A 69,288-nucleotide genomic window follows, 5' to 3' on the forward strand; every position below is an offset into this window, starting at 1 on the left:
AGTAAGTCCACACCCTCAAGTAGCGTAGTGCTGCGTCGATGAGAACGCTGTTCCTGTTGGCTCAGCGCAGTGTGAACAGCACGCAGAAGGGAAGCTGAGCAGTCAATGTCAGTTGCGCAAACTAATCTGCGTAGTTTGCGTAACTCCCGTTGACTGCTGCCGAATCGCGGGGTCAGTGTGAACCAACCCTAAGCCTCTGACTGCCAGATGCTGGGACTGGATGACAGGGAATGGATGGATCATTTGATGATTACCCTATTCTGTTCATTCCCTTTGAAGCACCTGGCATTGGCCACTGTCAGAAGACCGGATACTGGGCTAGATGGACCATTGGTCTGACCCAGTATGGCCACTCTTATGTATTTTGCACCAGTTAATCAAGCCCCCTGAATTCTGCCCCCACAGTGAAATGTCTTGCATTTAGAGGTGAGTGCCCTGTTCTAGATTTCCCCTGCACACTCTAGTCCAGTGTTTCCCCAAGCTTTTTCAGTTGTGCCCCCCTCTGTACTCGGTCTGCATCCCCTGAGGACCTGTGATTGGGATCCGGGCTGGGAGCGGGACCAGGGGCCACTGCCAGGAGCGGAGCCGGGGCTGGAACTGGGGCAGGGGCTGCGGCTGGGAGCCATAGTTGTGGCTGGAGCTGAAGGTGGGGTCAGAGCGGGACTGAATTGCACTCCTGCCCTTGCTGCACCCCCACCCCTGCTGTGCTCCCCAATCATTCCTCCACATCCCTCTAGGGGCATGTGCTCCATAGATTGGGGGACCACTGCTCTAATAACTGTTTCAGTCATCTCATATGACACTTGCCTGTGACAATGGGAATTCTATAGAAGGATCAGTTCAGCAGCCAGGTCCAAAGAAAACAAAATTAGCTGCTTGGTATTTGAGAGGCACCAATTAAAACAGGTTATTCAGATGTATTCATATGCACGTTTCTTAGGTTACAGGTTTATTTATTTAGGGCAGGGTGCAAAGACATTAGCATGGATCTAGTCAAAGCAAGGGTAAAACTGGTGACTTATTCCAACATGCTAGAAGCAGCAAGTGAGGGTAAAACATCATTTCATCTCGACATCAGAGTTTTCAGAACTGTTTCACACATCAGGTTTAGGCTAATATGGAAACTCAGCCTGGAGACTAAAATCTAATACTAAGCATCCTTTTGATCCCATATTTAGAAGTGCTTTTATAGTCTCTCTAAAGGTCGTCCTGCTGACAATCACTTTGGTAAGGAGACTTTTGGAGTTTGGAGCTTCATCAATAGAACAGAAGTTCTGGACACCTCAAGAGAGCACAGGTGGGCAAAGAATAAACAGCCTTTATCCCTAAAATATACTCTGTATTCTATAGGTCACAAAAATTCATTTCATCTTCTTGTCTACATATAAACCATGCTCTGCGGTACTCTGGATGTGAGGCAAGCTTTAAAATTTTACAGTGACCATACTAAATTATTCAGAAAATCTAGTTCTTGTTCTGTACCGTGTATCATCACCCCTCCTCCATCCCCCAACATAGGTAAAATGGCTAAATCTCCTTTGAATGGTTGTTGTCATTCATTCAGCCATGACCACCTCTGGTCCAAAGGATCACATGCAATGTACAGAGATCATGTAGGGTGACCATCTGGTTATTTTCCCACATCTTCACTAAGATGACAAATTAAACATTCAGGTTCTTTGTTCTCTGCCTTTGGGAGGAGAGGTCTGCATTGTGTGCTCACCTAGTAACCATTCAAAATAGAAAAACTGGCTCCTCTACATTGCATATAGTTATTTATCCTTTGATTCCCTCCCTCATTACACATGCTATTGGAAATCCCATTGTTTTCTGCAAAGAAGAATAAATAGGAATATTTATCTTAACTTACCGAAAATGTCAAGTCCATAGATCCAACCCACCCAACACACGTATTACAGTTCTGAGGGAAGGTTTACGCTATTGTAGCTCTCCCAAATTTCCTCTTTGGTGCACAATATTTATCTGTCTGCCAGTAGCTGATTGTGAAGTGTTTATATAATTTAAAAAAAATGTTTAATAGCCTGTTCATTAAAGGAATTCACTCTACAAAGCAGCTTTGGAAGCCTTTCAATCTGCCTGGGTCTTCAGCTTGCCTTCACTGACGGGTCTGGTTTTGCTTCCAAGGAGTTGCAAGTGCAAAGTAATGTAACAATTAATTCTTGTCTCCACTTGAAGCAAGCACAAGGGTGTATGTCAATTAACATAGCCAGCCCTGTTCTTTAAAGGAAACACTAAGCATGAGGAAAATATGTAACTTATTTTAAATGTCCTCTAACATTTATGAAACATATTAACTTTTAAATCTAGCTGTTGGGATTCCCTCCTATTTCATAACTTCAACTTGTATATGAAATCAAGACTGCACTGAATGGTCCAAAATGATTTGCTAGAGGAGGAAGAAGTTCCTTTAAAAATAAATTAAATGTACGTCTTTATAGTTTTATGAATATTGCTCTCCTATTAATCAACAATTTGCTGCAATTAAAATAGATTGGTTTATGTAACTCAAATGTGCATACAGATGGTTTCAGTCTTCATCTGCTAAACCAGATGTGCCATCTGTGTTGCTTCAGTTTACAAAAACTTGATAATAATGTTTGAGATAGGACTCTTAACTCATCTTGCTAGCTGGGACTGCATCACAGGATTATCACATGCTGACAACTCAGTGTATCACAAAGGTATCCATTTACTACTAGAGGAGTCTTAGGGGAGAAATCTGTTTCCTCATTTCTAACATTTTACAGGATGCTGGCTTGTGTGTTACTGCTCTCTACTGGATGGGAACTCTCAGCACTTAGAGCAGAGGGGCGTGTCACTGCTTTGCTCTCTTGTGGCTTTCTTGAAAAGAGGCTCTCTGCTTTGGCCATAAGAGCTAATGTAGAATCTCCTTCATCTCATATGGAGCACAATGAGTTCTACCTCATTGTATGTCAGGTTTGCTGACAGTCAAGGTTTCTAAGCATGTGGTCATATACCTTATCTGTGTCACAGGAGTATTACTACTGAATGCCAACAACTTCTGGCTCTGTCTGCCAAGAGCTGAACTGCTCTGAAAATATTAAAGTGTTAGTTAAAATTAGTTAAACAAGGGCCATACTTTAAACACACATTAACCATTCCCTAAAATCTCTTGGTTCAAAAGATATATTTGCAAGCACCTCCCTTGCCACACATTTCTTTATTAAATGATGCAGAACCTCACTGAATTCTACTGAGTCACTCTATTGAGAGCTTTAGGATTGTTCTTAAATTGCATCTGAAATCACTGTCTTAGAGGTTGAATAACTTTATATATCTTTATATGTAAATGTGCCTCCGTTTTGAAGCACTTCATAAATTAATATGTAATGAAACTGTTTGCCTTGAGGTTTTTCTCTGTACTAGCTAACTGGCTGCATTCCAACACGAGCTCTGGTCTGGGAAATGAAACAAACTTTTTGCCGCATTAAATGAATGTATATTTCCTATCCTGCAGAATTTAACTTTGTCATCTCTACAAACAGCTGGGTTTTGTTTTTTTAGTATTATTATTTTCTTTGCACATATCATTTAAAAACAAATCTAATGTACTGATGACTAGATAGCAGATTTAGATGGAAAGTTTAAGTGAATAAAATGATAGTTTTGAAAATAGAGAGACAAGGTGGGCGGGGTAATGTCTTTTATTGGACCAACTTCTGTGGGTGAGAGAGACAAGCTTTTGAGATACACAGAGCTCTTTTTCTTTTGTAACTACTCATTCACATTGTAAATACTCCAAGTTCTGTAGCAGGTAAAGAGAGGTAACACAATTATTTTACCTCTCATGTGCAGGTGTTTGTTGTAATCACTTTCATAGAAAGCTTTGAATCAGTTTTCAAAATCAAAACTTTCTTCTCACTTTATTTCCTATAAGTCTGCACCAAAGCATTACCACTAGGATGCTGTTCGTGCTTTATTTGGAGAATAAAAAGGTAAAGCTTACATCAAGAAACTTTATTTTTATAAGTATTTTAAGTAGTGCCCACGGTCTATAATTGGCTGTGGTAGTGCCCTTTTACTTAAGTCATTTCATGAAGCATTCATCTGTTTGAAATAGATCATTAAGTATTTATAAACAAAATCTCATGCTTCTATTAATGGTTGAGTGGCTATCATAGTTGAATAAAAGTCAGAATACCATGATGGAGGTAGACAATGTAGAAACCAAAATAAAAACGTAAGGGTGGGATTTTGAAAAGCTCTTGGTCTGTGTCTCCACTGAAGTCACTGGGAGTTTCAACATTGACTTCCATGGGAACAGAGGTAGGCCAATAATGAGTACTTTTGAAAACCCCACTCTAACCCTTTAAGTAACTGTGCAAAATGACACTTTCTCAATAAATACTGAATTCCCCACAATGGTCAAGTAAAATGTACTAAATTATAATAATGACCTAAGTTCACTTTCAAGTGTATAAAATTAAAATTGGATTATGCTATGGATTTGAGGGCAGAGTATTTATTAAACTTCTAAAATGTATTAATTGAAGTAAAACTTACAGATCTGCCCAATGCTAAACTATTTATTCAATCTTATATTTAGCTTTGACGCTGGGAGTATCTTTCCCAAACCTGAGGAAGAGCTCTGTGGCTCAAAAGTTTATCTCTCTCAGCCACTGAAGTTGGTCCAATAAAAGACATTACCTCACCCACCTTGTTTCTCTAATATCCTGGGACTGACATGGCTACAACAACACTGCATACAACAAATGCCAAAATGACTGACTCGAGTTATCTATCCTACAGCCTTACTCAGAATCCCACTACTATCCATGCCCAGGACAAGCCTCAGCAAACAGGCTTTGCTCTATACTCTGAAGGCTATCAAATTAATTATATGGCAGACTGGAAATGGAGAGGGAGGAATGAATTTTGGAAGCAAGGGCCTCTCATAGAGTATACCATGCCAGAGGCTTCTTTCATTTAAAGGGCTAGCATGAGTGCCTTTGTTCATATTAGATGTAGCTTGCAAGGTACGCATGGCCCATGCCATTTCAGTCATTTTACAGATCATAAATACTTTTAATTTCACCCAGATATTAGTGGGCACCAACTGCTAATCGTAATACATAGGGCTAACATGCTCCCTAGGGGAAATACTGTTAAAGAAACTGGTTGCTGTTGCTACAACTTCCAGATGATTTTTAGCTCCTTTGAAAGTATATTGCTTTAACCAGCCTTGAGGTGACAAAAGGATGAATGTCTGTGGCACAGGGCTCTTGTGACTCCCCCCCCCCCCCCCCGCACCTCTAACCCAAATAAAGGCACTCTGTGTTTTAATGGAACCCCCCCCCCCCCCCCCCCAACAAACATTTTTCTAAATGAAATCCACTAGATTCTGGGTGATTCTTTTTATATGCATAGTTCTTCCTCAAACATAAAAAGGCATAGACATAGTCCACAATCAAAATCTTCCAATTCTGTGTATAAAATCCCTTGGCCAAGCCCTGTTAACTTTTATTTCACCCCTTGCCAACAGGAATCGCTCCTCTTCTCTGGCCCTGATACCTGCAACCATGATGGAAAGCTTAAACTGCATTATAATGTTTAGTCACTAGGTGGCGCTGTGTGAAGAATGCTGCTGCACACTTTTACTGAGCGTGAAGAGTGTTGCTGGAGTCCATTTTGCCTTTGTCTCTGTGTGACTAACCTGTGCTGGTGTCAGAAGAAGAACAATAGAAACTGCAGAATTTTCATCAAAATGCCAAAGTTTCGCACACCAGAACGTTTCAATTTGACAGCATCATGTTGGCTTGACTGGAAGAAGTGGTTTGCACATTGTTGCATCACAACTAATCTCCACAAGAACAGAGAGGAGGTTCGGGTGTGTTCCTTAGTCTATGCCCTCGGCAAGAAAGCTGAACATATCTTTAAATCCTCTGCCTTTGGCGAGGAGAGCTATAAAAAGAATTATGCTGTAGTACTGGCTAAGAGTGAGGAGCATTTTATACCTCAGCGTAATATGTTTTATGAGCGACCATGTTTCTACCAACGTGTTGAAAAACATAGGGAGGCTGTGGAATCTTTTATGAGACGTATGACATGGCAGAAAACTGATTTTAAAGACAAACAAAGAAGCATACTTTGGAGACAGAGCAGTGATTGACATTTTAGACAAGGGATTGTCAGAAAATCCACAAAAGAAGAGAAATTTAACTCTTTACACAGCAATAAAAATGGCAAGACAATTAAAGGTGATTTAAAAATCACGATAGACGCCAGTGCCTGCCAGAAAGAAACCTAGAGGAAGTAACTTACAGTCCTGATAGAAGATCTAGTACAACTGCAAAAAGCAGTTATAATAAAGCCTCAAAGGAAATGTGGGGTAAGCCCCAGGCAACATATAACACTTTTCAGACTGGATGCACAAAATGTGGGAAAGATCACACTCCAAGAGGTGATTACCCAGCTGGCGGAGCCAAATGCTGTAAATGCAAAATCACTGGACATTTTGCTGCTATCAAAGGCAGTATGGGAAATGACTGTTGAGAGTCAAGAAGCATTTTTTTCTGGGATCAGTCATGTGTAATGACAGAGCCAGCCTAGAAGTGGAACTGAATATTTGTGAAAATACTATTAATTTTAAAATAGAATCAGGTGCAGATGTAATAGTAATCTCAGAAGGGACTTAAAATCACCTTCAAGCCCTCCTGGAGCTGAAACCTGCAGATACTGTCCTAATAGCCCTGGAGGTATTTTGATCTGTATCGAACAATTTTCCACAGAACCAACATACAAGAGAAAAGCTTTAATTGTAATGTGTATATGTTTAGAAGACTGGCACTCTCTTCCATTGAAGCGTGGTTGCCATGATGGGTCTAGTGAGAAAGGTGGACGTTGATGGAATATGTGGTGATACTGGACTTTTAAAAGGGAATTGAATAGAGATAATCTTAACAAACACTGCTGTACCATTGTGCCATATAGTGTATGTACATGTAGTGTACATGTGCCCTGCAGAATTCCTATCCCTTACTTCATAAAGTAGAGACTGAGTCAAAGAGAATGGAAAAGAAGGGCATGACTGAGAAAAACTCTGAGCCAACTACATGGTGTGTGCAGATAATACCTGGTATAAAGAAAAATGGGAAAATATGAATCTGGGTGGATCTTAAAAAACTTAATGAAACAGTTGTGAGAGAGAAACATATCCTGCTGTGATGCTTCGCAGGGTACCCCAGGATGGAGACTCACCTTGTTACCCCTTCCTCCAGCGTGAGGGAGTCTTTTGTGTGGTAGCTGGGTATCAGTTCCCTGTTACTACCAGCCCTTCAGTCACACTCCTCTGGGCTTAGGCCAGCCCTTCCTTTGCCTTGCAGGCTTACAGTTGGTGCTCCCCAATCCTCAAAACCCTTTTAATCATTCCTGTTGTAATCTCCAGCCCCTAACCGCTGGCTACTCAGAGCATTTCCAGAACCTTTGCACTCAAAGTTGCAATGTACCCCTGTTTACCAGTTTTGCCATAAGCCACCACTCTTGTAAGCCACACAGCATTTGTGAGCACTTATAATAAAACAGAAGTAGTTAATTTAAGAAAGAGAATATTCAGCTAGAAACAAGTGGCTACAATATAAAACAAAATCATAGAACATGAAGCTAGGTCTACACTTATCATTAGAAAAGGTAACTATCTAAGGGCTGGTCTACACTAGAGAGTTTTGTCAACCAAAGTCAGCTTTTTTAGGCAAAACAGAAGTGGTGTACACACTGCAATCCCCCTCCTGCCAAGAAAACTGCCCTGTTTTTTCAACAAAAGAAAACCACCTCGCTGAGAGGCATAGAGTTTTTTTCAGCAAAGTTTAAGCAATAAAGCATCAGTGTAGGCAACACCCTTGGTTATATCATGTAAATGACCTCCAGACATATCCCACAATGCCCATTGTGACTGCTCTGGTAAGCAGTTTGAAATTGGCTGCCCTGCAGTCATCCGTCCCTCCCCTTTCAAAGCCCCCAGGAAGTTTTCAAAGAACTCACGGTGGAGAACTCACTCCACAGTTGCAGCAAACAAAGTCCTGCCTGCCTTAAACTACAGGGAGGTGGGTAACTCCTGATGTGCTGTGCAGAACCAGGGAGGGAGGCAGGGGCTGTGTACCCCTCTCCCTGGGGTTGTACCAGTCTCCACTGCGATGGGGTGAGGTATGGGGGACACAAACTGTGTGTGCAGCAGCTTCTGCCTCAAGATTGGTTATTTCCAGCTGCTGCTGTCTGAACTTAAAGAGACAGTGTGCGACATACTCACTGTCCCACATCACACACTGTCTGTCTGTCTCTCTCTCTCTTGCTCACACACACACATACACTCTCTCTGTCACACACTCTCCCTCCCCACCTCACTTCCATGGGCTTTTTATGTTTGTGTTCAGCAATGTCAGTTTGGCTGACAGGACAGTTTTACAGCAGCTGTTAAACTAGTAGGATGCCCATGGAACGCTGGGATTCAGAAACCTTCATCATGTGACGCTGTGCCTGCCCCATGCGGCATTGCAAACCCTTCCCAAAGCACCCTGTGTGCAGCTGCACAGTGGAATAGCTACCCCCAGTGCACTGCTCCCTGTGTCGACAAAAGAGCTGATAGTGTGAACGCGCTTCACTGACACAAGCAGACAGTGAAGACATGCAACAGCGATTTAATTACAGCTGTGGCTGTATGCCAGCAATACTTGTGTCGACAAAACTTTCTAGTGTAGACATAGCCTAATAGCGTAGATATCCCCACAAAGTTTTAGGCTAGTGCAGAGCTGGCTGGTTTCACAACAACATGGTTTCACGTTATGAACCCACTTCTCCTTTAGCCAGGGATCTTCCTCAATGAACGGATCCAGAGTGCTTTCCCCTACACTGTTATGCTGAGAGCAGTCTCTTATTTCTGTTCCCAGACAGAGCGAACCCTGGCCATGTTGCAGAGTTTCTTTTCTACCAGGTATGTGCTTTCAATTATTTGTTCTTATCGTTGTTGAGTTTCCATTGACTGCTCTGGGATATGACAGTAGAACCTTCAATTACTTTGCTGGTTGACTAGGGAGGGGTGACAACTCCCTCTTGCTTGAGTGGATCATCACGGAGGCCTTGTCTACACTAGAAAGATTTGTCGATGATAGTTACATCGGTAATAAAAATGAGCTGTAATTACAATGCTAGCACCAGTCCACATAGCAGTCATTGTGCTGACAAAGTGCGTCTACACTTGGTGCTCTGGTATCAACAGTAAGAACAGTGCACTGTGGGAAGCTATCCCACTGGGCAACTTGTCACCTTCTGCCACTAGGAATTGTGCGAAGGGAGAGAGGCGCGCAAGTTTCCTGGGAAAGGAAAGAGGGGCCTGAGAGAGAGAACGTGTCCTCTCATGCTACCTTCCCTCCTCGCTAAGGTGGCATGGGCCAGCCCGGAGAAAAGCCCGGGAGGAGGGCCCAGGGGGGCAACGGATAAGGTGCGTGACTACGGATCAGGAGTTTGCGGCTTGGACTCGTGCCTGTCTTGCGGAGCGTTCCGGCGGCCTTGCCCCGCTGCTGCGGCAGCCCTCCACTTGACCGGCTCCTCTGGGACCTCTTTCAAGCAAAAAGAAGGTCACCGCGTTCCTGAAGGGGACACAGCAACAGGGCCTGCACAGCTCGGGAGAGGATGAATGGGGACAAAGGCAGCACAGCCTGACCCCGGTGTGATTTGAACACACAACCTTCTGATCTGGAGTCAGACGCGCTACCGTTGCGCCACGAGGCCTGCTGGTGAGAAGAGGCGCCTTTGGCCGGGCCTGGTGGGTGGACGGGCAGAATGACTTTCCTTCCTGTCGAGCAAGCGAGGGCTCACCATCTCGTCCCCTCCCGTCCCGATCTCACGGCCGAGCCAGGAGCTCCAAGGAGGCCCTTTCGGCCCTGCTCCACAGGAAGCAAGCCGCCAGGATGAGAACCGTCCCCACGTGCCTGATCAGCAACCCTTCAGTCCCTTTCCACTCACCAGAGCAGGACCTTGAGCGTACGCGGGTTGACCTGGTGGCCAAAGCATTCCCAGCCTGCGCTTGCACATCCTGCGGCCCTGGCTAAAGCGCGGGAAGGGGCTTAATGGTGCTCCCGTAACAGCACAGTCCTCAGCAAACTGCTCCTGGACCCTCACCGCTGCTTCCCGAGAAGGAAGAAAGGGACGAAAAAGCCGTAACACAGATACCAAGAGGCTCCCTTAAGCAGCTCAGCGAGTGACACGGGTCTGTGCAATCACAGCCTTCGGGCCTGGAGCAGATGCCCTGCCAACCACATACAGCAGGCTGGCTCGGGGAAAGGCAGCCAATGCATTGCGTGGAAATCGAACAAGGGGCCTCGGGGCCGGCCGAGGAAAACCCCAGCCCTGAAGAACCAAGGCCCTGCCCCCGGAGCCCGCAAGGACTGCAGCTAGAGTGTTTCCTTTCCGCCAGTCCCTTCAGCCAATGCCAGCTAGGTCTTTCTGCCTCTTTCTGGGGCCTGCTATGGCAGCCAATGGGCGGCTCTCTGCCCCGGCATCCCCAGTAAACCGGTATTCAGTTCCGATAGCCCGGCGGTTCTCGTCTTTGCTTCACGTACGGAGGCCCCTGCTTTGAAGCTGGTCAGAAACTGCCCTGCCCAAGGACACTGGGAAAGGCAGGATTTGACAATGCGCATGGGCACTCTCGGCTACTCGGCGCCCAGCCGTGGAATTGCGTCTTCCCCGTTCCTTGTCTTTGCTCGCAGATGCCTTTCTTCTGGCATTATGTCCAAGTTTCCTGGGAAAGGAAAGAGGGGCCTGAGAGAGAGAACGTGTCCTCTCACGCTACCTTCCCTCCTCGCTAAGGTGGCATGGGCCAGCCCGGAGAAAAGCCCGGGAGGAGGGCCCAGGGGGGCAACGGATAAGGTGCGTGACTACGGATCAGGAGTTTGCGGCTTGGACTCGTGCCTGTCTTGCGGAGCGTTCCGGCGGCCTTGCCCCGCTGCTGCGGCAGCCCTCCACTTGACCGGCTCCTCTGGGACCTCTTTCAAGCAAAAAGAAGGTCACCGCGTTCCTGAAGGGGACACAGCAACAGGGCCTGCACAGCTCGGGAGAGGATGAATGGGGACAAAGGCAGCACAGCCTGACCCCGGTGTGATTTGAACACACAACCTTCTGATCTGGAGTCAGACGCGCTACCGTTGCGCCACGAGGCCTGCTGGTGAGAAGAGGCGCCTTTGGCCGGGCCTGGTGGGTGGACGGGCAGAATGACTTTCCTTCCTGTCGAGCAAGCGAGGGCTCACCATCTCGTCCCCTCCCGTCCCGATCTCACGGCCGAGCCAGGAGCTCCAAGGAGGCCCTTTCGGCCCTGCTCCACAGGAAGCAAGCCGCCAGGATGAGAACCGTCCCCACGTGCCTGATCAGCAACCCTTCAGTCCCTTTCCACTCACCAGAGCAGGACCTTGAGCGTACGCGGGTTGACCTGGTGGCCAAAGCATTCCCAGCCTGCGCTTGCACATCCTGCGGCCCTGGCTAAAGCGCGGGAAGGGGCTTAATGGTGCTCCCGTAACAGCACAGTCCTCAGCAAACTGCTCCTGGACCCTCACCGCTGCTTCCCGAGAAGGAAGAAAGGGACGAAAAAGCCGTAACACAGATACCAAGAGGCTCCCTTAAGCAGCTCAGCGAGTGACACGGGTCTGTGCAATCACAGCCTTCGGGCCTGGAGCAGATGCCCTGCCAACCACATACAGCAGGCTGGCTCGGGGAAAGGCAGCCAATGCATTGCGTGGAAATCGAACAAGGGGCCTCGGGGCCGGCCGAGGAAAACCCCAGCCCTGAAGAACCAAGGCCCTGCCCCCGGAGCCCGCAAGGACTGCAGCTAGAGTGTTTCCTTTCCGCCAGTCCCTTCAGCCAATGCCAGCTAGGTCTTTCTGCCTCTTTCTGGGGCCTGCTATGGCAGCCAATGGGCGGCTCTCTGCCCCGGCATCCCCAGTAAACCGGTATTCAGTTCCGATAGCCCGGCGGTTCTCGTCTTTGCTTCACGTACGGAGGCCCCTGCTTTGAAGCTGGTCAGAAACTGCCCTGCCCAAGGACACTGGGAAAGGCAGGATTTGACAATGCGCATGGGCACTCTCGGCTACTCGGCGCCCAGCCGTGGAATTGCGTCTTCCCCGTTCCTTGTCTTTGCTCGCAGATGCCTTTCTTCTGGCATTATGTCCAAGTTTCCTGGGAAAGGAAAGAGGGGCCTGAGAGAGAGAACGTGTCCTCTCACGCTACCTTCCCTCCTCGCTAAGGTGGCATGGGCCAGCCCGGAGAAAAGCCCGGGAGGAGGGCCCAGGGGGGCAACGGATAAGGTGCGTGACTACGGATCAGGAGTTTGCGGCTTGGACTCGTGCCTGTCTTGCGGAGCGTTCCGGCGGCCTTGCCCCGCTGCTGCGGCAGCCCTCCACTTGACCGGCTCCTCTGGGACCTCTTTCAAGCAAAAAGAAGGTCACCGCGTTCCTGAAGGGGACACAGCAACAGGGCCTGCACAGCTCGGGAGAGGATGAATGGGGACAAAGGCAGCACAGCCTGACCCCGGTGTGATTTGAACACACAACCTTCTGATCTGGAGTCAGACGCGCTACCGTTGCGCCACGAGGCCTGCTGGTGAGAAGAGGCGCCTTTGGCCGGGCCTGGTGGGTGGACGGGCAGAATGACTTTCCTTCCTGTCGAGCAAGCGAGGGCTCACCATCTCGTCCCCTCCCGTCCCGATCTCACGGCCGAGCCAGGAGCTCCAAGGAGGCCCTTTCGGCCCTGCTCCACAGGAAGCAAGCCGCCAGGATGAGAACCGTCCCCACGTGCCTGATCAGCAACCCTTCAGTCCCTTTCCACTCACCAGAGCAGGACCTTGAGCGTACGCGGGTTGACCTGGTGGCCAAAGCATTCCCAGCCTGCGCTTGCACATCCTGCGGCCCTGGCTAAAGCGCGGGAAGGGGCTTAATGGTGCTCCCGTAACAGCACAGTCCTCAGCAAACTGCTCCTGGACCCTCACCGCTGCTTCCCGAGAAGGAAGAAAGGGACGAAAAAGCCGTAACACAGATACCAAGAGGCTCCCTTAAGCAGCTCAGCGAGTGACACGGGTCTGTGCAATCACAGCCTTCGGGCCTGGAGCAGATGCCCTGCCAACCACATACAGCAGGCTGGCTCGGGGAAAGGCAGCCAATGCATTGCGTGGAAATCGAACAAGGGGCCTCGGGGCCGGCCGAGGAAAACCCCAGCCCTGAAGAACCAAGGCCCTGCCCCCCGGAGCCCGCAAGGACTGCAGCTAGAGTGTTTCCTTTCCGCCAGTCCCTTCAGCCAATGCCAGCTAGGTCTTTCTGCCTCTTTCTGGGGCCTGCTATGGCAGCCAATGGGCGGCTCTCTGCCCCGGCATCCCCAGTAAACCGGTATTCAGTTCCGATAGCCCGGCGGTTCTCGTCTTTGCTTCACGTACGGAGGCCCCTGCTTTGAAGCTGGTCAGAAACTGCCCTGCCCAAGGACACTGGGAAAGGCAGGATTTGACAATGCGCATGGGCACTCTCGGCTACTCGGCGCCCAGCCGTGGAATTGCGTCTTCCCCATTCCTTGTCTTTGCTCGCAGATGCCTTTCTTCTGGCATTATGTCCAAGTTTCCTGGGAAAGGAAAGAGGGGCCTGAGAGAGAGAACGTGTCCTCTCACGCTACCTTCCCTCCTCGCTAAGGTGGCATGGGCCAGCCCGGAGAAAAGCCCGGGAGGAGGGCCCAGGGGGGCAACGGATAAGGTGCGTGACTACGGATCAGGAGTTTGCGGCTTGGACTCGTGCCTGTCTTGCGGAGCGTTCCGGCGGCCTTGCCCCGCTGCTGCGGCAGCCCTCCACTTGACCAGCTCCTCTGGGACCTCTTTCAAGCAAAAAGAAGGTCACCGCGTTCCTGAAGGGGACACAGCAACAGGGCCTGCACAGCTCGGGAGAGGATGAATGGGGACAAAGGCAGCACAGCCTGACCCCGGTGTGATTTGAACACACAACCTTCTGATCTGGAGTCAGACGCGCTACCGTTGCGCCACGAGGCCTGCTGGTGAGAAGAGGCGCCTTTGGCCGGGCCTGGTGGGTGGACGGGCAGAATGACTTTCCTTCCTGTCGAGCAAGCGAGGGCTCACCATCTCGTCCCCTCCCGTCCCGATCTCACGGCCGAGCCAGGAGCTCCAAGGAGGCCCTTTCGGCCCTGCTCCACAGGAAGCAAGCCGCCAGGATGAGAACCGTCCCCACGTGCCTGATCAGCAACCCTTCAGTCCCTTTCCACTCACCAGAGCAGGACCTTGAGCGTACGCGGGTTGACCTGGTGGCCAAAGCATTCCCAGCCTGCGCTTGCACATCCTGCGGCCCTGGCTAAAGCGCGGGAAGGGGCTTAATGGTGCTCCCGTAACAGCACAGTCCTCAGCAAAGTGCTCCTGGACCCTCACCGCTGCTTCCCGAGAAGGAAGAAAGGGACGAAAAAGCCGTAACACAGATACCAAGAGGCTCCCTTAAGCAGCTCAGCGAGTGACACGGGTCTGTGCAATCACAGCCTTCGGGCCTGGAGCAGATGCCCTGCCAACCACATACAGCAGGCTGGCTCGGGGAAAGGCAGCCAATGCATTGCGTGGAAATCGAACAAGGGGCCTCGGGGCCGGCCGAGGAAAACCCCAGCCCTGAAGAACCAAGGCCCTGCCCCCCGGAGCCCGCAAGGACTGCAGCTAGAGTGTTTCCTTTCCGCCAGTCCCTTCAGCCAATGCCAGCTAGGTCTTTCTGCCTCTTTCTGGGGCCTGCTATGGCAGCCAATGGGCGGCTCTCTGCCCCGGCATCCCCAGTAAACCGGTATTCAGTTCCGATAGCCCGGCGGTTCTCGTCTTTGCTTCACGTACGGAGGCCCCTGCTTTGAAGCTGGTCAGAAACTGCCCTGCCCAAGGACACTGGGAAAGGCAGGATTTGACAATGCGCATGGGCACTCTCGGCTACTCGGCGCCCAGCCGTGGAATTGCGTCTTCCCCGTTCCTTGTCTTTGCTCGCAGATGCCTTTCTTCTGGCATTATGTCCAAGTTTCCTGGGAAAGGAAAGAGGGGCCTGAGAGAGAGAACGTGTCCTCTCACGCTACCTTCCCTCCTCGCTAAGGTGGCATGGGCCAGCCCGGAGAAAAGCCCGGGAGGAGGGCCCAGGGGGGCAACGGATAAGGTGCGTGACTACGGATCAGGAGTTTGCGGCTTGGACTCGTGCCTGTCTTGCGGAGCGTTCCGGCGGCCTTGCCCCGCTGCTGCAGCAGCCCTCCACTTGACCGGCTCCTCTGGGACCTCTTTCAAGCAAAAAGAAGGTCACCGCGTTCCTGAAGGGGACACAGCAACAGGGCCTGCACAGCTCGGGAGAGGATGAATGGGGACAAAGGCAGCACAGCCTGACCCCGGTGTGATTTGAACACACAACCTTCTGATCTGGAGTCAGACGCGCTACCGTTGCGCCACGAGGCCTGCTGGTGAGAAGAGGCACCTTTGGCCGGGCCTGGTGGGTGGACGGGCAGAATGACTTTCCTTCCTGTCGAGCAAGCGAGGGCTCACCATCTCGTCCCCTCCCGTCCCGATCTCACGGCCGAGCCAGGAGCTCCAAGGAGGCCCTTTCGGCCCTGCTCCACAGGAAGCAAGCCGCCAGGATGAGAACCGTCCCCACGTGCCTGATCAGCAACCCTTCAGTCCCTTTCCACTCACCAGAGCAGGACCTTGAGCGTACGCGGGTTGACCTGGTGGCCAAAGCATTCCCAGCCTGCGCTTGCACATCCTGCGGCCCTGGCTAAAGCGCGGGAAGGGGCTTAATGGTGCTCCCGTAACAGCACAGTCCTCAGCAAACTGCTCCTGGACCCTCACCGCTGCTTCCCGAGAAGGAAGAAAGGGACGAAAAAGCCGTAACACAGATACCAAGAGGCTCCCTTAAGCAGCTCAGCGAGTGACACGGGTCTGTGCAATCACAGCCTTCGGGCCTGGAGCAGATGCCCTGCCAACCACATACAGCAGGCTGGCTCGGGGAAAGGCAGCCAATGCATTGCGTGGAAATCGAACAAGGGGCCTCGGGGCCGGCCGAGGAAAACCCCAGCCCTGAAGAACCAAGGCCCTGCCCCCCGGAGCCCGCAAGGACTGCAGCTAGAGTGTTTCCTTTCCGCCAGTCCCTTCAGCCAATGCCAGCTAGGTCTTTCTGCCTCTTTCTGGGGCCTGCTATGGCAGCCAATGGGCGGCTCTCTGCCCCGGCATCCCCAGTAAACCGGTATTCAGTTCCGATAGCCCGGCGGTTCTCGTCTTTGCTTCACGTACGGAGGCCCCTGCTTTGAAGCTGGTCAGAAACTGCCCTGCCCAAGGACACTGGGAAAGGCAGGATTTGACAATGCGCATGGGCACTCTCGGCTACTCGGCGCCCAGCCGTGGAATTGCGTCTTCCCCGTTCCTTGTCTTTGCTCGCAGATGCCTTTCTTCTGGCATTATGTCCAAGTTTCCTGGGAAAGGAAAGAGGGGCCTGAGAGAGAGAACGTGTCCTCTCACGCTACCTTCCCTCCTCGCTAAGGTGGCATGGGCCAGCCCGGAGAAAAGCCCGGGAGGAGGGCCCAGGGGGGCAACGGATAAGGTGCGTGACTACGGATCAGGAGTTTGCGGCTTGGACTCGTGCCTGTCTTGCGGAGCGTTCCGGCGGCCTTGCCCCGCTGCTGCAGCAGCCCTCCACTTGACCGGCTCCTCTGGGACCTCTTTCAAGCAAAAAGAAGGTCACCGCGTTCCTGAAGGGGACACAGCAACAGGGCCTGCACAGCTCGGGAGAGGATGAATGGGGACAAAGGCAGCACAGCCTGACCCCGGTGTGATTTGAACACACAACCTTCTGATCTGGAGTCAGACGCGCTACCGTTGCACCACGAGGCCTGCTGGTGAGAAGAGGCGCCTTTGGCCGGGCCTGATGGGTGGACGGGCAGAATGACTTTCCTTCCTGTCGAGCAAGCGAGGGCTCACCATCTCGTCCCCTCCCGTCCCGATCTCACGGCCGAGCCAGGAGCTCCAAGGAGGCCCTTTCGGCCCTGCTCCACAGGAAGCAAGCCGCCAGGATGAGAACCGTCCCCACGTGCCTGATCAGCAACCCTTCAGTCCCTTTCCACTCACCAGAGCAGGACCTTGAGCGTACGCGGGTTGACCTGGTGGCCAAAGCATTCCCAGCCTGCGCTTGCACATCCTGCGGCCCTGGCTAAAGCGCGGGAAGGGGCTTAATGGTGCTCCCGTAACAGCACAGTCCTCAGCAAACTGCTCCTGGACCCTCACCGCTGCTTCCTGAGAAGGAAGAAAGGGACGAAAAAGCCGTAACACAGATACCAAGAGGCTCCCTTAAGCAGCTCAGCGAGTGACACGGGTCTGTGCAATCACAGCCTTCGGGCCTGGAGCAGATGCCCTGCCAACCACATACAGCAGGCTGGCTCGGGGAAAGGCAGCCAATGCATTGCGTGGAAATCGAACAAGGGGCCTCGGGGCCGGCCGAGGAAAACCCCAGCCCTGAAGAACCAAGGCCCTGCCCCCGGAGCCCGCAAGGACTGCAGCTAGAGTGTTTCCTTTCCGCCAGTCCCTTCAGCCAATGCCAGCTAGGTCTTTCTGCCTCTTTCTGGGGCCTGCTATGGCAGCCAATGGGCGGCTCTCTGCCCCGGCATCCCCAGTAAACCGGTATTCAGTTCCGATAGCCCGGCGGTTCTCGTCTTTGCTTCACGTACGGAGGCCCCTGCTTTGAAGCTGGTCAGAAACTGCCCTGCCCAAGGACACTGGGAAAGGCAGGATTTGACAATGCGCATGGGCACTCTCGGCTACTCGGCGCCCAGCCGTGGAATTGCGTCTTCCCCGTTCCTTGTCTTTGCTCGCAGATGCCTTTCTTCTGGCATTATGTCCAAGTTTCCTGGGAAAGGAAAGAGGGGCCTGAGAGAGAGAACGTGTCCTCTCACGCTACCTTCCCTCCTCGCTAAGGTGGCATGGGCCAGCCCGGAGAAAAGCCCGGGAGGAGGGCCCAGGGGGGCAACGGATAAGGTGCGTGACTACGGATCAGGAGTTTGCGGCTTGGACTCGTGCCTGTCTTGCGGAGCGTTCCGGCGGCCTTGCCCCGCTGCTGCAGCAGCCCTCCACTTGACCGGCTCCTCTGGGACCTCTTTCAAGCAAAAAGAAGGTCACCGCGTTCCTGAAGGGGACACAGCAACAGGGCCTGCACAGCTCGGGAGAGGATGAATGGGGACAAAGGCAGCACAGCCTGACCCCGGTGTGATTTGAACACACAACCTTCTGATCTGGAGTCAGACGCGCTACCGTTGCGCCACGAGGCCTGCTGGTGAGAAGAGGCGCCTTTGGCCGGGCCTGGTGGGTGGACGGGCAGAATGACTTTCCTTCCTGTCGAGCAAGCGAGGGCTCACCATCTCGTCCCCTCCCGTCCCGATCTCACGGCCGAGCCAGGAGCTCCAAGGAGGCCCTTTCGGCCCTGCTCCACAGGAAGCAAGCCGCCAGGATGAGAACCGTCCCCACGTGCCTGATCAGCAACCCTTCAGTCCCTTTCCACTCACCAGAGCAGGACCTTGAGCGTACGCGGGTTGACCTGGTGGCCAAAGCATTCCCAGCCTGCGCTTGCACATCCTGCGGCCCTGGCTAAAGCGCGGGAAGGGGCTTAATGGTGCTCCCGTAACAGCACAGTCCTCAGCAAACTGCTCCTGGACCCTCACCGCTGCTTCCCGAGAAGGAAGAAAGGGACGAAAAAGCCGTAACACAGATACCAAGAGGCTCCCTTAAGCAGCTCAGCGAGTGACACGGGTCTGTGCAATCACAGCCTTCGGGCCTGGAGCAGATGCCCTGCCAACCACATACAGCAGGCTGGCTCGGGGAAAGGCAGCCAATGCATTGCGTGGAAATCGAACAAGGGGCCTCGGGGCCGGCCGAGGAAAACCCCAGCCCTGAAGAACCAAGGCCCTGCCCCCGGAGCCCGCAAGGACTGCAGCTAGAGTGTTTCCTTTCCGCCAGTCCCTTCAGCCAATGCCAGCTAGGTCTTTCTGCCTCTTTCTGGGGCCTGCTATGGCAGCCAATGGGCGGCTCTCTGCCCCGGCATCCCCAGTAAACCGGTATTCAGTTCCGATAGCCCGGCGGTTCTCGTCTTTGCTTCACGTACGGAGGCCCCTGCTTTGAAGCTGGTCAGAAACTGCCCTGCCCAAGGACACTGGGAAAGGCAGGATTTGACAATGCGCATGGGCACTCTCGGCTACTCGGCGCCCAGCCGTGGAATTGCGTCTTCCCCGTTCCTTGTCTTTGCTCGCAGATGCCTTTCTTCTGGCATTATGTCCAAGTTTCCTGGGAAAGGAAAGAGGGGCCTGAGAGAGAGAACGTGTCCTCTCACGCTACCTTCCCTCCTCGCTAAGGTGGCATGGGCCAGCCCGGAGAAAAGCCCGGGAGGGCAACGGATAAGGTGCGTGACTACGGATCAGGAGTTTGCGGCTTGGACTCGTGCCTGTCTTGCGGAGCGTTCCGGCGGCCTTGCCCCGCTGCTGCGGCAGCCCTCCACTTGACCGGCTCCTCTGGGACCTCTTTCAAGCAAAAAGAAGGTCACCGCGTTCCTGAAGGGGACACAGCAACAGGGCCTGCACAGCTCGGGAGAGGATGAATGGGGACAAAGGCAGCACAGCCTGACCCCGGTGTGATTTGAACACACAACCTTCTGATCTGGAGTCAGACGCGCTACCGTTGCGCCACGAGGCCTGCTGGTGAGAAGAGGCGCCTTTGGCCGGGCCTGGTGGGTGGACGGGCAGAATGACTTTCCTTCCTGTCGAGCAAGCGAGGGCTCACCATCTCGTCCCCTCCCGTCCCGATCTCACGGCCGAGCCAGGAGCTAGAAGGAGGCCCTTTCGGCCCTGCTCCACAGGAAGCAAGCCGCCAGGATGAGAACCGTCCCCACGTGCCTGATCAGCAACCCTTCAGTCCCTTTCCACTCACCAGAGCAGGACCTTGAGCGTACGCGGGTTGACCTGGTGGCCAAAGCATTCCCAGCCTGCGCTTGCACATCCTGCGGCCCTGGCTAAAGCGCGGGAAGGGGCTTAATGGTGCTCCCGTAACAGCACAGTCCTCAGCAAACTGCTCCTGGACCCTCACCGCTGCTTCCCGAGAAGGAAGAAAGGGACAAAAAAGCCGTAACACAGATACCAAGAGGCTCCCTTAAGCAGCTCAGCGAGTGACACGGGTCTGTGCAATCACAGCCTTCGGGCCTGGAGCAGATGCCCTGCCAACCACATACAGCAGGCTGGCTCGGGGAAAGGCAGCCAATGCATTGCGTGGAAATCGAACAAGGGGCCTCGGGGCCGGCCGAGGAAAACCCCAGCCCTGAAGAACCAAGGCCCTGCCCCCGGAGCCCGCAAGGACTGCAGCTAGAGTGTTTCCTTTCCGCCAGTCCCTTCAGCCAATGCCAGCTAGGTCTTTCTGCCTCTTTCTGGGGCCTGCTATGGCAGCCAATGGGCGGCTCTCTGCCCCGGCATCCCCAGTAAACCGGTATTCAGTTCCGATAGCCTGGCGGTTCTCGTCTTTGCTTCACGTACGGAGGCCCCTGCTTTGAAGCTGGTCAGAAACTGCCCTGCCCAAGGACACTGGGAAAGGCAGGATTTGACAATGCGCATGGGCACTCTCGGCTACTCGGCGCCCAGCCGTGGAATTGCGTCTTCCCCGTTCCTTGTCTTTGCTCGCAGATGCCTTTCTTCTGGCATTATGTCCAAGTTTCCTGGGAAAGGAAAGAGGGGCCTGAGAGAGAGAACGTGTCCTCTCACGCTACCTTCCCTCCTCGCTAAGGTGGCATGGGCCAGCCCGGAGAAAAGCCCGGGAGGAGGGCCCAGGGGGGCAACGGATAAGGTGCGTGACTACGGATCAGGAGTTTGCGGCTTGGACTCGTGCCTGTCTTGCGGAGCGTTCCGGCGGCCTTGCCCCGCTGCTGCGGCAGCCCTCCACTTGACCGGCTCCTCTGGGACCTCTTTCAAGCAAAAAGAAGGTCACCGCGTTCCTGAAGGGGACACAGCAACAGGGCCTGCACAGCTTGGGAGAGGATGCCCCCCAGAGGGGTGAATGGGGACAAAGGCAGCACAGCCTGACCCCGGTGTGATTTGAACACACAACCTTCTGATCTGGAGTCAGACGCGCTACCGTTGCGCCACGAGGCCTGCTGGTGAGAAGAGGCGCCTTTGGCCGGGCCTGGTGGGTGGACGGGCAGAATGACTTTCCTTCCTGTCGAGCAAGCGAGGGCTCACCATCTCGTCCCCTCCCGTCCCGATCTCACGGCCGAGCCAGGAGCTAGAAGGAGGCCCTTTCGGCCCTGCTCCACAGGAAGCAAGCCGCCAGGATGAGAACCGTCCCCACGTGCCTGATCAGCAACCCTTCAGTCCCTTTCCACTCACCAGAGCAGGACCTTGAGCGTATGCGGGTTGACCAGGTGGCCAAAACATTCCCAGCCTGCGCTTGCACATCCTGCGGCCCTGGCTAAAGCGCGGGAAGGGGCTTAATGGTGCTCCCGTAACAGCACAGTCCTCAGCAAACTGCTCCTGGACCCTCACCGCTGCTTCCCGAGAAGGAAGAAAGGGACAAAAAAGCCGTAACACAGATACCAAGAGGCTCCCTTAAGCAGCTCAGCGAGTGACACGGGTCTGTGCAATCACAGCCTTCGGGCCTGGAGCAGCTGCCCTGCCAACCACATACAGCAGGCTGGCTCGGGGAAAGGCAGCCAATGCATTGAGTGGAAATCGAACAAGGGGCCTCGGGGCCGGCCGACGAAAACCCCAGCCCTGAAGAACCAAGGCCCTGCCCCCTCGGAGCCCGCAAGGACTGCAGCTAGAGTGTTTCCTTTCCGCCAGTCCCTTCAGCCAATGCCAGCTAGGTCTTTCTGCCTCTTTCTGGGGCCTGCTATGGCAGCCAATGGGCGGCTCTCTGCCCCGGCATCCCCAGTAAACCGGTATTCAGTTCCGATAGCCTGGCGGTTCTCGTCTTTGCTTCACGTACGGAGGCCCCTGCTTTGAAGCTGGTCAGAAACTGCCCTGCCCAAGGACACTGGGAAAGGCAGGATTTGACAATGCGCATGGGCACTCTCGGCTACTCGGCGCCCAGCCGTGGAATTGCGTCTTCCCCGTTCCTTGTCTTTGCTCGCAGATGCCTTTCTTCTGGCATTATGTCCAAGTTTCCTGGGAAAGGAAAGAGGGGCCTGAGAGAGAGAACGTGTCCTCTCACGCTACCTTCCCTCCTCGCTAAGGTGGCATGGGCCAGCCCGGAGAAAAGCCCGGGAGGGCAACGGATAAGGTGCGTGACTACGGATCAGGAGTTTGCGGCTTGGACTCGTGCCTGTCTTGCGGAGCGTTCCGGCGGCCTTGCCCCGCTGCTGCGGCAGCCCTCCACTTGACCGGCTCCTCTGGGACCTCTTTCAAGCAAAAAGAAGGTCACCGCGTTCCTGAAGGGGACACAGCAACAGGGCCTGCACAGCTTGGGAGAGGATGCCCCCCAGAGGGGTGAACGGGGACAAAGGCAGCACAGCCTGACCCCGGTGTGATTTGAACACACAACCTTCTGATCTGGAGTCAGACGCGCTACCGTTGCGCCACGAGGCCTGCTGGTGAGAAGAGGCGCCTTTGGCCGGGCCTGGTGGGTGGACGGGCAGAATGACTTTCCTTCCTGTCGAGCAAGCGAGGGCTCACCATCTCGTCCCCTCCCGTCCCGATCTCACGGCCGAGCCAGGAGCTCGAAGGAGGCCCTTTCGGCCCTGCTCCACAGGAAGCAAGCCGCCAGGATGAGAACCGTCCCCACGTGCCTGATCAGCAACCCTTCAGTCCCTTTCCACTCACCAGAGCAGGACCTTGAGCGTATGCGGGTTGACCAGGTGGCCAAAACATTCCCAGCCTGCGCTTGCACATCCTGCGGCCCTGGCTAAAGCGCGGGAAGGGGCTTAATGGTGCTCCCGTAACAGCACAGTCCTCAGCAAACTGCTCCTGGACCCTCACCGCTGCTTCCCGAGAAGGAAGAAAGGGACAAAAAAGCCGTAACACAGATACCAAGAGGCTCCCTTAAGCAGCTCAGCGAGTGACACGGGTCTGTGCAATCACAGCCTTCGGGCCTGGAGCAGCTGCCCTGCCAACCACATACAGCAGGCTGGCTCGGGGAAAGGCAGCCAATGCATTGAGTGGAAATCGAACAAGGGGCCTCGGGGCCGGCCGACGAAAACCCCAGCCCTGAAGAACCAAGGCCCTGCCCCCTCGGAGCCCGCAAGGACTGCAGCTAGAGTGTTTCCTTTCCGCCAGTCCCTTCAGCCAATGCCAGCTAGGTCTTTCTGCCTCTTTCTGGGGCCTGCTATGGCAGCCAATGGGCGGCTCTCTGCCCCGGCATCCCCAGTAAACCGGTATTCAGTTCCGATAGCCTGGCGGTTCTCGTCTTTGCTTCACGTACGGAGGCCCCTGCTTTGAAGCTGGTCAGAAACTGCCCTGCCCAAGGACACTGGGAAAGGCAGGATTTGACAATGCGCATGGGCACTCTCGGCTACTCGGCGCCCAGCCGTGGAATTGCGTCTTCCCCGTTCCTTGTCTTTGCTCGCAGATGCCTTTCTTCTGGCATTATGTCCAAGTTTCCTGGGAAAGGAAAGAGGGGCCTGAGAGAGAGAACGTGTCCTCTCACGCTACCTTCCCTCCTCGCTAAGGTGGCATGGGCCAGCCCGGAGAAAAGCCCGGGAGGAGGGCCCAGGGGGGCAACGGATAAGGTGCGTGACTACGGATCAGGAGTTTGCGGCTTGGACTCGTGCCTGTCTTGCGGAGCGTTCCGGCGGCCTTGCCCCGCTGCTGCGGCAGCCCTCCACTTGACCGGCTCCTCTGGGACCTCTTTCAAGCAAAAAGAAGGTCACCGCGTTCCTGAAGGGGACACAGCAACAGGGCCTGCACAGCTTGGGAGAGGATGCCCCCCAGAGGGGTGAACGGGGACAAAGGCAGCACAGCCTGACCCCGGTGTGATTTGAACACACAACCTTCTGATCTGGAGTCAGACGCGCTACCGTTGCGCCACGAGGCCTGCTGGTGAGAAGAGGCGCCTTTGGCCGGGCCTGGTGGGTGGACGGGCAGAATGACTTTCCTTCCTGTCGAGCAAGCGAGGGCTCACCATCTCGTCCCCTCCCGTCCCGATCTCACGGCCGAGCCAGGAGCTCGAAGGAGGCCCTTTCGGCCCTGCTCCACAGGAAGCAAGCCGCCAGGATGAGAACCGTCCCCACGTGCCTGATCAGCAACCCTTCAGTCCCTTTCCACTCACCAGAGCAGGACCTTGAGCGTATGCGGGTTGACCAGGTGGCCAAAACATTCCCAGCCTGCGCTTGCACATCCTGCGGCCCTGGCTAAAGCGCGGGAAGGGGCTTAATGGTGCTCCCGTAACAGCACAGTCCTCAGCAAACTGCTCCTGGACCCTCACCGCTGCTTCCCGAGAAGGAAGAAAGGGACAAAAAAGCCGTAACACAGATACCAAGAGGCTCCCTTAAGCAGCTCAGCGAGTGACACGGGTCTGTGCAATCACAGCCTTCGGGCCTGGAGCAGCTGCCCTGCCAACCACATACAGCAGGCTGGCTCGGGGAAAGGCAGCCAATGCATTGAGTGGAAATCGAACAAGGGGCCTCGGGGCCGGCCGACGAAAACCCCAGCCCTGAAGAACCAAGGCCCTGCCCCTCGGAGCCCGCAAGGACTGCAGCTAGAGTGTTTCCTTTCCGCCAGTCCCTTCAGCCAATGCCAGCTAGGTCTTTCTGCCTCTTTCTGGGGCCTGCTATGGCAGCCAATGGGCGGCTCTCTGCCCCGGCATCCCCAGTAAACCGGTATTCAGTTCCGATAGCCTGGCGGTTCTCGTCTTTGCTTCACGTACGGAGGCCCCTGCTTTGAAGCTGGTCAGAAACTGCCCTGCCCAAGGACACTGGGAAAGGCAGGATTTGACAATGCGCATGGGCACTCTCGGCTACTCGGCGCCCAGCCGTGGAATTGCGTCTTCCCCGTTCCTTGTCTTTGCTCGCAGATGCCTTTCTTCTGGCATTATGTCCAAGTTTCCTGGGAAAGGAAAGAGGGGCCTGAGAGAGAGAACGTGTCCTCTCACGCTACCTTCCCTCCTCGCTAAGGTGGCATGGGCCAGCCCGGAGAAAAGCCCGGGAGGAGGGCCCAGGGGGCAACGGATAAGGTGCGTGACTACGGATCAGGAGTTTGCGGCTTGGACTCGTGCCTGTCTTGCGGAGCGTTCCGGCGGCCTTGCCCCGCTGCTGCGGCAGCCCTCCACTTGACCGGCTCCTCTGGGACCTCTTTCAAGCAAAAAGAAGGTCACCGCGTTCCTGAAGGGGACACAGCAACAGGGCCTGCACAGCTTGGGAGAGGATGCCCCCCAGAGGGGTGAATGGGGACAAAGGCAGCACAGCCTGACCCCGGTGTGATTTGAACACACAACCTTCTGATCTGGAGTCAGACGCGCTACCGTTGCGCCACGAGGCCTGCTGGTGAGAAGAGGCGCCTTTGGCCGGGCCTGGTGGGTGGACGGGCAGAATGACTTTCCTTCCTGTCGAGCAAGCGAGGGCTCACCATCTCGTCCCCTCCCGTCCCGATCTCACGGCCGAGCCAGGAGCTCGAAGGAGGCCCTTTCGGCCCTGCTCCACAGGAAGCAAGCCGCCAGGATGAGAACCGTCCCCACGTGCCTGATCAGCAACCCTTCAGTCCCTTTCCACTCACCAGAGCAGGACCTTGAGCGTATGCGGGTTGACCTGGTGGCCAAAGCATTCCCAGCCTGCGCTTGCACATCCTGCGGCCCTGGCTAAAGCGCGGGAAGGGGCTTAATGGTGCTCCCGTAACAGCACAGTCCTCAGCAAACTGCTCCTGGACCCTCACCGCTGCTTCCCGAGAAGGAAGAAAGGGACGAAAAAGCCGTAACACAGATACCAAGAGGCTCCCTTAAGCAGCTCAGCGAGTGACACGGGTCTGTGCAATCACAGCCTTCGGGCCTGGAGCAGCTGCCCTGCCAACCACATACAGCAGGCTGGCTCGGGGAAAGGCAGCCAATGCATTGCGTGGAAATCGAACAAGGGGCCTCGGGGCCGGCCGACGAAAACCCCAGCCCTGAAGAACCAAGGCCCTGCCCCCTCGGAGCCCGCAAGGACTGCAGCTAGAGTGTTTCCTTTCCGCCAGTCCCTTCAGCCAATGCCAGCTAGGTCTTTCTGCCTCTTTCTGGGGCCTGCTATGGCAGCCAATGGGCGGCTCTCTGCCCCGGCATCCCCAGTAAACCGGTATTCAGTTCCGATAGCCTGGCGGTTCTCGTCTTTGCTTCACGTACGGAGGCCCCTGCTTTGAAGCTGGTCAGAAACTGCCCTGCCCAAGGACACTGGGAAAGGCAGGATTTGACAATGCGCATGGGCACTCTCGGCTACTCGGCGCCCAGCCGTGGAATTGCGTCTTCCCCGTTCCTTGTCTTTGCTCGCAGATGCCTTTCTTCTGGCATTATGTCCAAGTTTCCTGGGAAAGGAAAGAGGGGCCTGAGAGAGAGAACGTGTCCTCTCACGCTACCTTCCCTCCTCGCTAAGGTGGCATGGGCCAGCCCGGAGAAAAGCCCGGGAGGAGGGCCCAGGGGGGCAACGGATAAGGTGCGTGACTACGGATCAGGAGTTTGCGGCTTGGACTCGTGCCTGTCTTGCGGAGCGTTCCGGCGGCCTTGCCCCGCTGCTGCGGCAGCCCTCCACTTGACCGGCTCCTCTGGGACCTCTTTCAAGCAAAAAGAAGGTCACCGCGTTCCTGAAGGGGACACAGCAACAGGGCCTGCACAGCTTGGGAGAGGATGCCCCCCAGAGGGGTGAACGGGGACAAAGGCAGCACAGCCTGACCCCGGTGTGATTTGAACACACAACCTTCTGATCTGGAGTCAGACGCGCTACCGTTGCGCCACGAGGCCTGCTGGTGAGAAGAGGCGCCTTTGGCCGGGCCTGGTGGGTGGACGGGCAGAATGACTTTCCTTCCTGTCGAGCAAGCGAGGGCTCACCATCTCGTCCCCTCCCGTCCCGATCTCACGGCCGAGCCAGGAGCTCCAAGGAGGCCCTTTCGGCCCTGCTCCACAGGAAGCAAGCCGCCAGGATGAGAACCGTCCCCACGTGCCTGATCAGCAACCCTTCAGTCCCTTTCCACTCACCAGAGCAGGACCTTGAGCGTACGCGGGTTGACCTGGTGGCCAAAGCATTCCCAGCCTGCGCTTGCACATCCTGCGGCCCTGGCTAAAGCGCGGGAAGGGGCTTAATGGTGCTCCCGTAACAGCACAGTCCTCAGCAAACTGCTCCTGGACCCTCACCGCTGCTTCCCGAGAAGGAAGAAAGGGACAAAAAAGCCGTAACACAGATACCAAGAGGCTCCCTTAAGCAGCTCAGCGAGTGACACGGGTCTGTGCAATCACAGCCTTCGGGCCTGGAGCAGCTGCCCTGCCAACCACATACAGCAGGCTGGCTCGGGGAAAGGCAGCCAATGCATTGCGTGGAAATCGAACAAGGGGCCTCGGGGCCGGCCGAGGAAAACCCCAGCCCTGAAGAACCAAGGCCCTGCCCCCCGGAGCCCGCAAGGACTGCAGCTAGAGTGTTTCCTTTCCGCCAGTCCCTTCAGCCAATGCCAGCTAGGTCTTTCTGCCTCTTTCTGGGGCCTGCTATGGCAGCCAATGGGCGGCTCTCTGCCCCGGCATCCCCAGTAAACCGGTATTCAGTTCCGATAGCCCGGCGGTTCTCGTCTTTGCTTCACGTACGGAGGCCCCTGCTTTGAAGCTGGTCAGAAACTGCCCTGCCCAAGGACACTGGGAAAGGCAGGATTTGACAATGCGCATGGGCACTCTCGGCTACTCGGCGCCCAGCCGTGGAATTGCGTCTTCCCCGTTCCTTGTCTTTGCTCGCAGATGCCTTTCTTCTGGCATTATGTCCAAGTTTCCTGGGAAAGGAAAGAGGGGCCTGAGAGAGAGAACGTGTCCTCTCACGCTACCTTCCCTCCTCGCTAAGGTGGCATGGGCCAGCCCGGAGAAAAGCCCGGGAGGAGGGCCCAGGGGGGCAACGGATAAGGTGCGTGACTACGGATCAGGAGTTTGCGGCTTGGACTCGTGCCTGTCTTGCGGAGCGTTCCGGCGGCCTTGCCCCGCTGCTGCGGCAGCCCTCCACTTGACCGGCTCCTCTGGGACCTCTTTCAAGCAAAAAGAAGGTCACCGCGTTCCTGAAGGGGACACAGCAACAGGGCCTGCACAGCTCGGGAGAGGATGCCCCCCAGAGGGGTGAATGGGGACAAAGGCAGCACAGCCTGACCCCGGTGTGATTTGAACACACAACCTTCTGATCTGGAGTCAGACGCGCTACCGTTGCGCCACGAGGCCTGCTGGTGAGAAGAGGCGCCTTTGGCCGGGCCTGGTGGGTGGACGGGCAGAATGACTTTCCTTCCTGTCGAGCAAGCGAGGGCTCACCATCTCGTCCCCTCCCGTCCCGATCTCACGGCCGAGCCAGGAGCTCCAAGGAGGCCCTTTCGGCCCTGCTCCACAGGAAGCAAGCCGCCAGGATGAGAACCGTCCCCACGTGCCTGATCAGCAACCCTTCAGTCCCTTTCCACTCACCAGAGCAGGACCTTGAGCGTACGCGGGTTGACCTGGTGGCCAAAGCATTCCCAGCCTGCGCTTGCACATCCTGCGGCCCTGGCTAAAGCGCGGGAAGGGGCTTAATGGTGCTCCCGTAACAGCACAGTCCTCAGCAAACTGCTCCTGGACCCTCACCGCTGCTTCCCGAGAAGGAAGAAAGGGACGAAAAAGCCGTAACACAGATACCAAGAGGCTCCCTTAAGCAGCTCAGCGAGTGACACGGGTCTGTGCAATCACAGCCTTCGGGCCTGGAGCAGCTGCCCTGCCAACCACATACAGCAGGCTGGCTCGGGGAAAGGCAGCCAATGCATTGCGTGGAAATCGAACAAGGGGCCTCGGGGCCGGCCGAGGAAAACCCCAGCCCTGAAGAACCAAGGCCCTGCCCCCGGAGCCCGCAAGGACTGCAGCTAGAGTGTTTCCTTTCCGCCAGTCCCTTCAGCCAATGCCAGCTAGGTCTTTCTGCCTCTTTCTGGGGCCTGCTATGGCAGCCAATGGGCGGCTCTCTGCCCCGGCATCCCCAGTAAACCGGTATTCAGTTCCGATAGCCCGGCGGTTCTCGTCTTTGCTTCACGTACGGAGGCCCCTGCTTTGAAGCTGGTCAGAAACTGCCCTGCCCAAGGACACTGGGAAAGGCAGGATTTGACAATGCGCATGGGCACTCTCGGCTACTCGGCGCCCAGCCGTGGAATTGCGTCTTCCCCGTTCCTTGTCTTTGCTCGCAGATGCCTTTCTTCTGGCATTATGTCCAAGTTTCCTGGGAAAGGAAAGAGGGGCCTGAGAGAGAGAACGTGTCCTCTCACGCTACCTTCCCTCCTCGCTAAGGTGGCATGGGCCAGCCCGGAGAAAAGCCCGGGAGGAGGGCCCAGGGGGGCAACGGATAAGGTGCGTGACTACGGATCAGGAGTTTGCGGCTTGGACTCGTGCCTGTCTTGCGGAGCGTTCCGGCGGCCTTGCCCCGCTGCTGCGGCAGCCCTCCACTTGACTGGCTCCTCTGGGACCTCTTTCAAGCAAAAAGAAGGTCACCGCGTTCCGGAAGGGGACACAGCAAGAGGGCCTGCACAGCTCGGGAGAGGATGCCCCCCAAGGGGTGAATGGGGACAAAGGCAGCACAGCCTGACCCCAGTGTGATCTGAACACACAACCTTCTGATCTGGAGTCAGACGCGCTACCGTTGCGCCACGAGGCCTGCTGGTGAGAAGAAGCGCCTTTGGCCGGGCCTGGTGGGTGGACGGGCAGAATGACTTTCCTTCCTGTCGAGCAAGCGAGGGCTCACCATCTCGTCCCCTCCCGTCCCGATCTCACGGCCGAGCCAGGAGCTCCAAGGAGGCCCTTTCGGCCCTGCTCCACAGGAAGCAAGCCGCCAGGATGAGAACCGTCCCCACGTGCCTGATCAGCAACCCTTCAGTCCCTTTCCACTCACCAGAGCAGGACCTTGAGCGTACGCGGGTTGACCTGGTGGCCAAAGCATTCCCAGCCTGCGCTTGCACATCCTGCGGCCCTGGCTAAAGCGCGGGAAGGGGCTTAATGGTGCTCCCGTAACAGCACAGTCCTCAGCAAACTGCTCCTGGACCCTCACCGCTGCTTCCCGAGAAGGAAGAAAGGGACAAAAAAGCCGTAACACAGATACCAAGAGGCTCCCTTAAGCAGCTCAGCGAGTGACACGGTCTGTGCAATCACAGCCTTCGGGCCTGGAGCAGCTGCCCTGCCAACCACATACAGCAGGCTGGCTCGGGGAAAGGCAGCCAATGCATTGCGTGGAAATCGAACAAGGAGCCTCGGGGCCGGCCGAGGAAAACCCCAGCCCTGAAGAACCAAGGCCCTGCCCCCCGGAGCCCGCAAGGACTGCAGCTAAAGTGTTTCCTTTCCGCCAGTCCCTTCAGCCAATGCCAGCTAGGTCTTTCTGCCTCTTTCTGGGGCCTGCTATGGCAGCCAATGGGCGGCTCTCTGCCCCGGCATCCCCAGTAAACCGGTATTCAGTTCCGATAGCCCGGCGGTTCTCGTCTTTGCTTCACGTACGGAGGCCCCTGCTTTGAAGCTGGTCAGAAACTGCCCTGCCCAAGGACACTGGGAAAGGCAGGATTTGACAATGCGCATGGGCACTCTCGGCTACTCGGCGCCCAGCCGTGGAATTGCGTCTTCCCCGTTCCTTGTCTTTGCTCGCAGATGCCTTTCTTCTGGCATTATGTCCAAGTTTCCTGGGAAAGGAAAGAGGGGCCTGAGAGAGAGAACGTGTCCTCTCACGCTACCTTCCCTCCTCGCTAAGGTGGCATGGGCCAGCCCGGAGAAAAGCCCGGGAGGAGGGCCCAGGGGGGCAACGGATAAGGTGCGTGACTACGGATCAGGAGTTTGCGGCTTGGACTCGTGCCTGTCTTGCGGAGCGTTCCGGCGGCCTTGCCCCGCTGCTGCGGCAGCCCTCCACTTGACTGGCTCCTCTGGGACCTCTTTCAAGCAAAAAGAAGGTCACCGCGTTCCGGAAGGGGACACAGCAACAGGGCCTGCACAGCTCGGGAGAGGATGCCCCCCAGAGGGGTGAATGGGGACAAAGGCAGCACAGCCTGACCCCGGTGTGATTTGAACACACAACCTTCTGATCTGGAGTCAGACGCGCTACCGTTGCGCCACGAGGCCTGCTGGTGAGAAGAGGCGCCTTTGGCCGGGCCTGGTGGGTGGACGGGCAGAATGACTTTCCTTCCTGTCGAGCAAGCGAGGGCTCACCATCTCGTCCCCTCCCGTCCCGATCTCACGGCCGAGCCAGGAGCTCCAAGGAGGCCCTTTCGGCCCTGCTCCACAGGAAGCAAGCCGCCAGGATGAGAACCGTCCCCACGTGCCTGATCAGCAACCCTTCAGTCCCTTTCCACTCACCAGAGCAGGACCTTGAGCGTACGCGGGTTGACCTGGTGGCCAAAGCATTCCCAGCCTGCGCTTGCACATCCTGCGGCCCTGGCTAAAGCGCGGGAAGGGGCTTAATGGTGCTCCCGTAACAGCACAGTCCTCAGCAAAGTGCTCCTGGACCCTCACCGCTGCTTCCCGAGAAGGAAGAAAGGGATGAAAAAGCCGTAACACAGATACCAAGAGGCTCCCTTAAGCAGCTCAGCGAGTGACACGGGTCTGTGCAATCACAGCCTTCGGGCCTGGAGCAGATGCCCTGCCAACCACATACAGCAGGCTGGCTCGGGGAAAGGCAGCCAATGCATTGCGTGGAAATCGAACAAGGGGCCTCGGGGCCGGCCGAGGAAAACCCCAGCCCTGAAGAACCAAGGCTCTGCCCCCCGGAGCCCGCAAGGACTGCAGCTAGAGTGTTTCCTTTCCGCCAGTCCCTTCAGCCAATGCCAGCTAGGTCTTTCTGCCTCTTTCTGGGGCCTGCTATGGCAGCCAATGGGCGGCTCTCTGCCCCGGCATCCCCAGTAAACCGGTATTCAGTTCCGATAGCCCGGCGGTTCTCGTCTTTGCTTCACGTACGGAGGCCCCTGCTTTGAAGCTGGTCAGAAACTGCCCTGCCCAAGGACACTGGGAAAGGCAGGATTTGACAATGCGCATGGGCACTCTCGGCTACTCGGCGCCCAGCCGTGGAATTGCGTCTTCCCCGTTCCTTGTCTTTGCTCGCAGATGCCTTTCTTCTGGCATTATGTCCAAGTTTCCTGGGAAAGGAAAGAGGGGCCTGAGAGAGAGAACGTGTCCTCTCACGCTACCTTCCCTCCTCGCTAAGGTGGCATGGGCCAGCCCGGAGAAAAGCCCGGGAGGAGGGCCCAGGGGGGCAACGGATAAGGTGCGTGACTACGGATCAGGAGTTTGCGGCTTGGACTCGTGCCTGTCTTGCGGAGCGTTCCGGCGGCCTTGCCCCGCTGCTGCGGCAGCCCTCCACTTGACTGGCTCCTCTGGGACCTCTTTCAAGCAAAAAGAAGGTCACCGCGTTCCGGAAGGGGACACAGCAAGAGGGCCTGCACAGCTCGGGAGAGGATGACCCCCAGAGGGGTGAATGGGGACAAAGGCAGCACAGCCTGACCCCAGTGTGATTTGAACACACAACCTTCTGATCTGGAGTCAGACGCGCTACCGTTGCGCCACGAGGCCTGCTGGTGAGAAGAGGCACCTTTGGCCGGGCCTGGTGGGTGGACGGGCAGAATGACTTTCCTTCCTGTCGAGCAAGCGAGGGCTCACCATCTCGTCCCCTCCCGTCCCGATCTCACGGCCGAGCCAGGAGCTCCAAGGAGGCCCTTTCGGCCCTGCTCCACAGGAAGCAAGCCGCCAGGATGAGAACCGTCCCCACGTGCCTGATCAGCAACCCTTCAGTCCCTTTCCACTCACCAGAGCAGGACCTTGAGCGTACGCGGGTTGACCTGGTGGCCAAAGCATTCCCAGCCTGCGCTTGCACATCCTGCGGCCCTGGCTAAAGCGCGGGAAGGGGCTTAATGGTGCTCCCGTAACAGCACAGTCCTCAGCAAACTGCTCCTGGACCCTCACCGCTGCTTCCCGAGAAGGAAGAAAGGGACGAAAAAGCCGTAACACAGATACCAAGAGGCTCCCTTAAGCAGCTCAGCGAGTGACACGGGTCTGTGCAATCACAGCCTTCGGGCCTGGAGCAGCTGCCCTGCCAACCACATACAGCAGGCTGGCTCGGGGAAAGGCAGCCAATGCATTGCGTGGAAATCGAACAAGGGGCCTCGGGGCCGGCCGAGGAAAACCCCAGCCCTGAAGAACCAAGGCCCTGCCCCCGGAGCCCGCAAGGACTGCAGCTAGAGTGTTTCCTTTCCGCCAGTCCCTTCAGCCAATGCCAGCTAGGTCTTTCTGCCTCTTTCTGGGGCCTGCTATGGCAGCCAATGGGCGGCTCTCTGCCCCGGCATCCCCAGTAAACCGGTATTCAGTTCCGATAGCCCGGCGGTTCTCGTCTTTGCTTCACGTACGGAGGCCCCTGCTTTGAAGCTGGTCAGAAACTGCCCTGCCCAAGGACACTGGGAAAGGCAGGATTTGACAATGCGCATGGGCACTCTCGGCTACTCGGCGCCCAGCCGTGGAATTGCGTCTTCCCCGTTCCTTGTCTTTGCTCGCAGATGCCTTTCTTCTGGCATTATGTCCAAGTTTCCTGGGAAAGGAAAGAGGAGGCTGAGAGAGAGAACGTGTCCTCTCACGCTACCTTCCCTCCTCGCGAAGGTGGCATGGGCCAGCCCGGAGAAAAGCCCGGGAGGAGGGCCCAAGAAGGAAGGAAGGTGGAAAATTAGTAGCTCCCCGGCAATGTAGCTCTTCTAAGTCTCTGTTTAAGTCAAACAGGCCTCCGGAATCAGAATGTTAGTCCAGGGAGTTACTTATCAGCCCAGCAGATACACAGCAGAAGAGGTGTAGTCCTGGGAAAAGTGCGAATGCTGTTCCTGGGTATGGAACCTGCTCTTGCCACGGTGCAATGAAGAATTCCACCACTAAGCCACCCGTGCCCTGGCCAGCCAAGGTCCCTAGGACTGTTACTAGGTTTTGAGTGTTCTTTCCACCATTGTGCCCCTAATTGTGGTCTAGTTCAACGAGAGGGATGCCATATCCTGGAACCGATTTCTTGAGTGGTTGTTACCCTTGTGCTGTGAGGACGCTAATGCTCACAGGCAAGGCTTCGTTAGTCGAGAGTCAGGAGCTACAAAGGGGACTCTCAGTCCTGCGTACCCCAAGAACCATCACAGAAGGCAACTGCTGCATACTAATGTTGCCACTGTTGAGAAGAGCTTACCTGCAAAATGGCCACAACTGAGAAAAGTAGCCAGATCAGATAAATGGAAAAATACTCTTATAACCAACATAACTCAGAGAATTGCCTCATCTGGAGTCTGGTGACCATGTTTCTTTCTAACAGGATGGAGGAAAATGATGGGAAACTCCAGCTGTTTTTAAAGAAAAAGAATGCCTTGTCTAGATCATATGTTTCTGAGACCAACAGAGGGAGTTCAACAGAAACCGTCGACATGTTCAGTTAATTCCAGAGACGTAACAACCAATTGAGCAAATTCTACAAAATGCAGGTGCAGAAGAAGAAGGTTCACTTCTTTCAATGCTTGCAGAGACAGCCCTTGAAACTATGGGCTTCCAAGTTGTTAACCATTCTTGTTACCCCCCCAAAACAGGTTTTAGGGTTCCCTAGAATAGCCCACCTATTGCCCCCTTAATCTGTCCTTCCTAAGGTATGGGTCTCCATACTTGGAGGACACAGATACAGCAGTCAGAAAAATGATTGATTGACACAGGCTGTATTCCTTCCAATACAAGGTATCTTTTTACTGATGCAAATGATAATCTCTGATACAATAATAATCTAAAAGTTTAATCCCTTATAGATGTTATAAAACACAGATTCTGTACGAGCTGAAGAGCACCTCTTCCACAATATCTTACTGCTGAGATGATTCTAAGCGGTTGCACCCTGTCACATATGGACGGTCTGTCACAGGCCATTGACAGCAATTTCTAAATGCCTTAAATCTTCTACATTTCTTGAACATATATCTCTATTAACTCAGGCTTACACACATACATACTAACACCATATAATACTATGCTATAACTATAACTGAGAGGCTTAATCTATCTGCTGACTTCCTTTCAGTGGCAGGGCTCCCTCTGATACTGATGCTGCTTCTTCTTCTTCAGGTCTGTGGGTGCTGCTATTGTTGCTTCTTCAGGTCCTCTGTTGAACAGGTCACTCTGGTAGTAACTGCCTGTACTGTCTATTGCTGTCAGCTCCTTCTCTCTTCCCCACTTCAGTGACTTCTACCCACTGCTACACCACCTTTTATACTATACTAGCTGTCAGTTCTTTTATACTATCTGTTTTTAGCCTCAGCATTTCATTGGCAAGCTGCCTGTTCTATTTTTATTCTCCAATTGTTGTCCACTACTCCCGTGACTGTAATCTGTCAATTGTTGTTTACTATTTTCGCAGCCTTTAGCCTACATTCATACTGCACATGCTCAGTACCAAACTTTCTTGAATGCATGCCAAAATTCCAAACATTTCACAAGTGTTGGCTGCCATTATTTACCTCAGGGTTACCTCATCTGACCTTTCCCCTACTTTTGTACTGCACATGCTCAGAAATACCATGTGTCCTCCAGCTTCCAATGGTGGAGTGACTCTTGCTTATTCCAAATGGGGGTCAGAAACGCAAAATGGAGCCTGAGGAATTTCTCCAGTATCATTCTGAACATATTGTTAAAAAAATAGTAGTTTTAGGGGTGAGTAACAGACAGATGTGTGTCAAAATTTAAAGTTAGTTTGAAAAAAAAAGTTTTATAGTGTTAAAATTGTTAAAATGCAGAAAAGAAAAATGAAAAGGGGAAATGTCATGGAAAGTTAAAACTGCATTTTTTTGTTTGGTCACTAGGTGGCGGTGTGAAAAATACTGCCGCACATCTTTTCCTGAGTGCTAGTATTTGAGTACTGGGGAGGGAGGCAGTCTATCTTCTTTTTACAATGAAATAGTTTGCATTCATTTTGCCTCTGTCTGTCTGTGGCTAACCTGACAGCAAACTCTCCCCTCCTCAAAACGACTCAAAAAACTGCTGTGCAGAGCATCTTGGTTTGTCACTCTGACTAAGGTACCTCCACCTCTAAGTCCCTCCATTGGCTCCCTCATGCTCAGTGCATCAAACACCTTTCTTGTCTGTGCTTACAATGTCCTTCACAATTTTGCCCCACCCCATCTATCCAACCTATTATGTTATTGCAAGTTTAACTCCCACCTACACTGTGCCTTTGATGCCAGCCTCCATCTTCCCATTCTACACTTCTCCAGTAAGCACTTTTGTGCTTTCTCCTATGTCACCAAGTGGGGAGATCTACTGGCTGAAATCTACATCACCACCACCACTACCTTGTCCTCTTTCAAGTTCCCACTCCAAACTCACCTCTGCTGCAATGCATTGAGTAAACTGCAGCATGTAGTGGCTAAACAGGTGGAGAGCTGGGATCACTACTACTGACTGGCCAAGGATTGTGCACATCCTGTTTCCCCCACCGCATCCTGACCTGCTTGTTTGTCTCATCCTTCTGTTTCATCTTGTCTTTTGGACTGTAAGCGCTTTGGGAGAGGGACAGTCTTGTATGATGTTTGTATAGCTCCTAGCACAGTGAGGTTGTGGCTTTTAGGTGCTACCACACTATAAATGTAAAATGCAGTAATAATTGCTGTTTGTAAAGATTTTTGAGAGCTTCAGATAAAAGGTGCTATAACAATTCAAAGTATTAGTGTCTGTAACAGCAAACCAAGCATCCTAACGTGACCCTCTCTACTGGAAAGCATCAAACCCTGATTGGTGGGGCAATCCCAGCTGTAGAAACACCTGTCTCTTCTCACCTCTTGAGCTCATCTGTCGTTAGCATGTGCTGACCATCTTTTCTTAAACAGCCCACCCACTCTTCCTGGTATGATTCTTGAAGTGAAGAGGTGGAGCAGGTGTGAAATTTCTCTTCTATCTATAACAGGCTTCCTGCTTGGAAGCTGGGAGTCTGGCAGCAGCTAGTTTTCTGGATTCAGCAGCTGCTTTCCTCACTAAGCACCTCCAGCACATGGCACTCAAAATCAAGACGTGAAAACGGGGTTATTAAACAGCAAACTTTTTCTCATTGGGAATTAATAGATTGGTTTATTTGAAAAACAGAAACATATGGTTTTATTTATAGTAGGAATTTAAAATATGTCAAGTTGGGTGGGTGGTGAGAGCAATGTTTTAAAGAGAGGCAGTTTTAAAAAAGAAAAAGGAAAGGAAATATAAAATGTACATTAAAGCAATATCACTGGTATGAACTGAAATGCATTTCAGGTGAACAAGTACAAATTCTTATAGTTGCATTAGCTCATTCACACTGCACTTAAATAGACATTTAAGGTCTGATGAGTAATCCAATAATTTGTGCAGACTATTCAATGTAATGTCACTTTGAGATCTGTACTTCTTCCATTTCCTGATGGTGGTATGTAAATTCATACACAACCTTGATATTGCATTTATAGAGCTTATGTTCCTTTTGTATGATATAGTGAACTGATCAACTTTATCCATCCATCCTACACCCTACCTGAAACAAGCCCTAATTCTGATACTGTCTTTAAAGTGGAAAAAATCAGAGGAAGAAAGAAAAGACTACCATAATAAGGCCTTTTATCATCATTCTCTCTCATTCACAGGGGACTAGAAGTGGGTGCAACTACTCTTCACATTCCTTACATATTTGAGCCTCTAGTGCGGAACTACAAAAAGGGAGAAGCAAGCCACTAGAGTAAATGGTGGATTCTCTGTAACTTGCAGTCTTTAAATCAAGATTTAAGGACATCAGGTAACTCAGCCAAAGGTTAGGGGTCTATTACAGGAGTGGGTGGGACAGGTTCTGTGGCCTGTGATATCAGACTAGATCAGTGATCTTCACTATTTTTCAAGCGGGGGCCACTTTGGCAAAAAATCTTCAATATGAGAGCCCCATCAACTACTAGATTAACACATTGCTTGCTACTCCTTAATGATGTAATGTTACAGAGCGACTCCTGTAACTAAAACAAAGTCTGCTTGTACAATAAAATGATACCCCTGAGCGAAAGTGTGCCTGTTGCTCCCTGACTTTGTTCATGCAGTATTTGTAGTCTGTCATTGCAATCCTCGTAAGGCAGTCCAAATGGTCATTGGTCAATTTGTTACTCTGTTTTCTTTTCACAATATTCATTGTTGAAAATGTGGATTCGCAGATATACGTAAAAATGACAGCATTTTTTGCACACAATGTTTCAGAGATGGGTATTGTGTATCAGGGACTATGTTCCAGAAATGATAAACACCTGTGTTAAGTTCAGACTTCATGATGTCATTTGTCTGAAGTTCCACAATGTCACTCTCCAGTTTAGCACGGTCAGAACAAATGTCTGTGATAACTGGTGACAGAGATGACACTGATACAGGGAAAGGGTTCTTTTTATACAACAGATATACTTAGATGTACTTATTGGCGCACATCATACCATGTGGTCAATGTAACGTGTAAAGAAGGCGGACTTTGATAGGCTGGGTACATATTCTAATGTTAAAAATAAAATAAATTGGAATATAAACAATCAGTCAGGGAGTCACACTTAGGGTGATGGGAGCCGCCACTGGCTCCCAGGCCTTGCAATGAAGAACACTGGACTAGATGATCAAGCTGGTCCCTTCTCACCTTAAAGTCTATGAGTCACTAGAAGCATGTGGATTTGCATATGCGTCTTGTGGTCCTTTCCAGGCCCCTGTAGAAACTGGTAGTAATCACAAAGCTTAAACATATTTGCTGTTAAACATCATTCTCTTTAACAGTGTGAGAAGGGTTTTTGCCCTGAGGGAGCCATGCTGGTAGCCTACAGATGGTATCATAACATGGTTCATGGAAGTAAAACAGCTGTCTAGACTGGTCAGGGAAACTGTGCTAAAGCCTTGCTAAAACTAAACACAAATACTCTAGGGTGTTTATAGCAGCATTTCAACCATAGGTTGGATAATGGCAATGCCTGTACCTGAAGGTTTTGCACACTACTGTCTACAGCTGTCTATGGTGCTGTGTTGTAAATTAAGAACTGTACAGAACTAAGAAGGCAGGAGGTTATATGTGAACAGACATTTATTTTATGTTAAACATCAGCTCTCCAAGGTAACTATAAACATTTTAAAATCTTTAAAATGATGCTTCCAGCCCTAGGCAAGCCACCATTTATGCGTTACAACAACATTCACGGTAACTGGTTACTGCTAATCTGCAGGAAAGAGACAAGCTCCACGTCTCAGAATCTCTTACGTTTTATTCAGAAGGATAATTCTGCATTTTAGCACACAAACAAAGAAAGGAAGTGAGGAAAAAACAGGTTTCAGAAAGAACCTGTATGTTTTACCTAGATACCCTCATCCAAAAATAAGCAAGAGTAGCAAGGGCCAGTTTGCCTGAACAATGAAACATCTTAGGTGACCACCTAGGGAACCAACAAAATAATCAGTTACTTGGAGACTCTCTTTATATAAAGATCAATCTAAACGTTACTTATACTCTTAAGGATGAAAGTAGCTGCTTAAAACAGGTGATTGTCTCTGGAATATGAGGTTTTTAGACACATTTTTGTGGTCTTGAAGACAAAGTCTGCATTGTCAAAGTACAAAGAGAGGGGAGAGGAGATGCATTAGAAGATATGCAAAGGATTATGTGGGCTGATAGAAAGTGTAAAGATTTCTCATGGATGACAATATATAAAAACACCAAAGGAAAAGAACTTCCACATGCACTTGTGGTTATTTTTGTATTTGTCAAGGTATCACTAAATCTAGCACTACATATACACCATCAGGTTTTTCATTGCAGCCTAAAAAGTTATTGAGGAAGTGTGGAGTCATAGGCATTGTTTACTCTAAGAAGATTTTATACCCATGTTGCTGCAACATGCAGCTAGAATAGTGCTAGGGAAGATGTATGCACTGAAATAGACAGGGCTCATATATTTTCATCACTAAGTCAGGAAAATCTGCTCAGGGCAGACATGGGGATGAATGGGTCAGCCCTCATTACACTAGCACTTACACTCTTGCAGGAAAACAGGTTAAAAATGTTCTAGTGCATCCATTGATATAGAGACTTAGGAATTGATTTTAAAGATATTTAGGTGCCTAGAGATGCAGATAAGTGCCTAGTGGGATTTTCAAAAATGCCTTGGTGCCTACATATCTTTAAAAAAATCTAGTCCCTAGACTCCAGTGAAATGAATGCATTTCTGCTTCTGACAAAAACTTGTCTTCTCAATTGTTGTATATTTCATCAGCATGGGTATGCACTCTTCTTCAATCCAATTGCTTTTAGTACTTCAAGTAAATTCAGTTCAGGTGAAATACACAATAATTAACAACACAAGCTTTTGAAACTGAAGTCTTAGTTATCCACACAACATGTACAGTGCCAGAAGTTTCCCTCTCCTGGACTACCTCTTTGCTTCAAAAGGTAACTAGGAAAGATCACTTGCCCTTTCAGTCCTTGTTTCCTTCATTGTGGACTACCATGTAATGCCTGTTTTCAGTGATTATCAGGATGCAAACACCTATCAACCAGAAAATGAGTCATCTGCTCATTACATATAAGACACTAGAGAGCAGATAAAAATCAGCTTTTGGTTTTTTTTTTTAGTACTAGTCTGGGCCAGATTTGAATCAGTGAATTAGATGAAAGGCTCTATGTACCAGTAACTTTATTAATGTATTTTATAGTAGCACCTAGAGGCCCCAACCAGGTCAGGGCTGCATTGTGCTAGGATCTATGAAGATATATTGTAAGATAATTCCTACCCATTTTTACTCTTTTACATCAAGTCAGGTTGGCACACATAAGGGTGCTCTGCTACAGCACCTCCATTTCAGCTACCCTCTTGCTCACAAAGGACTTAAAGATCCTCTAGTTTAACAGCTACCACCTTCATACAGTACTTGGCTAGAATTAGCCAGCCCAAGGATATCTCTGCTCCAGCTAGGCTGAGCTAGACCAGGTCCTCAATCTTTCCTCTGGCCCACATATAAACCCTACTTAGTCAGCTTGGCAGCTGCCTCCTATACACTAATCAGGTACAAGCAACTTCTCAGCCCAGTTAGGCGCACAGCTGTCTCCCATTCTCTAATCAGGTACAGGTCCTCCTAACTCAGCTCTAATGCACCTTAATTAGCTGGGACTGGGGTGACAGAAGACTCAGCACTCTGTCACAGCATTAATTATGATACCTCTTGAATCAGAAGTCTTTTAAATGTCCTGTTTATTAGGTGTTTGAAGTTAGCTTATCAGTCCAAACCTTGTTTTTATACAGAAAATTAAAATGGCAGAATGCCTGTAGTGTCTTGTGTCTTCTTTAACTTCCACTACCCTACATAGTAAATAGGAAAGTCTTCCTTGATGGGTTTAGGACAAGTAGATACTTTAAAAGAAAAAAGATGTTTGTGCTGATTTCTTAAACTGAAGAAAAGGCTTAAATTTCATTAAAGTGGAATTGTATTATTTCTGAACACAGTAGAAACAATTTCTTCTTTAACAAATTAGATTATTGATCTCAGGAGATTGCTCACGTGCATGTAGTGCCAAAGAGCAAAATGGTTTTTTTTAGAAGATTGCTTTCAATATTTATTTTGTTATTTTGCAGCACAACATGTCATAGGAAAACATCCATCTTTCTAAAAATGCACATGTATGTAGAAAAATGAGGGAGAAGTAATTGAGCCAGTTGAAGTGAATACAAAAATGCAGAATCCCTTTGCAATGAGTAACCACTAGAAAGTCTATCTACAACAAACTGAGTTATAGTGTTCTGAAAGAACACAGAACATTAGAATTCCAATCTATGATACCATTTACTTAACGATTGGTGTTTGTAGCTTTAATCTTTAACTTGCAAAGACATACACCAAAAGACCAAACATTTGAACATGACAATGTGTTGGGTTAACTTAGCTTAAGGAAGACCCAAATGGTTTGTATACTATATTAACTAACCAAGGTAGGATGGGGTGGGGCCTCAGGTAAAATGGGTTAAATTATTAGTTAGAAAACTGTCAGATGAAAGTGGCAATAAGGGAAGAAATAGAAAGCAAGAATATCTTATTGATACAAGAATAGTGTTTTCATTATAGTGACTACTGCCTAAAAGTCCACTTTATGTTGATCCTATGGGAACAAGAAAGCTTTGTGAATGTGTTAAGTGTATTCAGTCACTCTCAGGTTTTTCAGTCAAAGTATTCTGTTGTTGGGGATGCTGTCTACTCCTTTGATTATTAAACAGTGAATCCAGCTTCCTCTACCTTTTTTCCTGAAGGCCTTTTTTGCTGTTTGCAGGCTGATAGGAGAAGATTGACTGCAAAGAGATGGGAGTAGGCTTTTTTCACAGCAGAGGCAAGGACAACAAGATGACATCCTATGCTGCAAAATCTGCAAGCATGCAAATAAGAAATACTCAGAGCATTAAAAAGAGAAGTAAATGTTACACAGCAAATTGTTAGTGACACTATTTCTTCATAACAAAAAATGATCAGGTTTTTTGTTTGTTTGTTTGTTTTTTGGTGGGTTGGGGCAGAGTTTTACATTTGGAGGAAAGTCAGAAGTGTAGGTAATTCACAATATCAAAAGAATATAAATTTCCTGGTCTCATTGAAGTTACAACCCTGACAACCAATAAGCGGAAAAAAACGAAGAGCAAGGATTAGCCATGATCAGTGCATATGTTCTCTTTACTGTCAAGGTAATGCTGAGCTTGCATTTTAAAAAATACTTGCAAAAATATAAGGCCAGAATTTACCCACTGGCTTTTGGGTGCCCAGCATGATATCTCTTAAATGAACCTGATTTTCAGAAAGCCCTTGGCTATGGAATATAGTTTGTGTTGAAGAGGAAGCCATCTGGTAAATTATCTGATTCATCTATTTTTTAACATTAGGGGCTTTACTGTTATAAGTTTGCACCATGCTGAATTGGAAAAGGCTGATGTGGTAGTGGTGTGTACCGGGGAATGAAAGGATGACAGAACTAGGTCCTCTGGAAAAGCTCTTTTTCTCAAAGAAAGGAGTCCATTAATATTAGCTGTCTGCTACTTCTCCATACTGGAGAAGCCCCCTCTTCACAAATTTGGTGTTAGCTTCCAACCCGTGGAGAAAAGGTAAATTGTTTTAGGAAAAGGAGATAGCAGACAGATTACCACCGTAACATACACACACATTTCCTTAATTGATTTTTCAGAAGAAGCTAACTGGGAATGTTGTCTAGACAGAAGTTAAAGGAGGGGGGTTGAACCACTAGACTCTAGCTTTGCCGCTAACTCACTATATGAACGTGGACAATTCACTTGACCTCTCTGTGCCTCAGTTTATCCATTTATAAACTGAGTATATTATTACTCGCCAGGCTCAGAGTTGTTGTAACGTTTGGAAGACACTTTCAGATCCCTGAATGAAAGTACAAGTTATTATTTCTTCCCTATCTTTTACAGTAAATTTTATATAACACAGCAGGTGACTTCAGTGCACAAGGCCATCTTTATGATGCTCAGAGATATACTCTCACTGGCAATTTGAAGTATGTTCCCATATTATCAAGCTGTCATATCCCCATTATCCACACAGAAATACCCATAATATCTCAAAGTGCCCATGTAGGTCATTTAAAAAAACCTGTCACTAACACAAGTGTAGCTAGATAACTAGCAATGTATTCTGACATAGTACAACCTAAAAGGTTTTCTGTAGTGGCCCATTAAAAGTGTTGTTCCAAGGAGGTTGTATGACACAGCATGTACCTACCCACTCCCAAGGTTGGTGTCCCATAAGATCCAGAAAAGTGTCTTGAGCAACGAACTTGTAGTATGTAACGTTAATGATCTCTGATGGGCCTTCTAGCTCCTTGAGAGAATTCTATTCCCAAATTGTTCAGGAAATGGTTAAAACTTGGACCAGATCATCATCTTCTTTTTAAACCTGTTGGTTATCTTTCTATTTTAAGAGTACGTTGTATTTCCCACATGGTGAGAGTTATTAATCATTTGTTGTTTTGACCTTGACATATATTAGGTCAATTTTAGGGAGTAATGTTAAAGTTGAGTGGGTGATGTAAATCGGATGGAGTGGTAGCTTGAGGTGAAGGATGATATAGGAGTGAGTATAGGCCGGATCCTGGTTTTCAGACAGACTCACCTTTGTGGGTTTTGAAAAGAGGAGGACTTTTTCATAAAGAAAATAATGCTGGTTTTGAGTGTTAACTGGACTCCACTGAAATAGAGTTCCAACCAGAACTTTTATTTAAATTAGTTACAAACAAAAATGTAATCAGTTTTCCATTAAATTTGGACCTCTGTAACAGCAACAGAAGAAAAAAGTTTTAAAATGTAGGAAAAGGTGATTGTAAAACTGCTGAAATTGGCAGGGAAACTTAGGGCAGGTGCTACATTTGAAATTATTTTGAACTTTTTTTAAATTGACTAGATTACACCTTAAGTTTTTTATCCCACACTTACAAGCGAAAAATAGTGCAAATGTTACCAGAATGGTAGGGCTGTCATAGTCTGGAATGATAAATGTTTGTAGTCAAGGTAACCTCCAAAAAAACCTCAGTTACATTTGTCTAGTATGGAATTTTTCTCAGATTATGTGTGAGCATATTTAATATTTTCTATTTTTGTGCAAACACACACCACTGGGAAATGAATTTGTCTTTAAACAGACAAAAATGTTTAAAAGAAACCCAGTGAAACTGCTGATGTCGCAATTCTGAGAAATGAGATTTAAAGTCAGACATACTGCTTTCAATGCTTGATTAGTATACAAAATATTGATTCTAATTTTCTGTAGTTAAAATTATTTCTAAAGTGGCAAGTAAAGATTCTCCTTTCCTGGCTTTAATTTATTACACAATCTAGAAGATAATAAGATAAGTAACAGTCAGCATGGATTTTCTAGAAGAAAATTGTGTCAAATCAACCTAATATCTTTCTGTGACAGGGTAACAAGACTTGTGGGAAGCAATAGATGTGGTATATCTTGACTTTAGTAAGGCTTTTGATAATATCTCACATGACCTTCTCATAAACAAACTAGGGAAATATAACCTAGATGAAGCTATTATAAGGTGAGGGCATAACTGGATGGAAAACCATTCCTAGAGAGAAGCTATCAGTGGTTTACAGTCAAGTTGGAAGGGCATATCAAGGGAGTCCCCAAAGATCAGTTCTGGACGTGGTTCTGTTCAATATTTTCATCGATGATTTAGATAATGACAGAGAGAGTACACTTAAAGAGTTTGTGGATGATCCCAAGCTTGGAGGGGTTGCAAGTGCTTTGGAGGATAGGATTAAAATTAAAAATGATCTGGACAAACTGGAGAAATGGTCTGAAGTAAATAGGATGAAATTCAACAAAGACAAATGCAAAGTACTCCACTTAGGATGGAACAATCAGTTGCACACATGCAAAATGGGAAATGACTGCCTTGGAAGGAGTACTGAAGAAAGGGAGCTGGGGGTCATAGTGGATCACAAGCTAAATATGAGTCAAAAGTGTAACACTATTGCAAAAAAAAGCAAACCTTATTCTGGGATGCGTTAGCAGGAATGTTGTAAGCAAGACACAAGAAATTATTCTTTTGCTCTACTCCACGCTGATTAAGCCTCAACTGGAGTACTGTGTTCAGTTCTGGGTAGCACATTTCAGGAAAGATGTGGACAAATTGGAGAAAGGCAAGAGAAGAGCAACAAAAATGATTAAAGGTCTAGGAAACATGACCTATGAGGGAAGATTGAAAAAACTGAGTTTGTTTAGTCTGGAGAAGAGACGAGTGAGTGGGGAAATAACAGTTTTCAAGTACATAAATGGTTGTTACAAGAAAGAGAGAGAATGCTTGGTCCTGTGTTAAGTTCAGGGAACTGGACTAGATGACCTCTCGAGGTCCCTTCCAGTCCTACGATCCTATGATATTGGTCCATTGGTAGTCCCTTGAGTTTCTCAGGTCATATGGAGTGGGAAGATGATGACTCCAATTCTGAATCGGAACCTTGGGATCTTGGCAACATTGGCAGAGCAACGCATGAGGGAGTCAATAGGCGATCCGATTCATCAGTCACCCAGAACAAGGTGGGAATCACCTCCCCTCCCCCCGATGAAGACTGTGGAGTTTTTTCATTACTCAATAAAATTCTATTGTTTGGAAAATAATTCATCTTTATTAATTCCCATCATATGCTGCAGAATGCCTGGCAGCAGTGAAAGCCCCCACTTGTTGTACACTGCGACACGAATCACAGGATCAGCGACAAACATAGTTTAGTAATCATAAATGTACAGCAGGCACCACAAAATGAATAGGTGCATTGTCAGTGTTATGTTCATGGATGTGGAACAAGCACCATACAAATCCTAACAGGCCCCTAAACTGTAGGGCCAGGTAGAGCTCATCATGGGTAGCTATAGCCATTGGGACATTTTTCTCACAGAGATGCCATCTTCTGAGTAAACAATGCCAGTGCCCCTCCACTCTACCAAAAGCTCATTCAACTGTGATTCTGCACCTGCTGAGCCAGTAGCTGAATGTTTCCTTGGTGCTGTCATGGTGGCCGGTGTATGGATTCATGAGCCAAGGGAGCAAAGGGTAGGCTGGGTACCCCAGCATCACTATTGGTATTTCAACATCACCTATGGTAATCCACCAGTTGGGAAAGAAAGTCCCTGCTTGTAGCTTTCTGAACAGCCCTGTGTTCTTAAACAGGTGAGCTTCGTGCACCTTCCCTGACCAGCCAACACTGATGTTGGCGAAGCCTCCCAGGCTCACCCCTCATTGCAGTCCATGGAGAACTGCTGTATAGCACCTTCCTACATCACTCTGCAACATTCCATGTGATGTGATGCACACAACAATGGAGAGCTATTGGAGGTGTGCTCCTCAAGATGGACAATCAGGAAAAGGCACTTAAAAATTCACAGAGCTGTAAAGGGGGAGAAGGGAGTTCTGCCTGCGTGACCCCTGGGCAGTGGAGTTCAAATTATGACCAGAGCACTCTGAGGCAGCTGCTGGAGGACTGTCAGGGTTGACATAGGTAATGCAGTGTCTGTATTTGTGCTGCATTGACCTCAGTTCATTGACCTTGGCTCAAAGCTGCTCACAGGGGTGGTGATACTATGTCAGCATAATGGAGAGCTTACATCGGTGAGAGACAAATATAAGTGTAGACACATGCATAGCTCGGTTGGTGTAAGGCAGGTTACATTGACCTAACTTTGTAGTGTAGACCAGCCCTCAGACACGTGCACAGTGTTGGACCTACATGGGGTATGTGTGAGAATTGTTTGCAAAGAAACACAGTGTGAGGAAGCATGCCCTGTGATAGGCGGAGAGAGAGAGAGTGTGTATGTGTGTCTGTGGCAGCAACCAGAAGGACCTTGAACAGGCCAGTGCAGGCAGAAGCCAGAGAGAGTAAGAAGGAGCTCTGGGCCAGTTGCTGGGACTGCATGAAGACAAGGCCCTGAGGTAAGGGTGAAGATAGTGTGCAGCGGTGGGAAGTGGCCCAGGGAATTCAAGCAGCGCTGTGGCTTAAGAAAAGGGACATGACTGATAGCTGCTACTTAGAGGGTCACTGGGCTGGAATCTGGAGTAGAGGGTGGGCCTGGGTCCCCCTCCCACCGCACCAGTCACTAGGGAAGTGGCCTGGACTTTGATGTACCTTAGAAGGGGAACTGAACTCTTTTAGAGGCCCAGCCAGAGAGCGGGAACCCAAAAGGCTAAGGTGGGTGAAGAAGGGCCAGGGAGGGAGCCCTGAGGCCACGGCCCCATACCACAGCCAGCACTCTTAAGGGGCTGCAGATTAGGGGTGCTTGTGCGAGCACCCCATTACAGGGAGAAAGCAGGGTGAAGGCAGCAGGATGTGGGGAATCCTCCCCTACTTCCAACACACAAAATAGTTCTTTCCAGCCTAGGTGGTGGTTGGTTTTTAAACCTGTTAGCTTTTATTGCTAAATTAAACAGGAGTGTTTGTGCTTCACAATTTGTGAGTGCAGGGGGCTGGACCCTCAGCTGGTATGAGATAGCACAGCTCCATTGAAAGTACTGGAGTGACACTGATTTATAGCAGCTGAGGAGCTGGCTCTGAATTTTTACTTAAATCCACCGATCAAAATATATGGATGCTAATTATCCCACACAGGGAATAAATCCATGTATTACATTTGAAAATCCAGGGAGCCTGTTTTTTAACTAACTAGTTGTCTCTGTTCGCCTTCATCAGTTCTAATGCTACCCCTTTCACTACCAATACACTTTAGAATCGCTCATGTAGTGGGCATATTTGCTTTTTAAAAGGTCAGCCAGCAGCAAGCTCATCCTGCAGTGAGTAGATAATGTGTGCTTTACCAAAACCTTGCTACGATTCTTGATGTGTTTAAAGTATACTAGACCACAAGGGCATTGGAACACAAAACTCATTGTCAGTAATGTAAGTAATATAATCTGCTACAGAGAGGCTTCCTGGGTAAACGTAGTCCTCTGAGACCATGGAGGAAAGAAACTGAAAGACCGCAAAAGACTTTTTTTTTTTTACTGTCTACCCTAGCACAGCACAGAACAGATTTCCTTTGGGATGAGGCAGGGTTGAGAAATTGGGACATAGTACTTATGCCTATGGTACTGGAGGCTTTACACAAGAGATATTGTATAAAAGGAAATAGCCACAATACTGTACTGGCCCTTACAACTATTCTTCCAAACCACCCTCAGATTCTGGGCAGTGGGGGAAAGATGGGAGCCTAAGCATTTTACAGAGCCATATTTTGTGTACTAGAAGACTGAGAATTGCAGTTTTCTTTAAAAGACTTCAGTATTATTGCTAGGATAGAAAAGATACTTTGGAGAAGTCCTGAAATACAGAATTAAAAACATAATAATGTAAGTTGGTGTTCAGTAGAAAACTGCCTTTCCAGAAATGACTTCTGTTAAACTTACATTAGAAATGGATGGCATTTGAGATCAATTTTCAGTTACAGTTTGGTAAGAAAGTGGTGATCACTGCAGGGGAAAGTATCTTTCCGACTGAGAAGTTCAGTAATTCACTTGCCTGTACAGGGGGGGGCAGGCAGAGGTAGTGTTACTGCCCTTCCACAGGGAATTGTGCTATGGAGGGGGAAGTAGCTTGAAAGTCCTTCTAGGACCCCAAAGGATCCAAGCAAATAGATGTTCCAAAGGGGCTGTGCTGAGTCAGAGCATTTCTGGGTTGTCTTGGTTAGCCCTCTTCTGGGCTGCACTAGCTGACTCCATGGTACAGATAGAGCTGTGGGGTTTGTAAGCAGCTTGGACCTCTATCTCTTCACTGCAGAACCTGGAAAAGACAGCACCAGGATGTCTTGTGCTTGAGTGCTCATAGGCAGTTGCCACTTAACTGGCACTGGGGCTGCAATATTTCTGATCTTAGAGTCCATAGAGGGAAAACTTAGTAAGTAGCCCTTACAATAAATGGTGTGTACAGAAGGTCAGGTGTTTGGTGAGGAAAATAAAGGTTAAATTACAATATGAAACTTTTTAAATTTCAGATTCTTCTGTAACAACGGGCATCAGTCTATCAAAGTTGGCTGTACCTGGGGTAGTCACTTACATCTGAAGTAATTCAAGCAAATAAAACTGTCTAATGGACTGGAAAGCTTACTTGAAAAATATCCATGGAGTTTGCACTGGCTTTGGCAAAATGCGTGCATGCTATAGTATGTTTAGTTGCAAAACTCTAAGCAGTACCTTTGCAAGGCCACAGTTGTACCATGTGCTATACAATTATTAGTAGGAAAGTTATTGGAGCAGCGATATTCCGACTGTGGCTTGCAAGTCACACGTGGCTCTTTAATGTGTTTTGGGCGGCTCTTTGCTGCACCTGATATTAAAACACTGATTTAATTACTAGCAATCTAAGATATTAGAAGCAGCCTCGTGGGTTAATATGTTAACTTATTTGCTGTGAGACTAAACTAAATACTTCCCCTGTCATACTGTTTAAATATGAATAGTGCTATAGTAAATAAAACAATGCGTTCGCAATACTGTGGCTCTTTTGGGTAATGTTGATCATTAATTTGGCTCCCGAATCACTGAGGTCTGAGTATCACTGAATTAGAGGAACTTGTTACCAAAGTGACCTATGAAATTTTCTAAGGATAGGGATGATATCTATTGTGACAAACAATGCTACTACCCAGACACTAGAGGCCAGATCCTTAGCTGGTGTAAACTGGCATAGCTGTACTGACTTCAGCAGAGCTATTTTGATTTATGCCAGATGAGGATCTGGCCATCTCTGAGGTAAATGATCCCCTAACTGGTTGTGGACTGCTAATCAATCCTAAAAACCTGGGATGTTTGTGCGGTTCTCAGGGAACAAAGTTTGGAAAATGTAGGTTTGTATCAAGTTTGCCAGCAGATGGTGCTCAAGAGTCTCAGATGACTTATCACTAACACCTATACATGGCTGGCAGGCCAGCTATATTTCAGCATACAGAAGGCAAAATATTACAGGGTTTTCAGTAGAGTGACTTAATTACCTGGCTCAGATACTCACAGCTGCAAAATGTAGATGCTCATCTGAGAAATGTGGAGTCTATTGAAATGGTTAAAATGTTTTAGATTATTGGTGAATAAGGAGTAATGCGCCTGTCACTGGTGACCTATCTGAGTCATACAATTGGTATGGAAAATGTAAAGCCTGTCCTAAAGAGAAAAAAAGCATTGTCCAAAATAAATGTTTCTAAGAATAGCACAGAAATTATTCCTTTTATCCTTGATTAAGTGTTACAGAAAGCTTCTACCTAACATCTTCCCAGTAACAAATCCAAGGACAATTTAAAATAAATGTTTTTGTTTTAGAGGAAGAAATACAAAAAGGCATTTGAGCAGAAAAAGAGGATTGCAACAGCCCCAGAAATGTTAACTTTTATTTTATGTTTTGTTTAGTATGTGCTCATATAAAAAACTGTAACTAAAGACCCCATTCCTTCTTCTTTTTCCCAATGGGCAAAACACTGACATTCAGCATTAACTAACTGAAAACTGGAAAATGAGGAATTTGCCCATTTGCCATTAGGAGTGAAATCCACTAACAAAGTCCTATTTTCAGCACTTTAAAAAAAGAATGTCCAATTATGGCAACAGAAATGGCAGTGGAAGCAGATAGGACCAGTCTTTAAAAAGCTAACGCTGCATATATTAGAGTGTAGTGGGAATGTGTTGCATGATTAACTAGTTTTGCAGATGGCTTTAACTAAAATCCAGTACTGCATATTGTGGAGAATTTCCTTGCAATGACACCAAAATTCTTGCAGGCCCTATTATTAGAACTGCATGAAAGCCACAGTGACAGAGTTAAAATGAAAGCTGTCAGCAACCAGTTATTTTTGATGGTCAGGTTAGGTTCCAAAAATAGAGCTGGTGGGTGCACTATCTGGTGCACACCAATAAATCCATACTGTATCTGCCATCCTTCCTTTATTGAAAAGTGAATTTGCTAGAATGTGACAGCCTTTCTGTAGACTGTTTGAACTACCCTCTAGAATTCAATAGCAAACCCTCTAGTAGGAGGGTTTCTCAAGGATAATTTTAACAATGCAAAAATGAGAATTTTCCATGTAACTCCAGAGGTATTTGGAGTGACTTCTATACAAGCTTATCAAATTCATTATAGTACTTTCTTGGCTTCATCCATGTTAAATTCCATAGGGTGAACTCAAATGGGTGGGGTTTTCTCCAGGCCTCAAGCAATTAGGTGCCGGGGCTCAAACACTTTTTTTTACTTTCATAACTGATGCGGCAAGCCCAGAGGTGTGAGGGTTATGAACTGGCAAGCCTAGAGGTGCTGGCATAAATTAAGCACTGGTTTCCTCACTATAAAAGCTCTGTGCACTAACTCATATCTCACTGTGAATCAGTTAAGCCAAGAGTTTGGGAGCAGGGGAGAGGGGGCTTCTGAAGAGTCTAGCATTTGTAGATTAAAATTACAGGGGGTCTATTTGCCAGCCTCATGAAGAATGAATTTGGGAGAGCAATGGAGAACTGGCTAGCCATCCCCAGGAGATGTCTGGAGGCTACAGGTAGCTACAGGCTACTTCAAAGATAGGTAGCTAAAGTTAAAAGCCAAGGTGATCTGAGATGCACAGGACTTTATTGAACTAGATAAACAGGAAGCCACATTAACAAGTATTTGGGGCTTTTTTCTTATGCAAAAATATTCAGTATGACAGTTCACATTCGCTGTATCTGCCTTCAGGACTACTTGTCTGTCTGTGTTACCATTTGAATAATTTTTCTGTTAATTTTGTGCAGTAATTAACTGCTTGTAGTTCATAGACCTTATAGCCAAGCTAAATGAAAGTGGGGGCCCCACTGGTCCTGGCAGCTGAATTGTAAACCATTCTGCTGCTTTATTGAAGCAATGCCTTTTGTGCAAGATGGAGTTTGACTTTCCTTCTGGCAAATTATCTTCTCCTAATTCCAAAGGTCAGGGATCTTCACTGCATTCCTTCTTGTAGGTTGGTAGGGACAATTTGAGTAGAGTTTCCTCATTTGTAAAAGTTTTAAGTGTCACAATAATTGTTGCTGCCTGAGGAAATATCTGAGTCATTAGCGATTATCTTCAAATAGTCATGGAAGATGGGTGAGATTCCAGAGGACTGGAAAAGTGCAAATATAGTATCGATCTATAAAAAGGGGAATAAGGACAACCTGGGGAATTACAGACCAATCAGCTTAACTTCAGTACCCGTAAAGATAATGGAGCAAATAATTAAACAATCAATTTGCAAACACCTAGAAGATAATAAAGTGATAAGTAACAGTCAGCATGGATTTGTCACGAACAACCTAATAGCTTTCTTTGACAGGGTAACAAGCCTTGTGGATTGGGATGTGATATATCTTAACTTCATTAGGACTTTTGATATGGTCTCGCATGACCTTCTCATAAACTGTTATGCCAGGCACTGCTACCTGCAGTTTCTGGATACCAGGTGAGGAATAAAAACACGCCCACTCCCATTAGGTACACTTATCTTTAATATGCCTTATGCTCCAATCAGCAGAGGGAGACCCTATGGCTGCAGGGGAATGCTAGACTCCAGGGTGAGTTCATGGTAGGATCTCATAACATAACTCGCATTTCAAGCTTTTATACAGCATTCCCTAGGAAATAGCAGGGATGGGCTTATTTACAGCAGGTGACTTGGCTAACACTTTCACTTTCTTTGATACCAAACACAATTCGATAACAAATTGCAAAACAGGTTACATAGCCTATTTACTACTCAACCAGTCCTGACCAGACCTGCCGCGTCACTATCTCAAACGCGTCCCAACATCTTCTGTGATCTTCACTACATAAACAAACTAGGGAATTATGACCTAGAGGGAGCTACTATAAGGTGGGGTCATAACTGATTGGAAAACTATTCCTAGAGAGTAGTTATCCATGGTTCACAGCCAAGCTACAAGGACATACGGTGACCAGATGTCCCAATAAAATTAGGACTTTCACAATATTTAATCCTTTGTCCCACATCCTGATCAATGTACGATAGGGATGCCATTTGTCCCAATATTCAGGACTCAAGTAAAAATTCAGCTCTGGGGTCCCGCCGCTGCCTGCACCATGCCTGCCCCCATGTGTCCTGATATTTTACTTTTGTGATCTGGTTACCCTATCAAGTGGGGACCCACAAGAATCAGTTCTGAGTCTGGTTCTGTTCAATATCTTCATCAATGAGTTAAATAATAGCATAGAGAGTACAGTGTTAAAAGTTTGTGGATGATACCAAGCAGGGAGGGGTAGCAAGTGCTTTAGAGGATAAGATTAAAATTCAAATGATCTGGAGAATGATCTGAAATAAGTAGGATGAAATTCCATAAAGACAAATGCAAAGTACTCCACTTAGGAAGGAAGATTAGTTGCATAGATGCAAAATGGGAAATGACTGCCTAGGAAGGAGTACTGCAGAAATAGATCTTGGGGGACATAGTGGCTCACAAGCTAAATATGAGTCAAGAGTGTAACACTGTTGCAAAAAAAGCAAACCTCATTCTACCATGTATTAACAGGAGTGTTGTAAGCAAGACATGAGAAGTAATTCTTCCACACTATTCCACACTGATTAGACCTCAACTGGAGTATTGTGTCTAGTTCTGGGTGCCACATTTCAGGAAAGATGTGGACAAATTGAAGACGGTCCAGAGAAGAGCAACAAAAAAGATTAAAGGTCTAGAAAACATGACCTATGAGGAAAGATTGAAAAAACTGGGTTTGTTTAGTCTGGAGAAGAGAAGACTGAGCGGGGACATAGCAGTTTTCAAGTAATAAAAGGTTGTTACAAGGAGGAGGGAGAAAAATTGTTCTCCTTGACCTCTGAGGATAGGACAAGAAGCCATGGGCTTGAATTGCGCAAGACGGATTTAGATTGGACATGAGGAAAAACTTCATAACTGTCAGGGTAATTAAGCACTGGAATAAATTGCCTAGGGAGGTTGTAGAATCTCAATCACTGGAGATTTTTAAGAGCAGCGTAGACAAACACCTATTAGGAGTGGTCTAGATAATACTTAGTATTGCTGTGAGTGCAGGGGACTGGTCTAGATGGCCTCTCAAGGTCCTTTCCAGCCCTACAATTCTGATTCCTGTCTGAAAATTTACTTTTTATCATTGGTAGGGGATAGTCCCATCTTGTAAATTTAACTGTCAGGACATCTAAGGCTTTTGTATAGGTTTCTATTATATAAATTTAAATAAAAGGAAGTCAATTCAGTAGCAAATGGTCTTTAGCTAAATCACCTTTGGTCTTTTTATCCCCAAATGAGTGTTCATACACAGACTTGCACCAAAATAGCTAAATCAGTTTTAGGAAACCAAGTTAATAAGTGCAAATCTGAGTATAGTTCAGTCCTCAGAACCAATTTTTCTTTCCTGAGACCTCAAATAAGTAACACTATTTCAGGAAAACTAGCTAGAGATCAAAACTGCGAAAATGAGAATAAACTGCAAGAAGGTATTCTTTCATGAAAGCCAGTTGTTAGAGAAAGTGTAATAAAAATGGTACTTGGTCCATTAGCTTATGACTATATGCTAAAGTCTGAGACCTATCAATCAGTTACTGTAAAGGATAAAACTCATCAAATCTACAAGAATCAGAAACTGACAGTTTGGAAACATTATTACCCTCCCCATTGCTGTTTCTTACCCTTGGATGTATATATATATATACCTCCTATCTGTGATTTCCATTTCATGCATCTGACAAAGTGGGTTGCAGCCCACGAAAGCTTATTGGTCTTTAAGGTGCTACAGGACTCTCGTTGTTTTTGCTGTATATAGACTAACACGGCTACCCCTCAGAAATTATTAAATGAGGAAAGTTTTGCCTTTCCACTATTTTTAGAAGGTTTGTTTCAATCCTTTATCAAAGCACAGGTTCAGCACCATGTGCCATTTTAATGCATCTGGCCCTCAAACTTCTCACAGAACAGAGGAAATACACTGCTAATAACATATTTTATTCCAAGGACTGCCTGAGATTTTCTTTCAAATGAAGGTAGATATCTTTATTGGGTATAATATGAGATTTACATAAGAGAATGTCTGACTGCTTTGCATTTTATTGTAATCCAGCAATTTAAGTGTTAATTATCTGTCTGTAAGCTGCTTAATTAAGCCATTAGGGCCTGCTGTGTTTGACTGCAAGCACCTGGGTAATGATATAACATGATTCGTTGCCAGAACTGTTATAGCTTGCACCTGTAGGAATTTACACAGTTAATAGTGTGCTGTGAGCTACTAATGGAGTCTGGTTACACTGCTGTGCTGATCTCTCTTGCTCTTAAAACTTAAGCCTTTTAGCTAAGGAAGTCTAATTAGGTGCTTTGACTTTTTTCCCCAATATAGAAGGAAAAAAAGACAAGTCCCTAAAGACTGTGTCACACATCTTCCTCAATCAGTGAGATGTATTGCACCTCTATGAATTGAAGTTATGGATAAAGGATCAGAAGAAAAATGAAGTACTTTATTCTCAATTCAAACCCAGTTTGAAGTTCCTATGTGTGAATGAATTAGATAAGTTAGCTAGCTTCTCTTCATTTCAAAATGCTAGTTTTTTTTTTTTTTTTTTCCTACTGTCAATGTAAAAAACAACTATTTTCTAATGAGATTGCTGGGACTCTAGAAGCATTATTTAAAAGAATAAGGTTGTTTGCTTATTTTATTTCCTATACCAACTTATATGCCTCTTTCAATTAATACTTAACTTACAGGACCAGCAGAGCTGCATGGGGAAATATGAAGGGCTTAACTGTCTTTATAATTTCAGCACTGTACAAAACTATCTTTAAGATTACATTGTTGTATTTACTTCCAAAAAAGTTATAGTAAGCACAGCCAGGCAAAGGAGAATCTTTATGTTGGAGTTTCAGGTTGAAAGAAACCTGAATATTAAAATCTTGCAAGAATTTGGTACTCAAGTTTTTAAAAATGTCTTTTTAGAAAGAAACCCAGTGTTTGAGAGTACAGAAACACACAGCTCTGACAGCCAAACAAATTTAACTCTGTCCCCTTAGCTATGCCCACCTCCTATCTTCCCTTTGTATCGGTTTTATAACAGAGGTTATTTGGGTTTAAAGGCTTTAGGGGTGTGATCCATGAAGCAATGTAGGTGCCTAAACTCCAGAGTTAGATAGCTAAGTCTCTGTGCATGGCACCACTGTGATCAACAATATTCCCTCTTGTCTGCCACTTAACCCTATAGGTGCCTAACTCTCCACTGTAAAATTTCCTAGCTGTCTAAATTTTAGATCCTGGGCCATTCACCACTGCTGCCTCCCTCTAGTCACCCAGGTGCCTATCTCCCACCTAAGCCCCAGGGCAATTTACAAATGAGAGGAAAGACAAGCATTTATCCACCTAAATTGCATATGTAGCCTGATCCACTAAGCATGCTTAGAGGCCACCTACTGGATCAGGTCCAATTTACAATACAGCTGCAGGAGAAGGTACCCGCCTTCTAACTTTTAGGCCAGCGGTTAGAACACTCTCCCAGGACGTGGGAGACCCAAATTCAGTTCCCCCTTCTGCAAGAAGGGATTTGAACTCCCACCTCTTAGGAGCCATAGGCCAGTGAATGAGTGAGTGAGTGAGAGAGAGAGAGTGAAAATGACTCTGGTGCCTGGTCATTAGGCGTAGGAGATCCAGGGCTTAGTTTCTATGCTTCAATCACTCTTCCAGTAGTTATCCACCCTGGAACAGCTTCACCAGGAGAGACTGAGACCCCGACATCAGACTGTCCCTTAGAGTGCTGTCCTGAAAGGTGCAAATCCTTTTTCCTCTTCAGGCAGAGGGGAGAATTGAATGAACCTGGGCCTCCCACGTTCCAAGTGAGTGCTCTAACCCAGTGTTTCTCAACCTTCTGAGTAGCAAGTGCCCCCTAACTTCTGAACATTTTAATAAGTACCCCAACACTCAATTCTCCATGGGATTTTATATTTACAGACTAATGTGAGCCATATGTTGGAAGAAGGGCTGAGTATATAAGGCCCTGATATGACAGATGTCAGATCTAGTGTGGGTAGGGTTACCACCTTTACACCAGGGGTGCACAACTCAAGTATGTACCTGGGCTAGAGGTGATGTTGGCCAAAGCTAGGAGGCTTTGAGAGGCATACCAATGCTGGGGAATATAAAGTGCTGCGCCAAATTTTTTGCCGTAGATTTGAGAGGAGGAAGGGGTGAGAGAGAGACAGGGAAGGAGGGTGAGAGAGAGAGAGAGAGAGGAAAAGAGGCAACTGGTAAAATCTGGGGCTGTCATAGAGCAGTGAAATTGACAAGTTTTCTGGGCACTGGGCTTTGAGCCAGGGAGGGGGGCTGCCACCTGGGCAAGTTGCAGGCGGCTGCTGCCTGGCTGCCAGCCTGGGAGGTGGGCAACTGCCACCCAATCCAAGCTGGGGCACAGGAAGCTTGTGCGCCGGCTGGGACCCAGGGATGTGGGCAGGCGGCTGCTGCCCATCTTCAATCCGGGGTGCTGGAGGCTGTCCCTTGGCTTGGAGCCAGAGTGCGGGGGGCTGCCACCCAGCTGCGAGCCCAGCTCACAAGATGCAGGAGGCTGCCACTGGGCTCCCACCTGGGAGCTGGGACCCAGCACGAAGTGGGGGGTTACTGCCCCCCTCCTGCAGAAGCTAGTGGCTGCTGCCTGCCTCGTAGCTGGGAGCTGTAACCATGCGGGAAGTGGGGGGCTGCCGCCCACCTCCCATCTCAGAGCTGGGACCTGGCAGGAAGTGGGCGGCTGCCACCCATCTCACCCAAAAACTGGTGGCTGCCGCCTGCCTCCCAGGTGGGACCGACTAGGAAGCGGGCCACTGCAGCCCAGCTTCCCAGGACTGTGGCAGCTGCTGCCTGTCTCCCCCAGAAGCTGGTGGCTACCGCCCACCTCCCCACTGGGAGCTGTGACTGAATGGGAAGTGGGGAGCTGCTGCCCACCTTCCCTAGAAGCCAGAGGCTGCTGCACATCTCCCAGCTAGGAGCTGGGATTGGGTGGGAAGTGAGCTGCTGCCGCCAGCCTTCCCCAGAAGTCGGAAGCTGCTACCCGCCTCCCCTTCTCTCTTTTCTCCCCCCCGAGTACCTCCGGCCTGTGTCTCGCGTACCCCCAGGGATATGCGTACCACAGGTTGAGAAACTATGCTCTAACCCTCTGGTTCTCAGCCACTTACAAATGGGTCCTGAGCCCAAAATGTCTATGGCCTGTCATGACCCAGTAAATAATCTTGGGGTGGAGGCCGTGGGGTGGTGTCAGTCAGATCCTGCCAAGCATTTACCCCATAGTGGCAGCTTCTGTGCTGTGGGGCTGGCTGATTTTGGCTTTGCGTTCTGGGTGTTGCAACCTCAGGGGTTGCAGTGCTGCTCAGGTTTGGCCCCACCACCCCTGACTAGACCAAATTTGAGGTGAGAGGATTTGTGATCTGGCTCATGGGGTTACAGTGCCACTCACTCAAATTTGGCCTACCCAGATTCCTGTTATCATGATGGCTGGGCTAAACCTGAGAGATACTGGACCCCATAGTGCAGGGCAGTGAGCCCAGCCAGCCCCATCGGACAGGAGTGGCCCTGTGACCCTTTGAAACATTGCAACAACCCATCTGGGCTAAAAGCTATAAGATGAGCAACACCAGCTCTTCCTCCAGCTGTTTTGCATGGCTTCCTGCCAGCTGCTTAAACCACCTGACTCCAGGCAGCTGATTGCCATTCATGGATTGCTGTCAGAGAGAGGTGCCTCCCTGCAACCTAGACTTCGGCACGGATCTCGGAGAGAGGGACAGGGTTCCTGCTGTTGCCATTCTCCATTGGCTAGCTCAGGAAGCTCCATATGTTGTGGAACTCATTCATTTTAGGCACCTATCTCTTCCCATTTATTGTATAAGGAGCCTAGATATCAGACTTGGCTTTGTAGAGCATAGTGTTGTTTCTGTGATTTCCCCCTGCCCCCCCTTAAGTGCCTTGACACTCAGCATCTGAAATATGGAGGAAATGCTTTAAAATAGGGTATGATGGTGCTTCTGCTGTCACCACTTATTAGCAGGTGTTGATGGATTCCAGTTGATTCATTGCAACACATGGTGTTTGGTAATTTAATCTTAGCTAAAGGGGAGTGATTTTCTAGGCTGCATGGCTTTCAGGGAGGAGTCCTAGTAGTAGCTACCAAATTTAGGATGAAAGTTTGGCTTGGGATTTGTTTTACTGTTTGCAAATAAAGCCCAAGCAGGGGTAAGTTTGGATTCTATGCAGTGGGTTTGGATTGTGTGGGAGAAGGCTGCTAGGAAAGTTACCTCCTCTCACATTTTTGGGTGAACTGTAAAAGAACTGGTTTTAGAACTGATTTTGGACGTGTCTCTTATACCATGTGTGATGCGTTGTCACTAAATTAACTTTTTGTTCTTTCTGAAACAGTGGTGACTTCCTAGTGGCCCAAAGGAGGTTTGTATTACAGGTAGGATTGATAGTATCATCTGTTAAATTGCTTGATGGTTTCCCATTATAAGAGCTTATTTTCAATTGCATCTAATTTAACAGCTCAGCTGTTGCCAAAAATGAGCATAGAGGGGGGGAAGAAAGCAATTATTTGCCATGTTTTGGGGTTTTTTTTTTTTTTTTTTTTTTTTTTTTTTTTTTTTTTTTTTTAAATCTGCCAACCTTTTCTTTGCAAACCTCTAGTGCTCTGGTTTGTGCCTGAACTTGGCAGGTGAGTGGCCTCTATGCCAGGCATGTGCCTTTTACAATTGCGTTGAAAACTTGCCCAAATTTGAACAAGTTATAACCTTTGAAAAATCTATTTTGTACATGCTCCGTAGGAGCAGCTAAATTCTCTGAAGAGTCTCTCCACACCAATCGTGCTCTAGCCCAGGGCTGCAGGCACTAAGCAGGACTTTGACGATGCTTACTGCTCCTGCCTGTTGAGGGCGGAGGTGGGGCCAGGCATTGAAACTGAGAACAGGGATACATGTGCTCTCAGTGCTGCCTCGCTGAGCCTTGGTAGAACTGAGAAGAAAGCCACCTGACTCAGCTCAGAAGGGACCGGAGCTGGAGCTGGTGGGGTGGGGTGGGGTGGGGAGACTGGAAGTAAGAACTGGGGAGAGAAACAGAAGGCTAGTGGGAGCCAGTGGTGGGGAGAAGATTAAACTAGAGGTAGAACTGGAAGGATGTGGGGAAGTTGAGATTGGGATTAGGACCCAATGAAGGGAATGGGGGAGGGGAAGTCAGCTATGCTGGATCTGGATTGTGGGGGGTAGAACTAGGAATAGCTGGACAAAGACTCTAACAAAGAGTGGAGACTAGATATGGAGCTCTGGGAGGGAGACTGGGACTAGGAGGCAATGGAGGGTTGAACAGGCAGGAGAGAGAGAGATCAGATAAGGAACTGGGAGAAGGCTGGGTCTCAGAGGAGGAAACCAGTACTGGCTAGGCAAGGAGACTAGGGTTGGGATGAGAAGCCATGGGTGGGGAAGGGACAGTACAAGGACAAGGATGGGCTGGGGCAGAAGCAGTCAGGTAAAATGGGTAGAAGGTCCATGCCCAATATAACACACACCTTCCCAGAGCCTGGAATGGAACCCAAGATTCCTGAGTGTCTCTGTTCCTCTGCTTTTAGCATATATCTGTGAAAACGACTGGAAAAGTGTGCGGCTCATCTCCTGTAGTGCTGGTCCACATAGAGGGTGACAACCTACTACTGCTATCCATTACTCTATTAGCTCAATTGGCAGAGGTCTGTACAGTGGCTCTAAAGGTTCCATTCCCTGCTAATGAACCATGCGGGTGTCAGTGATGCCATGTGATGGAATTTCTGTTTTAAGTTTGTGTGTTTTTAAAACCTAGGAAAATTAAACACACCCAAAGCAAGTTAAAGAAAAATTAATGTTGGAAAATCAAAGACACAGAAGTTAGGAAATGGTAAAATTCAGGTTGTCTGTGCAACCTTAATTGCCTCCCTTGTGCATATGAATTATTACTTCATGTCTGAGTCGAATGGCATATGAATAAATAGCTGATATTTGTGGCACAGGGAACCTTAATGAAGAATGGGGATGATTGTCTTCAGTATGCTATGCCTAATAAGAAATGGACAAAATAAGTTTTTTTTCTTTCTGTTTGTGGACTCTGTATCATCATAGAAGGGTGCACTCAGATTAACCATAAACTGGTTGAAAGTAAAATATTCTACTTCTTGGTCATTTATGAGATTAATTTACTATGGACCAAGATGAATCTCAGTGTGTCACTACTGCAATAGAGTTAAGGTTGTTTGGTTTACTTTACCTGTGGATTTCCACGTTTGCATTTCCTTCCAGTTTAACCAAACTTCTCAGATTCCAACCCTAAGGGTTTTTTGTTTTTGTTTGTGTTGGAAACTATGATCCTCTTATTGACTTTATACATGCAGGTCTTTGATTATCTATTTCCTCTAACCTTAACTCTAGTTTAATACTTTTCTCTCTCTCTCCCCCCCCCCCCTCCCCGGCGCATATTTTGTTACCTTTTTGTTTTTAAAAAGGTATATTTAAGAAAAATGAGACTCCCTCAAATTGTTTCAGTGCATTGTAGCCTGCTAACTGTAACTACAGTTATAGCAAACATCGGGTTATAGGATAGTTCTGTGGAAAATATCATTTTAGTATAAATCAGCTTGTATTTTTCACAGCTTGTATTTCAGATAACTTTAGCAGACCTCTTTAGCTAACCTCAGAGGACTCATTTATCAGAGAGAAATATTGTATATTTTTAGAAACATTTCAGATTTGATTCTAATGTGAAAATGTTAGAGAATGCAGCATATCTATGGGAAGAAGAGCTGATATGCTCCAAAAATCAATCTGACATTTACTCTCATTTATTTTAAAATGCAAATGCATCAAGTTTATGCAGAATTCTTTTGCAGCTTACTGTCTTATTAGTGATCATGCTGACAACTTGAATTTCTGAAATGTTGTTGCTAAGCGATGCAACTTCAGGCATGTAATGAGGCTTTCCAGTGGCTACTTGAAGATGAAGAAAATTATCTCAGCTTCACAGGTTGTTTGATCATCAACCATGTTATAATGCTTGGGTGATAAATACATTTTTGGCATGCCCTCCCCCTTTTTGCAGATAATTTATTTTTTGTACAGGAATTCCAGATCACATAGTACTAGGAGGAAAATATTTGTTTTGGGGAATAGAGGCAATGAACTTGCCTAGTTCCTAGAGCCTTTCCTTACTATGAAGAGGTGTGTCCTCCTCACAACCCCTTACTTTAGGGCAGAATAATGGTGACTTGGGGTCCGAGGCACATGCCACATGACCACACCCCCAGAAAGTACAGCTACCCATTCTTAGGGTTACAGTGGCACCTACCCATGGGCTATCTGGGGACTCACCATCATTTCTATTTGGGCAGGCTGGAGCTCCCCATATCATCATCCTGTCTTCACACAGGCTGAGTTCTGTCCTGGAGGAAGGAGGTCTCTGTCCCCACAGGGGAGAGGAGGGCTGCTGCTGCCACCATCTCAGCAGAGGTTCAGGGGACTGGCAACAGCAAGGTTTCCACCCACATACAAACTCCCACTGTAGTGGTGAGGAAAGCCCTCCTCTCTTCAGAGAAGCAACCAGTAGAGACGAACAGGGCAGCTTGTACCTGTTGGCGCTATTGTTTCAGGATGTCTGCAGATGTAGGCTGATGTCCCCCCATTGGTTACACTTGAATAACATTATTATTTGTATTACTATATCACCTATAAGCCCTAGTTATGGGTCAGGACCCCATTGTGCTAGGTGCTGTACAAACACAGAATAAAAAGTTGGACCTGCCCCAAGGATTTTACCTTTTGACAGATTGTAACAGGTGAAACACTCAGGGCAATACAAGGAAACAATGACTCCATATTGGTGATAGGCTGTGGTCACAGCACACCAGGAGTCTAACTGTTGTCAATTTTTTGTAGGCATCACGGCAAAGAGTTTTGAGGAGGCTTCTGAAGGTGGATAATGAGGTAGCTTTGCAGGTATTTACAGGGACTGCCTCCCAAGTGTAAGGGGCAACACAGGAGAAAACATGAAGGTACTTGTTTGAAAACTTAACGGGCAATGAGGCTAGTGTCATGGGCCAATAGGGGCTGAGCATCAACTGCTCGATAATGATAGGTAGGGTGGGGATTGACCATGAAGGGCCTCAAAAGTGAAGACCAGTAGCTTATGTTTGATGTGATAGAGCAGTGGAGGGATAGAAAGAGAGGGGAGACATGGTCAAAATGATGGGCTAGGAAAATGGCCTTTGCAGCAGCGTTCTGAATAGATATGAGTGGGCCAAAGTTGCATTTATCAAGACCCGAGAAGGATGTTTCAGTAATTTGAGATGAGTTTTAACTGTGTGGATGGATAAGAAATGCCATTATCTTACAGATCTTATGCGAAAAGAATTGACAAGATTTAGGCCTCACCTGGATGTGAGGTTCCAGAGAGAGTTCCAAGTCAAAAGTAACATTGAGGTTGCAGACTTAAGTGACAAATCAAGAAAGGATGGAGTGGGAGTTAGGAGCCATGTTGAACCTGAGCTGATGGCTAGGAGATGTCAGAGGCTAAGCAATTAGCTGAAACAGGAGGCGGCAGGTCTGGAGCGCAGAAGTAGAGCTGAGCGTTCTCAGCATAGATAGTAGCTAAAGGCTTTTTCCACAGCCACAAGGCCCAAAAACTTTTTTAAAGGTCGAGTCTGATACTATGATGTGACTCCAGGAGCTTGAGTCCTAATCACTGGCCTACGGTGCTCGTGCCTTAGTTGTGGCACGGTTTTGCAACTTACATTTTTGTGTGCTGAATATTGTAATATTTCTATTACATTAGTTCCCAAAGCTTCCAGTCAGGATCTGGGCCCTGTTGTGCCCATAGTGGTGCTAGATCTACAGATAAATATGGTTTCACCACAATGTTGGTAAACTCTGCTTTTACCCTATGCTTGCAAACAAAATCTTAAATTGAGAAATGGATGTGTTACAGTGACGAGGACCTTGCCCTGAGGAGCTTGTTTGACACATCTTGCCTTCTAAGTAGAAAGTCAGTGTTACAGGCAGAGCATAACTATTTCAGAGGAGGGCCATGCAGTCCAAAAGGCACACGAAGAAACACATTCACTGTTGCGATGAGCTGATGGACTAAATCCTGTGGTCCTTACTCACGAAAAGGGAGTTTTGCCTGGGAAATGATTAAAAACTTTGGGATTGTGTCCCTGAAAAAAGAACATTTGAAAGCTTCTAGTGAGCTGAGCACACTTTGTTTTCTTAGCACAAAGCCACTAAATCTGCACTTACAGTGTGTAGACACGAACTTAATCTAAACATCAAATGAATCCACTTATCCTTGTGCAAGCAAGCCTTAAAACGTACACAGCCAAATGCTCCTCTAACATTCAGTGCACGGTGCTACCAACTGCTAAAGTGTTTGACACTCTGGGAAAAGATTTCCATTCCATTTCACTAACTCGTGTTCTCTGGACTCCAGTGTCCACTAATAGAATATCTTCCTCTGTTTCTGCTCTTAGCTCCAGGACATTATTTCTTGGAGGCTATGGGAAGGGGAAGGGCCAGGAGATGGGATAGCAGGGAGTTCAATTTCTTCCCCCTCATGAAAAAGTGAGAGGTTAAATTTGAGGCTGGTGTGAGGTTGCTGCATTGCCTCCTTGGCCCAGGCTCCGAAGTTCAGAAGCCACATCAGGTAGGTACTCATAGCAATCTCTTCAGAACACAAAATTGAACTTTTAAATTATGGAATTTAACAGCCTATCTTCTTGCTGCAGCAGCAAAGACTATTCCTGCTCCCGGTGGTAATCACCAAACCCAGCATTCAAAGCATGTGTTGCTACTTCCCGTTGCTGGTCATGGCATGGACCCAGAACAGCACAGCAGAAAGTCACTAGCCTTAAGTAGGAGGTGTGACGCCTGACCAGAACGTGACTTCAGTGCTGGCCAGGAGCTCAGTGTCATTGATCCTTGTAATGACTTTTCTTTTTATCACTGCCATTTGACAGTGCAGGAACAATCAATTGTTATTGGTCTGTACAAATCACTTGTTCAATGGCACCACAGGTGCCAAACTTCCTGAGAGGTTTTTATTTTCTGTTTGTATACTAAAATGTATGTTATGTATTCAGTTGACTTAATCTTTTAGACTGTATGAGTACATGACCCTAATAATCAAAATGTTTGTATGAAATAGGTACTTAATTAAAATCCTCAATTTCCAATTAACTATGCAAAATATTGTAAAAATGCAGGGTGGAAAAAAGGCCTGGGATCTGTAAAAACATGATTAACAATGAGCTTTCAAATAAAACAGCTGATAAGTAATTAAGGGTTATCTTTCCAGTGTGGGGGCTTTAAAAATTAAGCCCCATGAAGAAGTTATAATGTTGTTCATCTCAAGAGTTAATATGTTTGTGAAACTCTTAGTAACCTGGCTAATTCCTAGTAGCTTAATTCATGGGGAATGGCCCCCTCATGAGGGAATAAGTGGGAACACTGCATAAGAGGCAGGATCATGCAATTAATATAGGAAGGAATGGCAGATCCTTCGTGACTCCTTTCCCTTCTATTGAGAAACTCCTCTCTCTTCTGGCCTGTTTTCCTCTCCCCCTCCACTACGGCTACGCCACTGTGGCCAGGAGCTGGTCGGGGAGAACTGTCTGGGCGTAAGGAAGAACTTAACAAAATTAAAATGAGGTTGCGACAGCTGCTTCCTCCATGGCGGTAAATCCTATTTGCTGTTTCCATGCTAGTGCCATGGGCTGGACTTCAGGGATCTCCAGGGGAGGAGGGATCCGCAGGTGGCTGAATACCACAGAACTGTTCCACAGCCATTCTCCTGGCTTCAGCACAACAGTTTTTGCAGCCTTTTTCCCTGCCTTGCTGGGGTTGAAGGTCCTGCTATCCTGAAAAGCCTCTGTCCACAGGCCACTTCCTGGAGTTGTTGCCTGCAATTGTGCTTTGCCTCTGCAATGAGTTAAATTAGCCAAGCCGTTTTCTTCAGGTGGGAAACTCTAAAGAGCTGGAACAATTCGTATGCTGTTTTTTACCATGTTTCTCAGACTGAGGCGCAGTGGCTTCACAGTTAGTTTTTCCTTGTGTTTGCTGGTACTGCTGCCATCCCCACCCACCTGCATTTTCTGCCCATCGCCTCAAGAAAAGAACAAGTTAACCCATTTATTCCTTCACGTCAGAGTTAACTCAGGTGATTGGCGCCCAGGTGTGATTGTGTCACTTGAATGATTGTCTTCACTTGTGCTGTGCTTCCCTCTGTGTGTCACTAGGATTTCTGGGGGGGACACTGTATTGCCAGCCTGAAGAGATCAAAATGCATGAATTAGATCCCCAAACATCACAACTGGCCCCACAAATGATTACTTACAAAAATGAAAACACGATTTTTAATCAGTCTTTTGACTCTTACTTCCTGGTACTGTGTGTGTGGTGGTGGTAGATGGAGACGTCAACTTCTTTAATGCTCACAAACAGCACACCTCTCCCTGGCTGCTTCTTACCCTCTCCTCACCCCTAAGATAAGAAATGGATGGCAGTTGTCCTATTACTGCCTTGACTCCCTGCTTTTCTGTCTCCTGCAGCACCCCTGTGATGATAGCACCATCTCCCTGCTGCCACCCCTCAGGGCTGCTTCTGTCTGGATCCCAAGTACAACAGAAGTCCTAAGGCAGTGGGAGGAGGAAAGTGTTACTGCTGGGTCTGGGGCCCTGATCCCAGCAGCACTTTTCTCAGACTCCCCTGTCTATTGTCCAAGGACCCTCTCTCATTAAAGGCAGGGGTCAGTGACAGGGCAGGTCTTTGTGCAAGAGCCTCAGGACTGAGGGCAGAGTTGTGCCCAGCCCCCTTAAGTGCAGGATCAGAGAGGGGTCTCTCCCATCATCACAACAGCTCCTACAGGTGCCAAAATCCTGCAACTCCATTTGCAAGAGCTGGCAACAGTGCCTTCCCCTGGCTGCTTGGAGGGGATGTCCTTTGTCCTGTATTGCCCCCTGGCTGAGGGATTTGCCATTCTATCCCTCCAACTCCCACCCCATCACTGTCCTCTGCACCTCCCCCCAGTCCTCTGCAATCCCTAAATCTTCCTCCTGCTCCCCCTCGTTCTCCCCCTCCACTTTTCACAGGGACTGTGCTGCTTCTCTCAATCCCTCCATTTCTCAAATGGGAAATTTGTGAGTTGGTGCCTTTCATCGTGTTTTTATGAGACCAGGATAACCACCACCCCACAATCCCTGGAGCTACGATACAATTATGAGCGTTGGCACTGCTAGGCATATCTTGTGGCTCTTTATGCTGCACTGCTCTGATTCTTTCCCAGTGAATTGTGGGAGAAGCTATCTTTCTTCTGGATACACAGGGAGAATGGTGAAAGGCACTGCAGGACTATCAGCACTGTGCAGTGACACAGGCTAAACTGATCAAGTGGGCCGGTTCCAGCCCAAGTGAATCCATCGCCCTGGCTTTGGTCTATAGCTTCAGCTGTGCCAGCTAGCCTGGGCTGAAAGCACCACTGGACTCAGGTCAGAGTGTGTGGGGGCAGGGGAGGAGGGGGGGAACAGAAACTGGACTAGAGGCAAAATCCAGCTAAGAGCCTGAGTTAACTCTTCAGTATGATGTTCCCTATGTTGCATCTATTTCCTGCATGGATTCTTATGGAGTTCATAAACCTTGCAGAGATCCTTTAAGAGGACTGTTGTAATATAATGGATTTTGTGCCTGGATGTGTGATATAAGTATCTAGAGAGCATGCACAGGCTTGCAATCTGAGCACACTGACTCATTCTGTGATCTTGGGCAAATCACTTGTTTATAAAATTTGCTTTTGTAAAATGTTGATCTGTGGGTCAAAAGTTCTTGGGACACCAGGATGTCAAACAAAAATCTGGGACTTTGCTAAAATTGGGGTGTATGGGCTCTTTAATTCCCCAGTGCTACTCTCTAGCTGTGTTATAACTTGCTATTGGCTGTCTAACCAGGTGTTATGGTGAAAAGAGGGCCAAGCAATGAGTATGGATCCCAGAGATCCATTGCTAATAGTCCCCTGGTTTTATCTGTAAGAAATAAAAATTTAAAAAAATTTAGTCACAAATGTAAAATCTTGGGGTTTATGTGAGAGTGTTCACATTAAAGGACTGTGCGTAGGTATGACTCCTGCCTACCAATTGGAACACATGGGCATGCCTCAGAAAAGTGGCTTTGGCAGTTAAAGGAATTGAATTCACTAACCCTAGTTGTGTACTTGTCACTAAGCAAGGTGTTTCATCTGAGAAACTTTTGGTAAATAAACTAGAAAAATAATGGAGATCTGGGTCAAAAGCTCATAAGACTTAGCAACCAGACACAGAAACACCACACACTAACAGACCAAAGCTTTTTGGAGAGGCTGGGGGAGGAATGAAACAAAACTTCTTTGAACTTTACAGTTCAAGAATGAGCATTGTTTTAATATTCATGCTTGCAGTATAAAAATTACTGTCTTCCACTCTCTTGCCATGAAAACATTTTAAAGACTTGTTCTTATGCAGAAATTATTTGTTTTCTTGTTCCTTGCTTTATATATCTG

The 69,288-nt window shown here is 48.7% G+C and overlaps 1 long non-coding RNA gene and 17 other non-coding genes across 18 annotated transcripts; 1 reads left to right on the top strand and 17 right to left on the bottom strand.

Annotated features, from left to right (window-relative positions):
- Positions 1 to 9,690: 9,690 nt before the first annotated feature.
- Positions 9,691 to 9,762, bottom strand: TRNAW-CCA (transfer RNA tryptophan (anticodon CCA)). The gene has a single exon. It is a non-coding gene; the product is annotated as a tRNA-Trp (tRNA).
- Positions 9,763 to 11,117: 1,355 nt separating this feature from the next.
- TRNAW-CCA (transfer RNA tryptophan (anticodon CCA)) lies at positions 11,118 to 11,189 on the bottom strand. The gene has a single exon. It is a non-coding gene; the product is annotated as a tRNA-Trp (tRNA).
- A 1,355-nt stretch (positions 11,190 to 12,544) lies between these two features.
- On the bottom strand, positions 12,545 to 12,616 carry TRNAW-CCA (transfer RNA tryptophan (anticodon CCA)). The gene has a single exon. It is a non-coding gene; the product is annotated as a tRNA-Trp (tRNA).
- A 1,356-nt stretch (positions 12,617 to 13,972) lies between these two features.
- On the bottom strand, positions 13,973 to 14,044 carry TRNAW-CCA (transfer RNA tryptophan (anticodon CCA)). The gene has a single exon. It is a non-coding gene; the product is annotated as a tRNA-Trp (tRNA).
- Positions 14,045 to 15,400: 1,356 nt separating this feature from the next.
- Positions 15,401 to 15,472, bottom strand: TRNAW-CCA (transfer RNA tryptophan (anticodon CCA)). The gene has a single exon. It is a non-coding gene; the product is annotated as a tRNA-Trp (tRNA).
- Positions 15,473 to 16,828: 1,356 nt separating this feature from the next.
- TRNAW-CCA (transfer RNA tryptophan (anticodon CCA)) lies at positions 16,829 to 16,900 on the bottom strand. Its single transcript has one exon. It is a non-coding gene; the product is annotated as a tRNA-Trp (tRNA).
- Positions 16,901 to 18,255: 1,355 nt separating this feature from the next.
- Positions 18,256 to 18,327, bottom strand: TRNAW-CCA (transfer RNA tryptophan (anticodon CCA)). The gene has a single exon. It is a non-coding gene; the product is annotated as a tRNA-Trp (tRNA).
- A 1,342-nt stretch (positions 18,328 to 19,669) lies between these two features.
- On the bottom strand, positions 19,670 to 19,741 carry TRNAW-CCA (transfer RNA tryptophan (anticodon CCA)). The gene has a single exon. It is a non-coding gene; the product is annotated as a tRNA-Trp (tRNA).
- Positions 19,742 to 21,111: 1,370 nt separating this feature from the next.
- Positions 21,112 to 21,183, bottom strand: TRNAW-CCA (transfer RNA tryptophan (anticodon CCA)). The gene has a single exon. It is a non-coding gene; the product is annotated as a tRNA-Trp (tRNA).
- A 1,359-nt stretch (positions 21,184 to 22,542) lies between these two features.
- TRNAW-CCA (transfer RNA tryptophan (anticodon CCA)) lies at positions 22,543 to 22,614 on the bottom strand. Its single transcript has one exon. It is a non-coding gene; the product is annotated as a tRNA-Trp (tRNA).
- A 1,372-nt stretch (positions 22,615 to 23,986) lies between these two features.
- TRNAW-CCA (transfer RNA tryptophan (anticodon CCA)) lies at positions 23,987 to 24,058 on the bottom strand. Its single transcript has one exon. It is a non-coding gene; the product is annotated as a tRNA-Trp (tRNA).
- Positions 24,059 to 25,428: 1,370 nt separating this feature from the next.
- Positions 25,429 to 25,500, bottom strand: TRNAW-CCA (transfer RNA tryptophan (anticodon CCA)). The gene has a single exon. It is a non-coding gene; the product is annotated as a tRNA-Trp (tRNA).
- A 1,372-nt stretch (positions 25,501 to 26,872) lies between these two features.
- TRNAW-CCA (transfer RNA tryptophan (anticodon CCA)) lies at positions 26,873 to 26,944 on the bottom strand. Its single transcript has one exon. It is a non-coding gene; the product is annotated as a tRNA-Trp (tRNA).
- Positions 26,945 to 28,315: 1,371 nt separating this feature from the next.
- On the bottom strand, positions 28,316 to 28,387 carry TRNAW-CCA (transfer RNA tryptophan (anticodon CCA)). The gene has a single exon. It is a non-coding gene; the product is annotated as a tRNA-Trp (tRNA).
- A 1,369-nt stretch (positions 28,388 to 29,756) lies between these two features.
- On the bottom strand, positions 29,757 to 29,828 carry TRNAW-CCA (transfer RNA tryptophan (anticodon CCA)). The gene has a single exon. It is a non-coding gene; the product is annotated as a tRNA-Trp (tRNA).
- A 1,370-nt stretch (positions 29,829 to 31,198) lies between these two features.
- On the bottom strand, positions 31,199 to 31,270 carry TRNAW-CCA (transfer RNA tryptophan (anticodon CCA)). The gene has a single exon. It is a non-coding gene; the product is annotated as a tRNA-Trp (tRNA).
- A 1,371-nt stretch (positions 31,271 to 32,641) lies between these two features.
- TRNAW-CCA (transfer RNA tryptophan (anticodon CCA)) lies at positions 32,642 to 32,713 on the bottom strand. The gene has a single exon. It is a non-coding gene; the product is annotated as a tRNA-Trp (tRNA).
- Positions 32,714 to 59,851: 27,138 nt separating this feature from the next.
- On the top strand, positions 59,852 to 61,596 carry LOC137152218 (uncharacterized). The gene is made up of 3 exons (XR_010919487.1): positions 59,852 to 59,934; positions 60,118 to 60,157; positions 61,316 to 61,596. It is a non-coding gene; the product is annotated as an uncharacterized lncRNA (long non-coding RNA).
- Positions 61,597 to 69,288: the final 7,692 nt, after the last annotated feature.

Source organism: Emydura macquarii, unplaced genomic scaffold (genome assembly GCF_026122565.2).
Source record: "Emydura macquarii macquarii isolate MOO-44397 ecotype Brisbane River unplaced genomic scaffold, CSIRO-AGI_Emac_v2 contig_1146, whole genome shotgun sequence".
Lineage (NCBI taxonomy): Eukaryota > Metazoa > Chordata > Testudines > Chelidae > Emydura > Emydura macquarii.